The 66,810-nt window shown below is 35.5% G+C and overlaps 1 long non-coding RNA gene across 1 annotated transcript; it reads left to right on the top strand.

Moving 5' to 3' along the window:
* Nucleotides 1-9,563: 9,563 nt before the first annotated feature.
* LOC137620137 (uncharacterized) lies at nucleotides 9,564-40,481 on the top strand. Its single transcript, XR_011039989.1, has 4 exons — nucleotides 9,564-9,702; nucleotides 19,940-20,056; nucleotides 28,645-28,732; nucleotides 39,840-40,481. It is a non-coding gene; the product is annotated as an uncharacterized lncRNA (long non-coding RNA).
* The last annotated feature ends 26,329 nt before the right edge of the window (nucleotides 40,482-66,810 follow it).

Below are 66,810 nucleotides of genomic sequence, written 5' to 3'. Positions count from 1 at the left end.
TACATTAATAAATTACCTACTCCACTAGGCCAGCTACATAAGAATACTGTATATATATATATATATATATATATACAGTGGTACCTCTACATACGAATTTTAATTCGTTCCACAACCAACTTCGGATATCGAAAATGTTCGGATGTAGAAACGAATTTTCCCATAAGAATACATGGTAATACATTTAATTCGTTCCTCAGCCTAAAAACCCATAATAAATCCTTAATAACATGGCTACGCATAATTACACATAACAATAACATAACTGCATAATATGAAAGAAGCATGTAAAAAAGATAATTATAAAGAAATAATAAATAGAAAAAATGGGTTTTATTGCCACTTTACCTTAGAGACAGGCCAACGCAGGTGTAGGATTTGCTACGCCAGGAGGAGACGGACGATCGGCAAGAAGGTAGACATGGTGTTAACATATTCTTTAAATAAATACTCTCTCTCTCTCTCTCTCTCTCTCTCTCTCTCTCTTGTTCTTCACTGATAGTGTTAGAGACGTCTATTAGTTTTTTCTGAGAGAGAGAGAGAGAGAGAGAGAATGATTAAACAAAAATGTGTTGTGTACATATGATTTTTAACAGCGTTAACGAGTTGAAAGACAGTTAAATGTAACTAAAAAAACATCAGCGAATCTGAATTCCTTTATTAACTAAAACAACTATTGATACAAACACACTCGTGTGCGTATGCGCAAACACACACACACGCACGAGAGGTAGAGATGGTGACTGCGATAATATACCGTAATTTACACTACGGTAATTTTTAATCTAACTTAGCTTTTTTTTTTTTTTTTTTTTACATCACTTTCAGTGACGAGTTACGGTATGTTATCACAGCCACCATCTCTACCTCCTCCCCTACCCGTCTCTCTTACTGCATAGCAATTTTTGCACCTGTGTGTGTGTTTGTGCATACGCACACGAGTGTGTTTGTATCAATATTTGTTTTAGTTAAAGGAATTCAGATTAGCTGTTATTACTTTCTTAGTTACATTTAATTGTTTTTCAACTCGTTGACGCTGTTAAAAATCATATGTACTCTAAACACATTTTTATTTAATCTCTCTCTCTCGGAAAAAAATAGTAATAGACTTATCTAGCACTATAACAGCAAAGAAGAACGAGAGAGAGAGAGATATTTTATTCAAAGAACATGTTAATGCTATGTTTAGAGAGAAACAGAAAAATAGAGAAGTATTATTTAAAAGAGCTTGTTAATGCTATCATGGTTTTCTTTGCTTAACTTTTTTCTTTCTTTCTGTTCATCACGCTGGCCCTTCTCACAAATGATTGTTGCCAACAATCTCTTTGTCCTTTATCCCTATCAACAAAAGGCGTTCTATCTCTTCCAGGGTATTGCTAAGATGTCTTGTAATAATGGTGATCCCCTTCGATGGTTATTTGCTTTAATGGCTGCCTTCAGCTTGATGATCCTCGAGATCATAGGCCTATTCTGGCCATATTGTTTAGCCATGCAGTATCACTCACATGCACACTGCTCTCATGTTTTTCTATAATTTCTTGCTTCAATTCTAATGAAGGAATTCCCTTCTTCCTGTACTGAAACTTAGCTTCTTAGGCACCATGATTATAGGTAAAATCAAAAAGGAAATGTGAGAAAAGGAAGAAAATAAGCACTGTTAATAACAGACCAAACAGAGGACAACCACACGATACACTCAAGAATAGAGAACTGAGCACTCGACGCTCAATGGCGTAATGTTTACTTCGTGTGTCGAAATAAAATTCGGGTGTAGTCAAAAATTTGCTCAAATTTTACTTCGGATGTAGATACGTTTGTGTGTAGAGGTTCCACTGTGTGTGTATATATATATATATATATATATGTATGTGTGTGTGTATATGTAAATACAGTCAAGCCTTGTTATTCATGATAGTTAGATTACAGACACAAGCGCAATAAGTGAATTTTCGTGGATAAATACTTCACTAGAGTGGGCTAAATCCTAACCTAACAAGTCACTGCCCCTTGCCATGAGCTAGTGCCCGAGCTGATGGTTAACACAGTAAATACTGCCTAATATTATTTTAATTTGGTTTCTACAACACTTTATAATCATATCTACAGTGTACAGTACAGTATATTTGCACACATGTACACTACGTACTTAACACAGTAAGGTTACAGTACCGGATTGTGATAAGGTAAAGTTTACCGAGTTGACTGCTCTGTATAACAAAAGTTGATCCTATCAAGTAATACTGTACCGTAACATAATACTCACTGATACTGTACTGTATATTACTGTAATATATGTACAGTAATATTACTACAGTACAGCTTAACTTTATCTACTGTAAGTGTTCTGTGTTTTTTTCAAGACTCGTTGCCTTCGCCGCTACTCTAGTTGCATGACGCAACTTCTTATGTGTTGTCTCTTGCGCAGTATGTTATCTATGTTTTTTTTAAACAGAAATACAGCTTATTTTATAAGCTAAAAACTTAAATATCTCGATAATGTTTCTTTTGAATAAATAAACAAAAACAGGTCATTCAATTAGTTTTCAACAGCTGCTCTCTCTCTCTCTCTCTCTCTCTCTCTCTCTCTCTCTCTCTCTCTCATTCGATTTGGTTTCGAAAGCATTATTGCATTCTAGAAAATTATGATTATTTAGATAGTTACTTGAACTTTAATAAAACATTTATGTACTTTTGTCTTAAATTTCATGTGTATTTTATCAATCTTAAGTATTTTGGGTGCAGTGATCAGATCAGTTGATCTGATCACGCACCCAAAATACTTATATTGATAAAATACACCTGAAAATTAAAACAAAAGCACATAAATGTTTTAGTGAAGGACAATTAACTATTTAGATAATTGTAATTTGCTAAAAGGCAATAATACTTCCGAAACTGAATCGTATATTGAGAGAGAGAGAGAGAGAGAGAGAGAGAGAGAGAGAGAGAGAGAGAGAGAGAGAGAGAGAGAGAGAGAGAGTATTAGTTCTCTCTTATTTGATGTCAGGATGCAAGAAAACTTCAAATCATTCATATTTTCTCTCTCTCTCTCTCTCTCTTCTCTCTCCTCTCTCTCTCTCTCTCTCTCTCTCTCTCTCTCTCTCTCTCTCTCTCTCTCTCTCTCTCTCTGTGTAATAAATGAAATCTTTGTTTGTTTCCTAAGTCTCTATTGAGGCTTTATAATCAAACATCACAGAGCTAAACACTGAAATATCATGCATTGGCAACATGAATGAAACTCCAATTAACGTTATGTGATTCAACTCTCAGTACAAGTAAATAAAATATGAGAGAAGCATTTGAAATAAAACTATTGGAATTAATATGTTAATTGAAAAATGATAGATCAAGTAATGATGGTTTCTTTTAGTAAATATGAAATATCCTTTGGTACTATGCCTTAATAACGGGTTATTTGATCCGAAAATTGAGGTTGACGACGGACTAGACAGGGTTCATCAGCTGATTTGAATGTAAACAATGCATAAAATTAAAATTTGTTATGTTTTTAATTATAGATACAATACTAAAATGTGAATATTACATCTATTATTATTGGATACAGTCAAGGGGAAACAACAGGGAAAGAGAAGGAGGAAACAATACGACAAAGAGACAGGACAGGGGGGAATAGCCAAGTTCCTTATCCTTGCACATTTCCTCTGCCACATCTACGCTAATTCAAATAAATTAGCAAAATCAATGAATTTGGGAAATAAGAAAAGGAATGAAAAATATGAATGGGAATACGTGGAATGAGGGATAAAAAGAGGTTTAGAATGATTAATGAGATGAAAATGACGAATGAATGCTAGAAAAGAAAAGATGAATGAAATGGCGAAAAATAATGAGAATCAAAAGCGTTGGAAAGATAGTTGTAGATGTGTGTGGGAGAGCAAAGTAAATGTACGAAATGGGTTTTGGGATGGAAAAGGGAAAAGGATTGAGGATATAATAATAAGTGAAGGACAATAATAATGTGAAGGAGATATCATACTAATATGCATAATAGGTTATATCAGTGAGGTAGTTCTGTGAAAGTGAATGGTCATATCAGTGGAATAATACAGTACATTAACCCCTTGAGGTACGAGTTTAATCTGTTCTGGGACCGAGCTTGTATTTCAATTTCCTTGTATCTCGGATGGATTTTTCCCATATAAAATAACTGAAAAAAAAATTAATCCGTTCCCACCTTCTGAAAAAAACTAAAAACAGTATATTACATAGGAAAAACATGTTTATATTTGTTGTAATCAACATCTTACGCTGACAAAATAACAAAGGCTATAAACTGGTTATGAAATGTAACATTATTATGGAGTTCTTACCTTCGAGGAAGACGGTAGCGGCTAATGGCGGTGTGTGCGGAGGAGGGAGAGAGGACGGGTAGGAGAGATACTTGACAGCAACACGTTCGGTACGCAACACTTTTGTAACACTACGTAACATAACCTTAACTGTAAATTCAACTTAAATGAAATTCAACTTTAAATTTAACTTAAATGAAATTAGCTTACTGTACACACTTAAAAATAAAATGTTAATCTTACGTTAGACTAAACTTAATTCTACATTTTGTTTTCATTTTCACTTTTTTTTTTTTACTTTTCTTCTTCCGTCTTGGCTCTTTTTGCCTCTCTTTCACCTGCACTTTTTGACGGCCTTTTTAAAAGGAAGCTATCTAGGGATGTTTGTTTTTGTCTCCCCTTCAATATGTTACGAAAATGACGCATGCAATTGTCGTCACACAAGGCTAACGCACGACCACTCGCCAACTTGTCCGGGTGCCTCTTTTCCATAAAATTAAAAAACTCCTGCCACTTCGCTAATATGTCTTTGATTTCTGCCATAGAAAGGCGGCCCTCGTCTTCCACCTACTCCTCGCTACTGAGCTCCTGCAACACCTCGGAATGTGTCATCTCCTGGAGCTCGATCAATTCCTGTGTCGTGAGCTCTTCCTGATGCTCCTCGATAAGGTCGTTCACATCTTCCTCGTCTACCTCCAGCCCCCTGGACTTTCCAAGAGACACGTTTCATCCATCACAACAGGCTCGGGGTCATCAGGGTCTGTTCTATCAAACCCTTCAAAGTCCCTCTCAGCGACGGAAGCTGGCCACAATTTCTTCCACGCTTAATTAAGAGTTATTCATGTGACACCCTGCCATGCATCGTCTATAATTTTCAAACCATGGATGATGTTGAAATGTTCTTTTCCTAAATTCCCAAAGGGTGATATTGGTGTTGTCTATGATATCGAAGCATTTCTTGAAAAATGCTTCATGTACAGTTTTTTTAAAGTTGGAAATAACTTGTTGGTCCATGGGCTGAAGGAGTGGCGTGGTCTTGGGCGGGAGGTAAAGGACCTTGATGAACCGGAATTCATTAAGAATGTCCTCTTCGAGACCAGGAGGGTGACCAGGGGCATTATCGAGGACCAGGAGACATTTTATTGGCAGGTTTTTCTCAGCAAAATATTTTTTGACTGCCGGCCAAAGCACAGATTAACCCATTCTGTGAAGAAATACCGGGTAACCCAAGCCTTAGCATTAGCGCACCACATCACTTGCAGTTTCTCTTTCAAGATCCTTTGGCTCTTGAAAGCACATGGGTTTTCTGAGTGGTACACCAGCAGTGGCTTGACCTTACAGTCGCCGCTGGCATTGGCACACCGCTCTTTCATGGGTTTATGGCCCGGTAGTCTCTTCTCCTCTGCCGTGATGAAAGTCCTCCTGGGCATCTTCTTCCAGAAAAGGCCAGTTTCATTACAGGTGAAGACTTGTTGGGGGATGAAGCCATGTTGGGGAATAACCGAGGCAAAGGCTGTGACGAAGTCCGCCGTGGCTTTCACGTTGGAACTTGCTGCTTCCCCATGCCTCACAACCGAGTGTATCCCAGTCCTTTCCTTAAAATTATCCAGCCAGCCACGACTGGCTTTGAAGGTTTCCTCTGGCGTCGAAGTCTCCCCTTTCTCGGCTGCTTGCTTCCCTTTCAAGTCCTCGTAGATTCGACTGGCCTTTTCGCATATGATAGTCTCGGTCACGCTATCTCCCGCCAACTGTTTCTCCTTTATCCAAATCAAAAGAAGCCTCTCCATCTCGTCGTGAATATCACTACGGAGCTTGGAAAGGATGGTTACTCCATTGGAAGGCTTGGTGTTCTTTATAGCCTCCTTCTGCTTGAGGATGGTACGTATAGTTGACGTACTCCTCTCGTAATGGCGCGCCAGCTCAGTCACTCTTACACCACTCTCACGCTTTGCGATTATTTCATGCTTCATCTCCATTGTCATCGTACGCCTTTTCTTCTCACTACCCTTGTTTGCACTCGCTTGCTTTGGACCCATTGTTTATTAACTTAATTCTGCACTGATTCACGTAAAAAAAAAGCAAACAATACGGCAGATGCTTAGAGATAACTTTACGCGACAGAGATCCGAAGGGAAAGACCGAGTGATGCTGTCCTCGTGATCAGCCTCTCGCACACGCAGCCACCTGGCGGCCCCATAGGGAACTACTGTACCTCGTATCTCAGAATAGAAATTTGCTTGGAACTCTCCTCGTATCTCAATTTTCTCGTATGTTCGGGCCGCTCGTATCTCAAGGTATTACTGTATGTGAAAGTGAATACTGTATAGGTTGACGACGGACTACGCAGCTTTGATCAGCTGATTTGAATGTATACAATGTATGAGATTATAATTCACTATGTATTTTATTATACAGTAAATACGATACTAAAATGCAAATATCACTTGCATTATTATTGGATACAGTTAAGTGAAATGCCAGTTTAATCAAAATCCGGTTTATTTCATATATAGCTGTAATTTTTTACCACCGTAAATTGATTCACACTCTACAGGGAGAGCTAGGACCAGATGGGTGAAGAGATAGGTAGTGACGTACAGCGCTTCCAGTGTAAAGGAGCGTGGGCTATTTGAAATCATTGCTCCATATGAATTTTATTGCAATTTTTATAAGAATTTTTATTTAATAGGTATTGCATTGTTCTTGGCCATCCCAATGCTGTTGCCAACTATTAGAAATCAAATTCTTAATGGTGGGTAAACAATCGTCACTTTTTTTTTTTTCTTTTTTTCTGTTGGTGAAGTATGAAACCACGATTAATGAGGTCTAACTATATATATATACACACACACACACACACAAATATATATATATATATATATATATATATATATATTGTGTGTGTATTGTAACATACTCGTATGTTGTTAAATACAGTATTTGTTGACAGCGTATCTGGCAGTCTCTGCCGTAAGGGAGTCGTCATTGTGTTACTACTACTACCACTACTACTCCCTTACCTTGCCGCCCTCCCTCTTTGTGGGTGGCCGGCAGTTCCTCGGCGGGGTTACACCTCTCCCGTTCGCGGGTTTGGTGGCACTACTGTTGGTTTATTTAGTAATTGAGTTAAAATTTTCAACTGCCTATAATTTAACTTTTCAACTCTTGTTTCCGCTCACCTTGCCGGCGATGGGCCAACGCCCTTCCTCGGCTGGCGGAGTGAGTGCTTAACTTTAATTTATCCGCTCCCTCAATGATTTGTCTTCCAAGGAAGGTTGAGTTATTCCCCAAGTAGTTTATTTTTTGCACAGCTGATGTAGAAAGTAAAGCCGATGGATTTGGCCGCTCTGGTCAATGTCCTGCTTTACCTGTGGCACCTTGTGAGTTGCTCGCCTTTCGAGGTAGCACTCGTTGCCGACCTTCAACTTGAACAAGGCTTGTTGATGGGAGGCATAGAGTGCTGCCAGGAGGTTTGCCTCCATTGGTTGGAAAACCTTGCCTTATTAGGGAGAGTTAACAGGGAGAGCTTCCCTTCTTCAGTCGTTCAGCTACCTTCCCTCTTTTGTGAAGAATTGCTGACAGTTCGACGAAGATCAGCTTCTGCTATCTCGTTGCCGAAGACTGTGTTCTCCCCAAGGCTAGTTCCTCCTTTTGGGGAGGACTTATCTCTCATTCACGAGAGAGATTGTTCAGTGATTAACACGTGTCGTACGCCTGCGCTTTTTCCCATAGGGCTGGGAGTAAGCTTATCCTAGGCGATCTCCTCCTTTGGAAGGCCTTCTCTCTTATTCGTGAGAGATTGTTCAGTGACCGACATATGGCATAAGCCTATGCTTATTTTCCATAGAGCTGGGAGAAAGCTTGTTCTAGGCAATGTCCTCCTTCGGGAGAACTTATCTCTTGCGCGCGAGAGAAAGCTTGTGATTAGATTTTGTGTCAGAGCTGTCACAGGCGCTGCAGCCCATCAGTCAGATCTCGAGTCTGTGTCCGACACAAATGATGTTGCTGATCTACCAGGGGCAGTGGCAGAGTATACTCCGAGACAGGTCGTTCACGAGAGAGGACCGCCACAGGGCTTCGTCTGTAGCTTTACGCTTATAGTTCTCCTCCAGGGGTGGAGCTAGAGCCCTGCCTTAAGCGAAGTTCTTCAAGAGAGCAAACCTTCCCTCCGGGGAGGTAGCTTTCAAGCTGGAGCAGTCTTCCCCTTGGGCAAAGTCAGCTTTACGTTCTTCGGTGGTTCATAGGGTGGAGGGATGGCTAGCTTCTATGGCATCTTGAGAGGTTAGGTGAATGTCTTCCTCCTCCCAAGTTAGCTGGTGTACTGGTTAGAAATGGGGTGCCTACCCTAGGTTTTACCTCTGCAACCCAAACGCCGCACGCCGTTATAGGATCGCAAATTATTTGCTCTGCATTTTAAATGCATTCTTGTACAGTAATTCATAGTATGGATGTACTAGGTACGCTATACATTTGGTATATACACGATATATATGCTCCTATTCAGTTACAAACACACAATCATCCATGAGTTGCTGATAAAAGCCAAACACAAAGAATAACAGTGGATGTATTACGTATGGCTTCTGTATGTATTATGATTTTGTTATGAATCCCATCAGCAACCAAAATTTTATGCAGTTAAAAAATCTGGGAGCGGAAGAAACAGCCTGTGCGAATGTATTGGGATTGTGCAGAGGTTGGGCAATTGATTCCAGCATGAATCACGAATACCATGTATGTTTGGCAAATGCCTACCAATTTTGTATGCAATTTAGTCACAATTCATCCCCAAGGTGGGTGGAACCAGGCCTTTAGAGTTTATATTTCCTTCTATCCAAGGGATTCTGCAACCGAGAGACGGGGGAGTCTGAACATAATGTCATCGTACAAGAAGACTTTTTACTGTATTGATGAAGTTTAGAAATATTTTTTTACAGTGTTACTTCATTCCTACATGGGATTTACCAATGATTGGAAGTTTCTGTGTAAGCAGATATCTTTTTCTGTTTGAAAAACAAAGGAATGTTAATCCTTGTAATGTTTTTGGCATGAATATACAGTATCATATAATTTTTAAAGGTTTGTTCAGAAAATCCTTAAGGTCGACAAAACTGTTTCATCTTAAGTATTTGTGTGGATTATTTCATGAAATTGTTTTGGAAAAGCTATTACAGTAGGCAATAATTTTTGTAAGATTTTTATGTCTGAATAGAAAATGTCAAAGGTAAGTTCTAACTTGATTTTAAATCCGCAGGGAAGTGGGTCCAATTTGGAAGTCGCATTGCAATATTGTCCAAATCCAAAATGTAAGTTTGAAATCTATTCTCTTACTGCTCCATTAGTCAACAAGCTGAGGCACGATATTAGGAGACACATTACCAAATACTATGATGTAAGTTCTAAGGTATTTTTTTTTTTATATAGAATATAGTTAGAGTTATACATGAATGTGTTTGTACTTTCATATGTCTTGTGTTGTGTTACTAACATAATACAGGTGTACCTCGGGTTACATTGTTTCGACTTGAGTTAGTTTCGATTATACGTCATTTGTCAAAAATAATAGATGGAAAAATAGAAATAAAGTTGAAGCCATTTTATTCAACTTTACGTCAGTCTGCTACAGATATTGAAGTGATAATATCACTAGAAAAGTATTAAAAGTAAATAAATCATGTTACTGTACAATAGATAAAAATCAAAGTGTATAAAATCATATTGAAATATGTACTGTTACAGTATATGTTAATAGTATACATCAAAGATCTTAGAGAACGAAGTATGAAAACATCTGTGACTGTATTGTTGTTGGCATCTTATTCAACAGTCTTTAAGAGCTAAAGGCGTTTTCTATGGTACTTCCAAGAAACATGAAGTTTAAAAAGTTAATTGTGCTTTTTTAAAGGGATTTTGACGTAGGAAAAATCTATTTTTGGGTGAGATAGCCATGTCGTCCTGATGGAAGCATTTATGTATTCCACTTTTCTATTCAAAGTCCATTTTAACAATCAACAAGTATTTACTTCTTTTTATTTTTGGTTGAGGTAAGCCAATCTCAAGACTTTATCAAGAATATGCACACGTACAAATAACAACAAATGTCATCTCTATAATTTCTTAACTCACTGAATACAAATGCCTAATGGAAATTACATCAGCATTAATTTGTTGTAGAGTATCTTAGTTTTCATAGAAATGCCTAATGGAGATAACATTGGCATCAATTTGTTATAGAATATCATAGTTTTCATACATTTCATTTATAGCTATTATTATTAGTTGTTATTCTCTCTCTCTCTCTCTCTCTCTCTCTCTCTCTCTCTCTCTCTCTCTCTCTCTCTCTCTCTCTCTCTCTCTCGTAAATCAGATTAAACAAAATCTTTGTTCCTTAAAATGTGTCGGTTAAATACTACACAAAATAAATTTAAACTTTGCTTAAATCTATGTTTATCCATAGGCTGGGCTTGAAACATGTCACTTGATTTCATCAGCTTTACCCAACAACATAATGTATATTTACTGAAAGAAATTTGAAATCAAGTTTTCCATGTTACCTTACCTTTGTTTGATAATTTTGTTATTATGCTATTGTCAATAATATTCAAGGCGTATTTTAACAACAACAGTTACCAATTGTTTTATATTGGATTTGTTTGCCAGCTATGATTTTGCTCTCTTCCATGTTATCCTTGAAGAATAGAGGAGCACAGCTCAAGGAATTCTCTACTAGTTTCCTATTAAATGTTCATCAAACAACAACAGTCAAAGTCAGCTGGTGACATACGCAATGTAAACAAACAAATTGAGTGTAAATATTGATAAATTTAACAAATTCGTTTACCTTATATACTGGTAGTTGTCAACTTACGACTGTTCGACTTTACTACCAATTTTTTATTGCGATGACTAGTATGTCGGAAATGGTACACTAATAGGATAAATATTTCCATGGAAATGATTGATTATCTTGTATAAAAATAAACTGATTTCTTTCGGCAAGTTAGTATTTTCTTTTACTGGTAATTTACAGTATCCATTTTCGGTAAAAAATACATCAAGAACCGTTTTAATATCTGTCGCGTTCATATTATATGCCTGGTGACATCATATTACTGGCGGAAAGTGAGCAGGTAATATAGTGATATCCTTCCTATACCCTAACGATTAGTATTAGTATTCCCATTAACGAAATATCAAGTAACGGTACAAAGTATTTTGTTGGTCTGTATCGATTATTATGAGTACTACTTACCGTAACTTTGACTGTATGCTAGTTTTATTTCATATCTGATAATAGATCGATATTTATCTAATGAAAGTGCACTAATAGGACAAATATTTGCTTAGAAATACATCGTCTTCTGCATTATAATAATGAAATACTTATTTCGTTACTTGCAAGAAAAAAGAAAAGGGTATGACATATTTTGCAAGTCATTCGTTATCGAGTTCACGTCACTTGTCCTGTGACTTCATATTTCTGGCGAAGGCGTGCTGGCAAACAGAATGATTTCCTTTTTGTGTGATACCGAGTAGTCTTATTCCCATCATCAAAACATCAAGTAACGATATCAAGTGTTTCATTGGTCTGTATCAGTTGTTATTAGAATAGTACTGCTTACCGTAAATTCAAGAAAATGTCTGATGGCGTCATATTTCAGGCAGAATCCAATGATTCCCTTGTAATGTGTTACCAAGTAATATTAGTTATTATTCCCATAATTGAAACTTTGAGTAATGATATAGAAATTTCTAATAATGTCTAGAGAAATATGAAGATTTAACGGTGAATTGAAAAACAAAAGAGAGAGTGTCACTCACTCACTCACTTGCTCACTTGCTCACTCACTTGCTCTGACTGACTAATTGACTATATAGAAACTGCTATACTATAACTTATTGGTGCTGATGTAATATTCATTATGGAGGTATTTTGAATAACTTAAAGAAGCTTATACAGTATAAACATCACTCCATATTATTCGCACTGTATGTACGCATAATTACAACACGGTAGTGTGACCTTGAGATCGGCTGACCGCTACCAAAAGTAAATTTAATGGTTGATTATTGAAATGCTCTTAAAATTTATAAATAAAATACAAATATGCTCTAATAAACCACAATTAGACACAATAATGTCCAGTGAAATATGAAGGCTTAATAGTGAACTTAAAATGAATTACTGTATGGAGCTTTAAAAATGAACTATCACTATGCACGCACAGAGAGAGAGAGAGAACGTATTTGTATGGTAACTAATAATAATGGCTGTAAACGACCTGTACAAAAACTGCAATATCCTGTAACATATTGGTGCTGGTGTAATATTCATCATGAAAATATTTCGAATGAATTAAGAAATTATATACAGTAATTAATACGCCTTATTCGTATGTGCGCAATCTCTTGATAGGTAGAGGAAACTTCAGACCAGCTGATCACAACCAAAGGTAGAAAAGAAATAAAGTTGGTAATTGTTGATTGGTAAAATGTTTCCGAAATTGAAAAATAGAATACGATAATGCTTTAATAGAACATATGCTATCATATGAAACAAAAAAATGAAATAATGGTATACTGTACTATACAGTAAGAAAATATGGATAAAATGTCTTTGATGATTGCAGAATAATGAAGTAGCTTAATAATTCTACGGAAACTTAATTTTCAATATTAATCTTACCCGTTGATCATGTAGCTGCAGCTCTGCTGCCCGACAGAAAAAACCTACGGGCGGAATACGCCAGCGATCGCTATACAGGTGGGGGTGTACATCAACAGCGCCATCTGTCGAGTAGGTACTCAAGTACTTCTTGTCAACACAGAACCAATTTTCTCTCTGTCGTGCCACCGGCAAGACCTACTTGATACGCTGTTGTTTTCTGGAGTTGATTTTCACGTTATTTGGTGAAGTATTCTCTCTAGTTATTAGCTTTCGCTGTGCAGAAGTTATCCTCAATACTTTCTCACTTTCATTGATTAGATTTTGGATTATTTGTTGACGACTTGGATAGATTTTGGATTTCCCCCCTTTGACTAATTCAAGATGTCTGACCCTACTCAAGTCCCCAAGTACAGGAAGTGTAGCGCTAGGGACTGTTCTAGGCGTCTTCCGAAGGCCTCTATCGATCCGCACACCGTTTGTTCCAATTGTAGGGGTAAAGCCTGTCAAATGGAAGATCGATGTGAGGAATGCGCTGGGCTTTCGGAATTCGATTTTCAAGAATTCCTTGAGTATGCACGTAGGCTAGAGAAGGATAGGATCAGGAGGAGTTCGTCTCGCTCTATTGATTTTTCCTCTCCCCATGCCCCACAACCTAATCCTTCCCCTGTAGTGGTTACACCCGACCCTCCTACTAGCTCTCATCAACCTTCGATGGCGGATATGATGCGTGCCATTCAGGCTCTTGGTGAGAGAGTTGAGTCATTAGCGAATGACCGCAATCAACTCATGGCTGACGTCAGGGAGTTGAAAGGTAAAAGTGCAGTGGGAAGTGAAGTGAGTGTCAGTGCAGTGAAAAGTGTCAGTGTTACGCATGAGGGTGCGTCTGTTCGTGCCTGTCGTCCTCCCAGTCCGGGACCTCTTGCAAGCTCCCAAGCCCAGGGGAGAAGCAATGTCGTACAACCAAAGGGTTCGACAGGCCTTGATCAGCGGACAGACGTTCCCTCCGTGGTTGAGGACGTATCTTGCCGAGATCGTCCCACCCACAAACAGATGAGTGAGCCCATTCATTCCTCGTCTGCGGAAGAGGTTTCTCGACAGAAACGCTGGACCAAGGTCTCACGACCTCTCAAGCGCAAGGTCCCTTCCGAGCGAGTCCAACGGCCCAGGTGTAGCCACTGGGTCAGTTCGGACTCGCCGCAGTCCTCCGAAGACTGCACACCTCCCAAGAGAGGTAGAGTGGTTCCGCAGCAGGCAATCACTCCGTCTGTTGCCGCACCAGCCGCTGTAGACCCTAAGTGGTCTTTGCTGCAGTCTATGCAGACTCAGCTAGCTTCCTTCATGCAGGAGTATCGTGCTGAGAAGGTTGACGCTGCACCCGTTAGCCTACAACCTGCCACGGTTGTGCGCCCAGCTGACACTGCGGCTGCCTGCTCCCACACTCCGGCTGTGAGAGCTCCACCACCTATGCGCAGTCGACCCTGCCAGACGCATGTTGACGTTAGCCGACGTGCGGCACCCTCCGTTGACGTGCGTGAGTTACCGCATCAGCAGGAAGGTGGAGTCAAGCTGCCGTGTTTTGACGCGGTGCGTCAGTCTCCGCAACCCACGGTGGTCCCCACCACGCACCACCACTCCGCTTTGGTTGTTGCCAGCTCTCAGACTGACCAAGAGCGGCATGACGTTGGATCCAGTGCAGCTACGCATGCACCCGTGCTGCCGGATTCAGCCGTTCAGCTTTTATCTCCTCCTTTGCCGCTTCCTCCTCAGCATTCGGATGAAGGAATCTCTGATGACGACGAAGCTGCGCATTTGGACGACCAACACTCCGACATAGATGAACCCAAGACTACGCCTCCCTCCTTAGACTTTAGGAAAGTCCTTGCCCTGTTTAAGGAGTTGTATCCGGACCAGTTTGTGTCTGCAGCTCCACGCTCACCTCCCTCTGAGTTCGCTTTAGGCATGCAGTCAGCAGCTCCTGCCTTTACGAAGCTCGTACTCGCTCGCTCGTCCAAGAGAGCTTTAAGGGTACTGGGAGAGTGGTTGCAGGCCAAGAAGCAACTTGGGAAGACATCCTTCATGTTTCCCCCGGCCAAGCTTGCTTCCAGATCTAGCGTCTGGTATGCCACGGGAGAGGTTCTCGTCTTGGGAGTTCCTGCCTCTGCCCAGGGCGACTTCTCAAGTCTGGTAGACTCTCCCCGCAGACTGGCTATGAGACGCTCCAAGATTTGCTGGACTTCTTCGGACATGGACCATCTTTTGAAGGGAGTTTTCCGTGCGTTCGAGATCTTTAACTTCCTGGACTGGTGTTTGGGAGCGTTGAGCAGGAAGACCTCCCCTTCGGATAAGGATTCTGCCATGCTCATCATGTCCTGCATGGACAAAGCCATACGGGATGGGTCTGGCAAGCTTGTGGCTTCGTTCGTGTCTGGAGTTCTCAAGAAGCGGGATCACCTTTGCTCCTTCTTGTCGGCGGGAGTCACCCCATGTCAGAAGTCAGAACTGATGTTTGCTCCGCTATCGAAGTGTCTCTTTCCTGAAGAGTTGATCAAGGGGATTGCCGCCTCGTTGATCCAGAAAGACACTCATGACCTGGTGGCGTCATCCGCACGTAAAGTCACAGCTTTACCTTCCGTGCCTAGACCTAGGATGGACACACCAGCGTCTAGGTTCATTCCGCCCTTTCGTGGCAGAACCTCCAGCAGAGGAGGTACTCGTGCCGATAGTCAACGTGGCAACAAGAAGAAGGGTTCCAAGTCCTCAAGAGGCAGAGTCTGACTGCCACCTTCTTCAGACAGCAGTGGGAGCCAGGCTCAAGAACTACTGGCAGGCCTGGGAGAACAGGGGTGCAGACGCACAGTCTGTGAAGTTACTCAGAGAGGGGTACAGGATTCCATTCTTGCGCAAGCCCCCTATAGCAATTACTCCCATCGACCTCTCTCCCAGGTACAGAGAGGAGGACAAGAGGCTAGCTTTACAGCAAGAGGTGTCTCTCTTGCTACAAAAGGGAGCGGTAGTCATAGTCCGGGACCATCAATCCCCGGGCTTCTACAACCGTCTCTTCTTAGTGGCGAAGAAGACAGGAGGGTGGAGACCGGTGCTAGACGTCAGTGCTCTAAATGTCTTTGTCACCAAGCAGACGTTCACCATGGAGACGACGAAGTCGGTTCTAGCATCGGTCAGGAAGGAAGACTGGATGGTCTCGTTAGACCTAAAGGACGCGTACTTTCACGTCCCCATCCACCCAGATTCCCAACCTTTTCTAAGGTTCGTTTTTGGGAAGGTGGTATACCAGTTCCAAGCCCTGTGCTTTGGCCTAAGCACGGCACCTCTAGTGTTTACCAAACTGATGAGGAATATTGCCAAATTCCTGCATTTAGCAGACATCAGAGCCTCCCTCTATTTGGACGACTGGCTTTTAAGAGCTGCGTCAAGTCGTCGCTGTCTGGAGAATCTAAAATGGACTCTGGATCTGACCAAGGAATTGGGTCTCCTGGTCAATATGGAAAAGTCCCAACTCGTCCCATCCCAAACTATAGTATATCTAGGTATGGAGATTCAGAGTCAAGCTTTTCGGGCTTTTCCGTCGGCCCCCAGAATCAGTCAAGCCCAAGAATGCATCCAGAGCATGCTGAAGAAGAACCGATGTTCAGTCAGACAGTGGATGAGTCTGATAGGGACGCTTTCATCTCTGGACCAGTTCATCGCGTTAGGGAGACTCCACCTCCGACCCCTTCAGTATCACCTAGCTGCTCACTGGAGAAAGGACATGACGCTAGAAGCGGTCTCAGTTCCTATCTCCGAGAAGATGAAGTCTGCACTGACTTGGTGGAAGAACAACATTCTTCTCAGGGAAGGTCTGCCACTGGCTGTTCAGACCCCCGACCACCTTCTCTTCTCGGACGCATCGGACACGGGCTGGGGTGCGACACTGGACGGTCGGGAATGCTTGGGCACGTGGAATTCGGATCAAAGAGTACTGCACATCAACTGCAAGGAGCTACTGGCAGTTCATCTGGCCTTGAGAAGCTTCAAGTCCCTCCTTCTAGGCAAGGTGGTGGAGGTGAACTCCGACAACACCACAGCCTTGGCGTACATCTCCAAGCAAGGAGGGACTCATTCGATGACGTTGTTCGAGATCGCAAGGGATCTCCTCACCTGGTCAAGAGATCGAAACATATCTCTAGTAACGAGGTTTATTCAAGGCGACATGAATGTCATGGCAGACCGCCTCAGCCGGAAGGGTCAGATCATCCCAACAGAATGGACCCTTCACAAGAATGTTTGCAACAGACTATGGGCCTTGTGGGGTCAGCCCACCATAGATCTGTTCGCTACCTCGATGACCAAGAGGCTCCCAAATTATTGCTCACCGATTCCGGACCCAGCAGCAGTTCACATAGATGCCTTTCTTCTGGATTGGTCCCATCTAGACCTTTATGCGTTCCCCCCGTTCAAGATTGTCAACAAGGTACTGCAGAAGTTCGCCTCTCACGAAGGGACAAGGTTGACGTTGGTTGCTCCCCTCTGGCCCGCGAGAGAATGGTTCACCGAGGTACTGCAATGGCTAGTAGACGTTCCCAGGACTCTTCCTCTAAGAGTGGACCTTCTGCGTCAGCCGCATGTAAAGAAGGTACACCCAAGCCTCCACGCTCTTCGTCTGACTGCCTTCAGACTATCGAAAGACTCTCAAGAGCTAGAGGCTTTTCGAAGGAGGCAGCCAGAGCGATTGCCAGAGCAAGGAGGACATCCACTCTCAAGGTCTACCAGTCAAAATGGGAAGTCTTCCGAAGCTGGTGCAAGGCGAATTCAGTATCCTCAACCAGTACCTCTGTAACTCAGATAGCTGACTTCCTTTTACACCTAAGGAAGGTAAGATCCCTTTCAGCTCCTACAATCAAAGGTTACAGAAGCATGTTGGCAGCAGTCTTCCGCCACAGAGGCTTAGATCTTTCCAACAACAAAGATCTACAGGACCTCCTTAAGTCTTTTGAGACCTCGAAGGAGCGTCGGTTGGCCACACTAGGTTGGAACTTAGACGTGGTTTTAAGGTTCCTGATGTCAGCAAGGTTCGAACCGCTTCAATCAGCCTCTTTTAAAGATCTCACTTTGAAGACTCTTTTCCTCGTCTGCTTAGCAACAGCTAAAAGAGTCAGTGAGATACACGCCTTCAGCAGGAACATAGGATTTACATCTGAAACGGCTACATGTTCCTTACAGCTTGGTTTTTTAGCCAAAAACGAACTCCCTTCTCGTCCTTGGCCCAAATCGTTCGAGATTCCAAGTCTGTCCAGTTTGGTTGGAAACGAACAAGAGAGAGTCCTATGCCCAGTAAGAGCTCTTAAGTACTATTTAAGACGTACGAAGCATTTACGAGGACAATCAGAAGCTTTATGGTGCTCTATTAAGAAACCTTCTTTACCGATGTCGAAGAACGCAGTGTCTTATTACATCAGACTTTTGATTAGAGAAGCTCATTCTCTTCTGAATGAGGAAGACCATGCTTTGCTGAAGGTAAGGACACATGAAGTTAGAGCTGTCGCAACTTCAGTGGCCTTCAAACAAAACAGATCTCTGCAGAGTGTAATGGATGCAACCTATTGGAGAAGCAAGTCAGTGTTCGCATCATTTTACCTTAAAGATGTCCAGTCTCTTTACGAGAACTGCTACACCCTGGGACCATTCGTAGCAGCGAGTGCAGTAGTAGGTGAGGGCTCAACCACTACATTCCCATAATCCCATAACCTTTTTTTTTTTAATCTTTCTCTTGAAATGTTTTTATTGTTGTTTTTGGGTTGTACGGAAGGCTAAGAAGCCTTTCGCATCCTGGTTGATTTGGCGGGTGGTCAAATTCTTTTCTTGAGAAGCGCCTAGATTAGAGGTTGTGATGAGGTCCTTTAGTATGGGTTGCAGCCCTTCATACTTCAGCACCTAGGAGTCGCTTAGCATCCTAAGAGGATCGCGAGGCTCAGTAAGGAAGACGTACTTAAAAAGGCAGAGTAATTGTTCAAGTCGACTTCCTTACCAGGTACTTATTAATTTTATGTTTGTTATTTTGAATAACTGCTAAAATGAAATACGGAATACTTAGCTTCTAATGTTAACATGTATGCTGGTCTCCACCCACCCCCCTGGGTGTGAATCAGCTACATGATCAACGGGTAAGATTAATATTGAAAAATGTTATTTTCATTAGTAAAATAAATTTTTGAATATACTTACCCGGTGATCATGAATTAAAGGACCCACCTTTCCTCCCCAATAGAGACCCAGTGGACCGAGGAGAAAATTGGTTCTGTGTTGACAAGAAGTACTTGAGTACCTACTCGACAGATGGCGCTGTTGATGTACACCCCCACCTGTATAGCGATCACTGGCGTATTCCGCCCGTAGGTTTTTTCTGTCGGGCAGCAGAGCTGCAGCTACATGATCACCGGGTAAGTATATTCAAAAATTTATTTTACTAATGAAAATAACATTTTTTCCAAGTTCGACTTACGTCTAGATCGACTTACGACATGTCTATCTGTCCCTATCTCGATTGTAAGTCGACAACTACCTGTATACTATCACGAAATAACTTTATTTGTTATTTAACCTTTAAAGATAATTTTATTTTATACTCTGATAGAGCAAATCACATTCACAGAGAAAGAGTTTCCAATGTACAGTAAATATCTACATTTCCCTGTTTGTATGTACATTTATTCTTTATTTTAGATTACTTATTTCTGTTCTACATTAAAACTAAAATTAATTTGTTTGTAAGCCTAAAATAGATTCATATTAGCCAGATATTATTCAAGATGCATTTCTAAATAGAATACACAACTGGAAGTGGTTATTTGTGTTTTAGCCTAGTGACAAGTAATTTCGACTTGTCCTTCTCTCCTGGAACCAATATCCTGTATGCCTGATTTTAAATAATTTTTTTTTGTGAGTTTTATGATTTTTTTTTTCAAAGGCATGGCTAATTTGTGAGGACCCAGGTTGCAGCAATAGAACGAGGCGTATTCCTCTTCGTTTTTCCCGTGGGTTTCCAATTTGCAACTTTTGTGAACGTGGTGTCCTTTTTAGAGAGGTAAGTTTTTATTTTGTATATTTTCTAGTCCGTAACATTTTAATAGGTTAATGTGTTGGAGAATTTGTTACTGTTATCCCAATATTCATTCAAATTTAAGGTTTTTGGCCAGGCTCCTGAGAGGATATTATAGTGTATTTAGTGATTGAAATTGTGTTCATACTAATTTTACATACAGAGCAGCATATTTGAAAAGTAACTATTAACCCCTAGAAGCGTCATTTAACGTATTTTACATCCAGGTATTTCCACTTCGTTTAGCACCATTGAACATAATTTACATCCAGTAATTTTCAATTATTCCATTGAATCTTGCCAGGTAGTCATTATGCTTCAACCATCAGTCACTGGTTATCTGACCTTTACCAAATAAATGAAAAATAAGTTTACTCCCATCTCTATTCCCCTGTGATGCACAGTAGACCTGATTGGTCGCACCACTAGGCAAACACAACTGACCATTACACGTGAATAACTTCTTATATCGTTGTCATGCTTACTGTGTGGACTGTTCTCTTATGCTGACTTAATTAAAGATTGAAATATGTACCCTAATGGTAGAGCTCAAAATAGTTAAAAGATATCTCTGGTTATAAGATTATTTGCAGTTCACAAGGTTTCCAAAGTTTTTCAATAAACACACAGCTGAACATGTACTATAAAGCATAATGACTACAAGGTAAGTTTGTTCCATAACTGGAATACAAACCCACGTTATTTATTAGGGGTATTATTTTTGGCGAAGCTGAAAGGACAAGATATAGAATTTAGCGAGGCTTATCTACCCATCCTACTAGGTAGGGGGGGGAGTGGTAGCTCGCTACCCCTCCTGCTCACACACCTGTGACTGAGTTCACTTTTATTTTTGGTTGGGGGGGGGTGTCTTTTCTGCTCTTCCTCCTCGCTTATTTTGTACTGCCATTAATCGTTGTCTTTTTAACTACGTTTACTTTCTATATACAGCATATGAAAACATTCATACATATATATATATATATATATATATATATATATATATATATATATATATATATATATATATATATATATATATATATATATATATATATTGTAAGCTTTCTTTAGTGTTGTGCTGGTTGTGTGACAGTGTAGGATCGCAGGTTCTCAAGGACTGAAAACCTCTTCTGATCTTTCTCTCTTAGACAAGGTGTTCCTATTGGCGGATGGCCTTCCGTCTACTCAACCGCCACTTCAGGGGATTCATCATCATTTGGATACTCCTCTATTCGGCTGATATCGTCGCCTTGCCCTCTACGTTTTTTCAAGTGGATTCTGCTGGGTAGGGAGTACGGACCTTCGAAGCTTGACTTCAGTTTTGCTCCCTCCAAAGGTCTTCGCCGCTCACTCGTGGCGGCCGGCGGTATCCTCTGCGGGGGTAACACCTTTCCCGTTCACGGGTTAGGTCGTGCTTCTGAATGGTTTTCTTCATTAAGTAAAATTATAACTGTTGTTATTCAACTTTTCAGCTTCGTCTCCTCTGGGAACCCCCTTCCCGGCGGGGGGTCGAGTAGTTCTCCCGAGTAGTGAATATTCTTAGTTGAATTGATTAATTTTAATTCTTGTTTTGTTACAGTTTATTCGCTGCCTCTCTCCTCCCGTCGATGTCAGTTGGGGAATGGAGTGCGCAGTCCTTATTGTGTGTCTTCTCTTATTGTGTGTCTTCTCTTAGTAGACACCTTTCCCGTCTGCGGACTAGGTGCTCCTCCCGAGTGAGTTTTTGTTGCATAACTTATTTTATTTTTCCTCAGTTAGCAATGCCGTTCTTCGTTCGGCTAAGATAGCCGACGTAGAATAGCAGTACCATTCTTATTAAGGAATCTGCTGTCACTGCGCCATCACTTTCCTGTCTTTTTGCGCCTGTGGCAGCTCCTGATTAGCACACCATCTTCAAGGAACTAGCTTCGGCTACGTTTTCTCATACAGCGCTCGATGCAGATCTTCAACTTGAATAAGGCTTGTCAATAGGAAGCAAAGAGCGCTGCCCGGAGGTCCTCTTCCAGTGGTTGGACTACTTATCCGGGGGAGAGTTATCCTCCCCAGGTGTTGTATTGTCATCCCTTCTAAGATAGAGCTTACCTTTATCATCACATCAACTCGTATTGCTGTTACTGTTTCTTCGCCTATGACTACACTCCCCCTCCCTTGCTGAATCGATTTTTCCGTGGGGGGCAGACCAAAGTCCAAGGCAAGTCTCTCCTGCAAAGTTAACACCTCTCTTGTTCGCGAGAGAGACCACTCTTAGAGACTCCTCTGTGGAGGACTGCTGCCAAGGGTCATCTTGCTGATCCACCGGCCCCAGAGGGCGTCACCGTGGGCGTTGTTCCCGACATGCTTTCCCTCTTCTACGCCTTAGATGTGCGCCTTCATCTTCAGTGAAGACATCTCTCTTTGGCTCTTCAGCCTCGTTAGAGCCTTCCTCTGTAGAAGAGATCTTCGCATCGTCTTATGGCTCTCAACCTTCGAATGTTGATTCTCCTGCCTCTTCAGGGTTTTGTCACCGTGGTCGTTGATCCCACCATTCCGGGCCTTTGCCTAGTTCTTCGAACTCGCTCGCTCATCAACAAACCCCGGTTTGTCACCCACCGTCGAGGTCTCGTTCGCGAGCCTCTCCCGGACATGCTTGTACTTCCAAAGGCCACATCCCGTCTCCAGGTCATCGTTCAGCTGTTCGCCGACCAACTGTTCCGACCTATTCCAGCTCGTCTTTCTCCAATCTCGCCAATTGATGATCACCAGCTCTCTGATAGCAATCATCACCTTGCTGATCATCAGTTCACCGATTGCCAGCTCGCCAATCACTAGTTCACCACTCGCCTACTTGTCAATTAACCCCGGTTCATACCGCACCGTCGAGGTCTCATTTGTGAGCCTCACCTGAGGATATTTGTCCTTCCAGGGAACATTCTGTCTCCAGACTATCAGTTGGCATTTCACCAACCAGCTGTTCAACCTACCTAAGCTTACCTTTCTGTTAGCTCCAGTGTCGCTGATCGTAAGCTTGACAATCTCCGATTGCCAGCTCACTGATCGTTAGTTTGCCAATCTCCGATTGCCAGTTCACCGATCGTTAGCTCGCCAATCTCCAATTGCCAGTTCACCGATCGTTAGCTCGTTAATATCCGATTGCCAGCTCGCTGAGAGTTAGTTCACCAATTTTCAATTGCCAGCTCACCGATCGTTAGCTTACCAATCTTTGATTACCAGCTCGCTGATCATTTGCTCTCCGATCGGCAATCGCGATCACTGATTGCTAGCTCGTCTTCCACCGATGGCTAATCGTCAGCTTGCTGATCGATAGAACGCTGATTGCTGGCTCACCAATTTCTGATCATTAGCTTGCCAATCGCCGATTGCTGAATGCTAGCTCATTGACCACCAATTGTTAGCCTGCCGATCGCCGGTTGCTAGCCAATTGTCAACCTGCTGATCACTAGATCGCTAATTGCTAGCTCATCTTTCTTGGATTGTCGACCTCTAGTCTCCCTGATCGCTGATCCCCAGCTTACCGATAGCCAATTGTCAGCTTGCTGATCTCTAGCTCAGCAATCACCGATTGCCAGTAGTCAGCTATTGATAGCTTGCCAATCACTAGTGCTCTGATCACCGATCGTTAGCTCAACACTCCGATCATCGAACTTTACTTTAACCATACATTTGTCGATTGTCAGCACTCCAAGTGTCCTCTCAGAGCTCCAAGAGCTAATCGATAATTCCTGAGTCGCCGATCACCAACTAGTCGATTATTGATCCATATTGCTGTTCCTCAGCTTATCCGATCATCCGCCAGCTCTCCTATTTTGTGGCACTGATTGTCAGCAGGTCGATCGCCAACCCATCTTGTCCGCTCAACGGTTGCCAGCCTGCCTTGCCAACTCAACAGTTGGAAGCTCAACAATCGTCGATCGCAAGTCAGCGATCACCGATCGCTGATCATCCTGTCGATTGCCAATTGTCTGCTCGTGCTTTTGCCAATCGTCAATCTCCAGCTCATTGACCTCCGATCACCAATAGGCATCTCGCTGATCACCTTTCGCCTGTGACCTCAGACTTTCCTCGGTCTTGTCGTTCGCCAGCCTTACAGCCCTCGTCAGACCAACTCTCCTCGTCACCTGCTCGTCAACGAAGTCCGGTTTATGACTTTCCAGTTAGTTGCAACCACCCGATCACTCATCCTTTAACGATCTGTCGGCACATGACCATTCGCCATTCAACAATGGTTACCCGCACGTAAACTTATCTAGCGGTTCGCCGCTCACCTACAGTTCACCATTCACCTTTGGCTCTTCGATCGCAAACCTGCTGGTCGTCGAGTCAACCCACCAATCAACGGCAGATCACCGCTCGCCGACTGATCAGGCAGTCTTTGTCTGCTCGTCAGACACCCTCTCAGGCTCACAGATTGTCAATTCGCTGATCACCGACAGCTTGCCATTCACAGCAGTTCGCCGCTTAGACTCATGAGTCACCCTCTGCCCATCATTCCCCATTAGATCGGAAGGCAAACGACACCCTCCTCTCTGCTCACCGTTCGCCATTATGTCAATACACTAAAACGATCGGCAGGTGATCGGCAGCCCCCATCAGCAGGTTATCGACAGGTGACTACTCGCGAGCACTCTCCAACTGCACAGTGGCCATGGCCACGATAACCAGCCTTCGACCATTGTCAACGTTTGCAAGAACGACACTGTTCTAAGGCAATAGCATCACCCTCGTCAGGGTGCAAGGTAAGGTCAAGCGTTGTTTTACCTACTTCTTCATCAGTTAAGGCCGAGTTCTCTCCCAGGAAAGAGTCCTTATGGAGGGTATCGCATCCCGTTTACTCATGTCTCCCTCCACGGGTTAAGACCTCGGATTCAGCAAACTTCTATGCGAAAGGATCCGTAAAGGAAATGGCCCTTTGGGCCGATGTCCACACCATGTTGGGAAGGTTGGACAAGTGGTAAGATCACAGATCTTCATGTGCACGCTGGACCTAAAAGGACGCATACTTCCAGATCCCACACCTTCCATCTTCAAGGAAGTATTGGAGATTCAGTCTAGACAACAGGAAATACCAGTTCAGAGCACTATGCTTCGGTCTTTCCACAGCACCCCAAATCTTCACCATTGTTCGCCCTATTATCGTCCTGGGCTCATTGGATCGGCATCCATCTCCTCTCCTAGCAGACTCGGTGGCAACCATTCTTCAGCACTGAGACAAACTTCTGAGGTATGCCAAGATCTAGTGATCATGGTAAACCTCGAGAAGTTTTTCCTGCTTCCCACTCAGAAGACTGCCATACCTAGGAATGATTTTAATCACCTATCTCTGCAAAACCTTCTCATCAAAACTTAGGATGATGAGGTTGAGAAAGGTCGCAAGACCTTTTCTTGAGACGAGAAGAACTCCCAGCGCAGAAGTGGCTATGTCTCCTCGGACACCTATCATCCCTGGCCCGTCCAGTTTCCAATGGCCGCCTCAGAATTTGATCTCTTCAGTGGCAGCTTGAGGCCGATTGGCATCAGGCCTTCGATTCCTAGGACATTCTGATCCCTATAGGACCAGAGGAAATGACGGACCTCAAGTGGTGGGTGGCAGATGAGAATCTGTGGAGGGGTGTAGATCTTCTCGTCCTAACCCCAGTCTTGATGCGGTGTTTAGACACATCAAAAGAAGGGCAGGGGACCAACGTGCGGCACCACATGATCTTAGGCCTCTGGCCAGAGTCCAAAAAGTGACTTTACATGAATCTCTTAGAGAGGAAGGCCATCTCTCTAGTCCTTCAACAGTCCCATCTGATCCCGGGGAGCCACTCAGTGGTGGTGATGAGCAACAACACCACAGTAGTGGTTCACATCAACAAGCAAGGAGGAACTTGTTCGCAGCCCCTATCCCATCTAGCTGTAGAAATACCGAGATGGGCCGAAGTCCAATTGGTACCTCTATTAGCCCACTTCATTCTAGGGGAGAGGAATGTGCTCGCCGACAACCTGAGCAGAGCATCTCAGATAATGTGTACCGAATGGTCTTTGGATCACATAGTAGCCTACAAAGTCTTAACTTTGTGGGATTCTCCAACCGTGGATCTGTTTGCAACGCCCCTTAATTTCAGGCTCCCGCTGTTCCTCCAGTCCCAGACCCTAAGGCTCTCTGGTAAGATGCATTCCAACAACAGTGGGGATGACAACGAAGTTTAAGCCTTTCCCCTGTTCTGTCTGATGAGAAGGGTACTCAAGAAGGCCAGAACATTGTTCAACCACTATGGCATTAGGCGGAATGGTTACCGAACCTTCTGCAGCGCCTGACAGGGCCTTCAAGAGAACTCCCTCCACGACACAATCTACTCGGACAACTGCCCGTCGACATCTACCACCAAGCTGTAGCTTCACTATGACTGCCTGCCTGGAGACTACCCAGCACCTTCTCACTCGGAGAGGATTTTCACAAGTTGCGAAGAGGATGTCTGGGTATCTGCGGAAATCCTCAGCAGCAGTCTACCAGGCATAGTAGAATGTCTTCTGTGGTCGGTGTCATGGAAAGGGTATCTCTCCACTCGATGCCACTTTTCCAGCAATAGCGGAATTCCTCGGGTATTTGCATGAGGAAAGATTTCTTTTAGTTTCGGCAGTGAAAGGCAAACACTCTGCCTTGAGCCTCGCCTTCAAAACTGAAAGGAAGGGACATCTCATCGCTAGATTTTTCTTACTCAAGGACTTACGAACTTGCCTATCCTCAGTCGGAAGTGAGACCTCCTCGAAACATGATTCGAGTTCTTCAGTCTCTAAAGAGGCCTCCCTACGAATCACTACACCAGGCAACAGATCTCCACTGATCTTGGAAGTGTTCCTACTAGCTTTGACCTCAGCCAAACGGGTCAGTGAACTTCATGGTCTTTCATACGATATCGGCCATTCAAGGGGAAGGGGAGAGGTAACGTTCAGCTTCGTCCCTGAGTTTGTTGCCAAGGCTTAGAATCCAGGGGTGATGGATCCTAGATTCGACTCCTTCCGGAGAACGAGTCGTCGATCTGTAACTGACCATCCAGATCATCTGTTGCTGTGCCCAGGGATGAGTTTGAGGCTCTACCTCAAGAGAACAGCAACAGCCCACCCCCGGGTGCCTCGGCTGGTCTTCAGTTCCGGTAGAGACAAGAGGAGGATCACCAAAAACGCCATCTCGGCATGGATTCACAGAGTCATCAATTACGCTCTGAATCCAGATCCTCCTCCAACTCGTTGACCTGCCCCTAGCCTTCAAAGGAAATTACTCTGTAACGCAGGTTCTACAAGCAAGGGTGTGAATGCGCTAGGCGACTTTCATAGCCCAATACCTGCAAGATGTGACCCACAGGAGCTCGATATAATCTCTTTCAAGGGTGTAGTAGCTGCACAACAGCTGGTTGAAAACCTCAAGCTCCTTATTGGACAAGAAGCAGAAAGTTGAGGGCATTGTTACCCAGTTTTTGTCTGCTTGAATGAATACGAATGACTGGCTCTTTTTCTTTTCTCCATCCTCCCCTTTCATGGGGAAAGCAGCTGCCTGGGTTCTTTGCCCAAGGTGACCTCAACGAATGCGGGTAAACCATGCTCTCTTGTGTACCTAGAATTGTGTCAATACTGTTCCGTCCCCATACCCTGGCGAAGTGGTATTGGAAAAGTCTTGGTTACAACAGTTTTCCCTACAAAGACGGTGAATAACTTTTACCTCTCAACACAGCTTGCGTAGTCCGCAGTCCTTCTGTAACAAGGTTTAGCGAGGTGTTAGGGACTCCTTATTTTTGGTACTAACCTACTCAAGAAAAGAAGCCCCTGAGTAAAGCCAAAAGTCAGATGGGCATCCACCCTCCTAATGGGTGAGTCACCCCTAATAAATAGCGTAGGTTTGTATTCCAGTTGCAGAATAAATTACAAATTCAGAGGTTATTTGTATTTTTCTTAACGATACAAACCTTTTCCTATTTATACAAACTTACCCGTCGACCCTGTCCCCCTTGAAGTCCTACCTCCAAGCAAAGTGAGCTCAGTCACAGGTGTGGGAGGGGTAGCAACCTACCCCCCTACCCCCTGCTAACTAGTGGGATGGTAGTTAACCCTTGCTAAATTTTAACGGCTCGTCCTTTCATCTTCACTGAAAGTAATACCCTTAGTAAATCGATAGAGGTTTGTATCGTTAAGGAAAATAAAAATTACTGTACCTCTGAATTTGTCATATTTAGATAATAAATGTTTATTGTTAAATTTTTTTTTTTTTGCTCTTATTTTATATACTGTAAATGAAATTTTTAAAAAATTGCAAAATGAACCATTGAAAAAGAAATTCATTTATTTTTTCAGTGAAAAGCTGTAAGTTCCTATCTTTAGTTAACAGTTTTTTTTATTGTAAAATCAGTTGGGTAATATATTCTATAAAAGAGCCTGACATTTGAGTTAAAAATCTCCTAATGATGAAAGTGTCAGATTTAAGGTGTTAACCCATTATTATGTTTTAAAGGGTTAACCAATCATTATGTTATAGGTAAAAGGTGAAGCCAGTATTGTGTTATATATGTATTTAATTGCTAATTGAGTTATTCTTATTTTTCAAGTATACTGAATCCCAACTCTACAAGCAACTGTGTTTCTATGATTACATCTTTGACTTTGCCAAAGCTTGTCACAAAAACAAAGATGATCGTAAGTATTCTGAGATTTGGTAATACAATCACTCCTTGAAGTTTGTGGGGTTTAAGTAAGAGAGACCACCTTGAAATGTAAAAATATGCTAAAAGTCTTTCCAGTGGGGTCAGATAACTTTACCTTTTTCACTAAAGGAAATCATTCGGCTTGCTAGCACGCTTCCGTAAGAAATATGACTTCACAAGACATGTGACGTAACCTCTATGAAGAATGACTTGCCAAATATGTAAATCCTTTTTTTTTTTTTTTTTTTTTTTTTTTTTTTCTCTCGCAAGAAATGAAAGAACATACTAACTTACCCATGCAAAAGTATTTCATTTTCATAATGTAAAAGGAAATATATTATTTTCAAGTGTACTTTCCTTAGACAAATATCGATCTATTATCATAGATTGAATAAAACTAGCATAGTCAAATTTAAGCTACGTAGTTCTCATAACAACCGATACAAACCCACAAAATACTTAGTATTGTTTCTTGATATTTACATAATGGGAATACTAATACTAATCGATAACATAGCCTATTGGAAGGAAATCACTGTATTGCCTGGTCACTTACTGCTGGTAATGTGACGTCACCAGACAAGATATAAACTCATCAGATATTAAAACTTTTCTTAATGTAGTTTTTACTGAAAATTGATAATGTATATTATCAATAAAAGAAAATACTAATTTACCAAGATAAATCAGTTTATTTTTATACAAGAAAATAGATTATTTCCAAGGAAATATTTCACCTATTAGCATACTATTTCCGATAGACATTACGTCATCACCATGAAAAAATTATCGTAAAGTAGAACAGTCGTAAGTCGCGTATGTCATAAGTCGACGACTACCTGTTAATAATAAAGGATAAAAAAGGAGTAAAAACCCCCTAATTTTATTAAATGCTTATCTATTCCTATGTGGATACAAACTTCTGAGTCATTTATATGTGGTCACTACTAAACATGTTTTCTATGATGGGCCAATCAAAATTTGGTTGATTGCAGCCTGACCGCATCACCTGCAGTCACGCCCGAAGGCTTCCCAAAACTTGGCACTTCTTTCAGACCACACTTGCCTTCTTTACCTAGAGTAGGGAAGTCGAGTAGGAGATTCACTGATACCTATGCTTGTCAGGAATCAAGGAGAAGAATCATTCAGCCAGATTATGCTATATGCATCTCCATCTCACTGCATGATGACATCATCACACGCGTCAACCTTGCTGCGTGGGAAGAATTTTCTTCATGCGCAAGGCAAGCCCACTATTTATCCCAGGATATTCCCTGTAAAGATAGACCATATTCTAGCTTTAGGCGAGTATTTTTCTCCGCAACAGTGTAAGGTTAGGGTACCCTCCCTAGGAAGTTCAGATGGTGGCCAAAATTATGGCCTCACGATCATGATTGATGAGCAGGCATTTCCCTTCACGTATGATGGAAGGCGAAGGTAGGAAAGAAGACTTTTACCCTATGTCTGCAATGGAAGAGTCTGACTTTAGAGTCGGCCTGACTAAAAGGTGAAGAGGCCTGATTCGGAGACAAAACTGGGGCTTTTCAGGTTACTAGCCATTTGCTTGTAATGCAAGACATTTGCTTGTAATGCACCAAATGTGGAGGAATTACATCCAGAGGATGAACAGGAAAGTAGATTTGCGAGACCTGTCTTTGCCCACTTAACTTGCCGTAATGTGCTTACGAAGGAAGAAAGGGAGGGCATTCGAGACAATCAGTGCTCTTATAACCCTGATAAAAGGATTAACAACCTCATCCTCCACCAAAGAAACATGACCGAGTCTACCTTAAAGAAACCTGTCACCGAGGATGAAGCGGAAGACTAAGATTCAGTCGCAAGCACACAATCCTAACTCAATTATGACCTGAAACTCTCAAAGCCGAAGGGAGAGGAGCTAAATCGATTTAATATGCCGGTTTCAGTCCCGGAAAATTCTCTTAAGGCCAACAGGCCACAGGATTACCACAGCTGTCCCTGTCTGAGCAAAGAGATTTATTTGCTCCCTGAGTGGCTTTTCACAGCCCATTGCAGTTTATTATTTACAGCCCTAGTTGGAAAAGCAGGATGCCATAAGCCAAATGGCTCCAACAAGGAAAAGCCCAGAGAGGAAAGGATATAAGGAAATAAATAAACTATATAAGAAGTAATGAAGAATTAAAATAAAATATTTTAAGAACAGTAACAACATTAAAACATGTTTTATGTGTAAACTATAAAAAGAGACTCATGTCAATCTGTTCTACATAACATTTGCTGCAAGTTTGAACTTTTGAAGTTCTACCGATTCAACTATCCAATTAGGAAGATCATTCCACAACTTGGTTACAGCTGGAGTAAAGCTTTTAGAATAGTGTGTAGTATTGAGCCTCATGATGGAGGTCTGACTATTAGAATTAACTGCGTACCTAGTATTATGAACAGGATGGTACTGTCCGGGAAGATATGAATGTAAAGGATGGTCAGAAGTAGGAAAAATCTTATGCACCATGCATAACGAACTAATTGAACAACAGTGCTGTGGCAGGATGTTTAAAAAACAAGCCCCACACCCTGAATCACACCTACAGACAATTGTCTCAACAAAACAAACTTTCCCCTTACGTTATCTATACCAGACTCTTTAACAGAAGGTAAAAAAACTAAACATAACCTTAAAACTATATTTCCTTATATTCTAGAATATTTAACGAAAAACACCAGCAACCACACTTATAACTATAATAATCATTTAATACTAAAATAAACTGCAGTCAAAATCTCAAAATAACTAACAAAAACTTAAAAGTAACAAAAAAAACCAACAAACAAAAACACTTTTAACATATAATATAGGTGTGTGGACACCTTCGTCCACACAAGGGCTAACAGTCCTTTCAAGCCCAACGCAACAACTCGGTTGCAACGCCACACTATGGCAACACTGACACTCAGTCAATACAAAATGTATTCATTGATTTAAGCCGTGAGCGTAATCATAATCATCATCATCATCATCATCATATTCATCATCAGCATACGTATTAACCAGGTCCAAAAGAAATTCAAAGTCCGGTGATCAATAGGTCTTTCGTTTCAAAGAGCAGTCATATAGAAATCCTTTATAACAATCCAGGCCATCAACACTATCTTCAGTCAAAACAAAATGTTCTTAAAAGGAATAAGTAATTCCAAGGAGGAATCACGGCCTGAAAATAAAAAAACAAAACACTTACAAACACTCCTAGCTAACTAAACTATCGCACTATAATAAAAGATAAATAATAAATAGTTCCTATTATTCACAATCACGACAAGCAAAGATAAACAAAACTGTACTTACTGTCAAAATAATCAAAACACTTCCACGCTGGTAAGAAAAATAATAGATATAATCCAGCATTCAATCACACAACTGCTTCAGGACGCAGTCAATCAAAAAAAGCATTCGCTCCGAAACATTCACCACTGTCGTAACCTAACTAAAAACATAAACAAACAATCTCATTTGTACCAACAGTCTTTCCCACTACAAACAATCATTCGCTAAATACCACTTGTTCTTCGGCGCGCACCGCGGACACACACACACAAACACACACACACACAAACACACACACACACACAAACACACACTCTCGCGCGATCTAGCAAAACTAAAGCAAATGAAATTCTCTCTCTCTCTCTCTCTCTCTCTCTCTCTCTCTCTCTGGATTTGGCAAAAAACAAAAATTAAAATAAAACAAAAATAAATCCTCCACATTCCTCCCCCCTTACTTTGCCAAATCCTTCTCACACAACACTTACATTATTTATTCATAACCCAGTTGCAGTCGGGAACGGGACCTCTACTCCGAGTAACTGGGCCCCCATATACTCTCTCATTCACTTCTTCTTTATCACAATCATTCGCTACATTAACACTATTCCTATCTAAATCCCTATCATCTAATATATCATGTACAATCATATCTACCTCGTTCTCATTTGGCTCTATAATTACACTCATTTCTGTAAACAGTTCATCCATTTCATCAAAAACATTCTCAATTTTAGTAAAAGATTCATTCATGCTACTAATCATTCTCCTATCTCTCACTCTCGCATTCGTCATCCTTTTTTTTTTACATCACCTAAGGAAAAGCCACACACACTATAGGTACCATTCATACTCAGCCATGATTCATCTGTATTAACACATTTATCTTCCATACACACTTGCACATTTACACCCTTGTCATACTTATTCGTATTCTTACCTATACCTATAAATTTCCCTTGCACTTTCTCCTCACTTAAAACTTTCAAACGCCTCTTTTTCCTATATTCAACTAACACTAATTGTTTATTTTCCAGCCCTAACTTCTCATGCATACTAGATTCATACTTGTTCATTTCCAACCAATTATTCATCCCATTCTCACAAACATTGATCCTATTCCTTCCACACACACAGGAGGACTCACCCAGCTGAACCCTCTTACACTCTAGTTTCCCAAACATGCTGGCTGATTTACTCCCTTCTTCCTACATACCCTAGCTACATGCCCATCTGCACCACATTCAGTACACTTACCCCGTGGCTCCTTGCACATTCTAGCATAATGACCATCCTTACCACAATTACCGCAAATCACATTTGTACGATTACTCCGACATCCACTCTCTATGTGCCCTGTCATACCACACCGATAACATTTTACCCCTTTCTCTTTCTTGCACTCGCTAATTCTATGCCCTACCTCACCACATCCAAAACAAGCACCTAGAGCCCATCTACATTCATTCTTCTTATGACCTTCCTTTCCACACCTATAACACTTTTCATTACGGACACGACTATCTGACATACCTCGATGCGCACTAACACTCCTATCCCTCCAAACCTGATTCCCTTGCCTAAACCCTTCATTTGTCCTTACAGGTATTCCCACATTACTTGCCCTAACACTCCTATCTACTACACTATCAGCTACCCTCATCGGTCCTCTCATAACAGCATCTCTAAAACTAACAAATTCTGGCACACTTTCCTCCATTCCAGTTCTTACACTCACAGATTTACTTTCTTTCATACATCTATCCAACTCGTAATCCTCAACTATCTCTAAAATATCATCCCATGTCAATCTTTCTTTCGTCCACCTCATTTTCTCCTTCCGTTTCAAATTAACAAACTCGGCAACATTCTCGGGTACAGTAGCCAAAAACTTCTTCATCAACTCCTTATTCTCATTTATGCCTTCATCCCCATACTTCTTCCTAGCTAACGTTTCCAACCTACATACGTACATTGATATCGCTTCTCCTGCATTCATCCGTGTTTCATCAAAATCATTCTTACGCTTATACTTAACACTCCCTTTCATACGTTTTACCTGCTCAATTATTCTCTTTTTCACACTTTCATAATCAACGTCCCCTACACTCATTATCACTCCATACATCGTCAACAAATACCCAGTCAAATATTCTCCTAACTCCCTAGCCCAAACTCTTTTACTATCACCATACTTATCCTGACAATACCTCTCATACTCCTTGAAAAAATCATATACATCCCTACTGCTATGCTCATTGAACCTTTCACACCGAGGTACCTCTCTCATAAACTCAGTCTTACACACATCACGTTCATTCTCACTGCTATCATCACTGTCTACTCCCTTGTTACCTTCTTCCTCATTTGAATATAATGAATCCACTTCCACACTTAAATTCCTATCCTTAACCATTCCCTTCTTACCCTTTTTCTTACTTACCACTTTCACCCATTCACGATCGTCCTTGCTATCAGCCTGATACTTTTTCTTCTCTTTCTTCACATCACTTTTACCTTTCCTTTCATCTTTCCTCTCACCTTTCTGTTCATCCTTACTATGCCTAATTCCATTATCTTCAATATCACCATCACTATTACTACTATCACTTTCACTTCCTTTCCCATTATCACCTACCTTAACCTTCTCTTCCACTACCAACCCATTACCCGAAGCTGAGGACACTCCTCCGACTGCACCTTCACCCATTATAGTTTTCATCATCCCCATGACTTGCCCCATCATAGCTTCCAATCGGTTCTCCATCCGTTCCTCATTCTCTTCCATCCTCATCTCAAAACATTCTTCCACTTTCTCTACAGTTCCCTTCAACTCCCTAAGCTCCTTCTGCATCGCCTCATTCTCCCAGTTCAACCTCTCATTCTCTACTAGCAACCTCTCTTTCTCAACTATCAACATCTGCTCCCGTTCTTTATAATGCTGCAATTCCTCCTCCAAAGCCTTTAATTTACCTTCCATTGTCGTTAACCTTAAATCTAAATCCTAAATATAACCTTTGTGAAAGAGTCTGGTTCAATCCCACCTCGACTGTCCCTGTTCGGGCGCCAAAATAATGTGGCAGGATGTTTAAAAAACAAGCCCCACACCCTGAATCACACCTACAGACAATTGTCTCAACAAAACAAACTTTCCCCTTACGTTATCTATACCAGACTCTTTAACAGAAGGTAAAAAAACTAAACATAACCTTAAAACTATATTTCCTTATATTCTAGAATATTTAACGAAAAACACCAGCAACCACACTTATAACTATAATAATCACTTAATACTAAAATAAACTGCAGTCAAAATCTCAAAATAACTAACAAAAACTTAAAAGTAACAAAAAAAACCAACAAACAAAAACACTTTTAACATATAATATAGGTGTGTGGACACCTTCGTCCACACAAGGGCTAACAGTCCTTTCAAGCCCAATGCAACAACTCGGTTGCAACGCCACACTATGGCAACACTGACACTCAGTCAATACAAAATGTATTCATTGATTTAAGACGTGAGCGTAATCATAATCATCATCATCATATTCATCATCATCATCATATCCATCATCATCATCATATTCATCATCAGCATATGTATTAACCAGGTCCAAAAGAAATTCAAAGTCTGGTGATCAATAGGTCTTTCGTTTCAAAGAGCAGTCAAATAGAAATCCTTTATAACAATCCAGGCCATCAACACTATCTTCAGTCAAAACAAAATGTTCTTAAAAGGAATAAGTAATTCCAAGAAGGAATCACAGCCTGAAAATAAAAAAAATAAAACTATTACAAACACTCCTAGCTAACTAAACTATCGCACTATAATAAAAGATAAATAATAAATAGTTCCTATTATTCACAATCACGACAAGCAAAGATAAACAAAACTGTACTTACTGTCAAAATAATCAAAACACTTCCACGCTGGTAAGAAAAATAATAGATATAATCCAGCATTCAATCACACAACTGCTTCAGGACGCAGTCAATCAAAAAAAGCATTCGCTCCGAAACATTCACCACTGTCGTAACCTAACTAAAAACATAAACAAACAATCTCATTTGTACCAACAGTCTTTCCCACTACAAACAATCATTCGCTAAATACCACTTGTTCTTCGGCGCGCACCGCGGACACACACACACACATACACACACACAAACACACACTCTCGCGCGATCTAGCAAAGCTAAAGCAAATGAAATTCTCTCTCTCTCTCTCTCTCTCTCTCTCTCTCTCTCTCTCTCTCTCTCTCTCTCTCTCTGGATTTGGCAAAAAACAAAAATTAAAATAAAACAAAAATAAATCCTCCACAATGCCAGAGATTGTTTAGATCAGGAATAAGAAATTTAATAGACCATAAGTTCCTCTAACAAATTAAGATGAGATTCAGCATTTGACGACAGGCAGTAGAACAATCCTCGAAACAAGGTACAATGAAAGAATTAAAAAAAAACTTCTTCAGAATAGATTGATCACCGAAAATCTTAAAACACTTTCTCAATAAGTAAATTTTTTGTTCAAATTAGCTGTGGAGAATCATACCTGAAATGTTAAAATGAGTCATCCAGAGTTTAAAAACATTATCAATGCTGATATCTGTATGTTGAGGAGCAACTGTCCTTGACCTACTTACAATCATACTTTGAGTTTTATTAGGATTCAACTTCATGCTCCATAATTTGCACCATGGTCTAATTTTAGCTAGTTCTTTATCAAAGGATTCAGCAACCCCAGGTCTACATTCAGGAGATGGAATTGATGGAAAGGGAGTAGCATCATCTGTATATGCAACAAGATTGTTTTCTAGACCAAACCACATGTCATTTGTATATACTGTAGTTTGAAGAGTAATGGGCCAAGAACACTACCTTGTGGAACACCAGATATCACATTCCTATACTCATTATGGTGCCCATCAACAACTCTTTGCGATCTATTGCTTAAAATTCAATAATGATGCTAAGAAAAGACCCACCAACTCCCAACTGTTTGAGTTTGAAAACATGGGCCTCAAGATTAACATGGTCAAAGGCAGCATTAAAATCAAGGTCAACCATACGAACTTCCTGACCACAATCAAGGGATTTCTGTACAGCACTGGAGATTGTAAGAAAGGCATTATTATTATTATTATCACTAGCCAAGCTACAACCCTAGCTGGAAAAGCAAGATGCTATAAGCCCAAGAGCTCCAATAGGGAAAAATAGCCCAGTGAGGAAAGGAAATAAATAAATGATGAGAATAAATTAACAATAAATCATTCTAAAAACAGTAACAACGTCAAAACAGATATGTCCTATATAAACTATTAACAACGTCAAAAACAGATATGTCATATATAAACTATAAAAAGACTCATGTCAGCCTGGTCAACATAAAAACATTTGCTCCAACTTTGAACTTTTGAAGTTATAGTGATTCAACTACCCGATTAGGAAGATCATTCCACAACTTGGTAACATCATACATATATACACCAAGGCACTTCCCCCAATTTTGGGGGGTAGCTGACATCAACAATGAAACAAAAACAAAAAGGGGACCTTTACTCTCTACGTTCCTCGCAGCCTGACAAGGGACTCAACCGAGTTCAGCTGGTACTGCTAGGGTGCCACAGCCCACCCTCCTCCATTATCCACCTCAGATGAAGCTTCATAATGCTGAATCCCCTAATGCTGGTACCTCCGCGGTTATCTAAGACACCGGAGGAAGCAGCAAGGCCTACCGGAACTGCGTCACAATCGCTCGCCATTCATTCCTATTTCTAGCATGCTCTCTTGCCTTTCTCACATCTATCCTCCTATCACCCAGAGCTTTCTTCACTCCATCCATCCACCCAAACCTTGGCCTTCCTCTTGTACTTCTCCCATCAACTCTTGCATTCATCACCTTCCTTAGCAGGCAGCCATTTTCCATTCTCTCAACATGGCCAAACCACCTCAACACATTCATATCCACTCTAGCTGCTAACTCATTTCTTACACCCGTTCTCACCCTCACCACTTCGTTCCTAACCCTATCTACTCGAGATACACCAGCCATACTCCTTAGACACTTCATCTCAAACACATTCAATTTCTGTCTCTCCATCACTTTCATCCCCCACAACTCTGATCCATACATCACAGTTGGTACAATCACTTTCTCATTTAGAACTCTCTTTACATTCATGCCCACCCCTTTATTTTTTACTACTCCCTTAACTGCCCCCAACACTTTGCAACCTTCATTCACTCTCTGACATACATCTGCTTCCACTCCACCATTTGCTGCAACAACAGACCCCAAGTACTTAAACTGATCCACCTCCTCAAGTAACTTTCCATTCAACATGACATTCAACCTTGCACCACCTTCCCTTCTCGCACATCTCATAACCTTACTCTTACCCACGGTAACTCTCAACTTCCTTCTCTCACACACCCTTCCAAATTCTGTCACTAATAGTCCAAGCTTCTCTTCTGTGTCTGCAACCAGTACAGTATCATCCGCAAACAACAACTGATTTACCTCCCATTCATGGTCATTCTCGTCTACCAGTTTTAATCCTCGTCCAAGCACTTGAGCATTCACCTCTCTCACCACTCCATCAACATACAAGTTAAACAACCACAGCGACATCACGCATCCCTGTCTCAGCCCCACTCTCACTGGAAACCAATCACTCACTTCATTTCCTATCCTAACACATGCTTTACTACCTTTGTAGAAACTTTTCACTGCTTGGTAACAGCTGGAATAAAACTTCTAGAATACTGTGTAGTATTGAGCCTCAAGATGGAGAAGGCCTGGCTATTAGAATTAACTGCCTGCCTAGTATTACGAACAGGATAGAATTGTCCAGGGAGATCTGAATGTAAAGGATGGTCAGAGTTATGAAAAATCTTATGCAACATGCATAATGAACTAATTGAACGACGGTGCTAAAGATTAATATCTAGATCAGGAATAAGAAATTTAATAGACCGTAAGTTTCTGTCCAAAAAAATAGGATGAGAATCAGCGGCTGAACACCAGACAGGAGAACAATACTCAAAACAAGGTACCATGAAAGAATTAAAACACTTCTTCAGAATAGATTGATCATCTCGTGCTCCAAGCCTTTACGAAAGTCAAATTGCAAATTAGGTAACAGATGATTACCTCCAGCAAACCTATTAAGATGTTTTGCCAAAAGATGTTCTAAAACTTAGGTAATATGGGGTTTTGGATTTTAGGCGGTAATCAGTTGGACTTAAGCTACCACAAACACATTTACATGGTAGAGTAATATTACCATTTCCCCAACAGGTGCTAAAAGCTCCTCTTGCTAACTTTCACTAAATACCATGTAACTTTGGAGCTGAATTGTATGAACTGAAGTATTCTATGAAAAGGTTTAATATATTTGCATACTCGAGATTTTGCCAAGCTTAAACTATTCTTTGATACTAATAGTTGTGTTTGTTGAAAAGAGTTTTTACCTTTACAACTCGTTTTATAAGTTTGTCTAGATAGTATATGTTCTTTCAGTGTATAGTACATTAATTGATATGCATTGCTTAACGAAAAAATGATAAGTGCCCTGTATGTTTTAAAAAATTTAACCCTTGAAATTCTCAAACAAGAAAATTTTCTTTCCTTGTACTGTAGTAACTGTTTGTTCTTTTTTTGTTATCCTTCAAATCATGTATAATCTTATTATATTCATCTCTTTTTGGATCAACGAATCCTATGTAACTTTGTTATTTAAGATCATTGTGGTTCCTTGACTGCAGTTTTATTTTTTTATTTTTCACATTTTTTCAGGTATACGCCATGACTTTTTGAGAAAAGCATACAACACACTCCAGTCAGAAGTACAGAAAATTTTGAAATTAAATGCATATTCTGAAGTTAATCTGACAAGACTGTTTGGAAACCTTTTAGTCAAGTCACAAACTCGGTGTTCATGAAGGAACATTTAATTGGTTGTCAGTGCAAAGTATCAATTGTTGAAACTAATGAATTAATATTTAATAGTTATGACAATTCAAAAGAAAATTGAAGTATTTATTCTTTGAGCACTAGTTTTTCATTTGGTTTAACTATGTGAAGTGTTTTATAAGTGCATTATGGTCTGATGATTACTTATTGCCTTACATAAAAAAGCAGTCACCCGTTTGCATGTCATTTTAGTTCACAAATAAATGTTTTCTAAAGAATATAATGCACTAATACCTCTTCCCAAGATGGTAGTTCAAAGTATTAGAACTGTAATGTATATAGTATTAACACAGGACTATAAATTAAGGTCTCAGAAAGAGAAATTGTAATTAGGCTTGTTTGTATTATGGGAATCTTTATACGGCATTTGTACTAAATATGAAAAGATTTTTGTGCAATCTATTTTTTATTAAAATAGATTATATACATATATATATTAAATGTAAATACAAGGACAAACGTTAAGCTATGTTATTATCCATTTCCACTGCTTATATTCACTATTCAATTATACTAAGGGAGTGTTGAGGGAGCAGTATTATCGACATGGAAATTTTAATAACTATTTTTTATAAAATAACTTGGGCACATTCAAGATTATTTCAGAAAAAAAAAGTTGTAATAATGATTCCATATATCTTGAATTTTCCAATATTAAGGCAAGACAGCGTGTTTTATTTACAGTAGGGTATTAGTATAAAATGCATTCTTAGAAGTAATAGAGGTATAGATCAAATAATTCATATGATTTTTTTTTATATAGAAAAAGGATTATTTCAATAATGTCCTTGCTCATCGTAACATAAATAACACTTGAAACCACCTCTCTACCATCGAATCAGCTGACACAATTGGTTTCCTTCATCATGTTGTTAGTCACTTGATTGAAACTGTTTGAAAATATATCTAAATATCATGTTTATTTGAATATAACCCCTCTTTCATAATGCTGAGTTCCACATTGGCTATGACAGAGGCGCAGTGTTATAAAACTAAATTTTTTTTATGAATGTGACCTTCAGGTCATATTGCTTAAAATTTTGAAGCATGAGCTTTTGGTATTTGTTTACAAGAGCACGCTCTCCATTTGCTCCAAAATTACCCAATCCTGCAGCTCTCCTCTTTTTGTACAGTAATTAGGCTAGTAGGTTCTTTAAATGCTTGAGAAGAAAAACAAAATAGCAAGATATGTTGCGCAAGGGGGGAGGGGTTGGTGGAGGAGGTTCTAAACGACCTGGAGCTGACGTCGTCAACATAGTCAATCAAAAGAGAAGTTCGTGGCGTCAGCGGACATTTGGTATATATTCAAACTATATACTAAATTGAAATTGGATCCATTACTCAAAAGTGTCACTATTTGTGAATTGTATATTTTATTTGGTAAATACTTGACAATAAATCTAATTTTTTTTAAACAAACTTTTTATGAGAATGACTATTTTTGCAGCATATGACTTTTCGTTGGCTGGAAATTGGCAGGCATCCTTAGGCGGTGCTCAATAGATGGCGTTAGTATAGCAAAACATCGTCTGGGAAAATTAGTCATTCTCGAAATAGTTTCTTTAAAAAAAACACTTTAATAAGATTTATAATCAAATATTTACCAAATATAAAATATACATTTCACAAGTACAGTAGTGACACTTTTGAGTAATTACTCCATGTTAAATTTAATACATATTTTTAATATATACCAAATGTGCGCTGACGTCATAAACTTCTCTTTGATTGACTATGTTGACGATGTCGGTTCCAGGTCGTTTAGTACCTCCTTAACCAACCCCTCCCCCTCCCCCCTTGTGCAGGATCTTGGTATTTTAGCTTTCCCAGCATTTAGAGAACCTCCTAATTACTGTAAACAAAGAGGAAAGCTGCAGGACTGCATAATTTTGGTGTAAATGGAGAGCATGCTCTTGTAAACAAATACCGAGCTTTTTTACTTCAAATAATTAAGTGAATTAATCCTTTCATAACCTATACCCTCCCCTCCTGGAATCACCAGATGCCTGTTCTCTAGGTGGACTCTACTACTGGTGGTCAAGGATCTCGTCCCACCTCTGGTTTCCCCTGCTATCTAGTGCATTCCTACTTGAATACAAATGTTTGTCCCTTAGTATGAATACGTTTTTAGCTTGGCTAGAACTCTGCAGTTGAAATTCATAACGTGGTGTCGGTAGTTACTAGCAGAGAAACCTAGCCCCCAGCCAGCACACCGAGGAGCCATTTTGTTTTCAGTCGCCCAAGAGTGCAAACCTACTGCTGGTGCCAACCAACTATCAGTTTTAATCTTTTACATTTTTATTTTTAGGTAATTGTCAATTTGTTGTATGTGAGGAAGAAGAAAGGTTTTATAGTTTTCCAGAGAACTGTAGCTGACTGACAGTATCTGTGTAACCAGCTGATATACACTTCTTGTTTCTGCTTATCAGCATTACTATTGTTTTTTATTCCATCTCGAGTGCGGACTAGTGACAACGATGTCGTCATAACTGAGGAATTTGGACGTCATTGCACACTGTTGATAGAACTTCAAGTTACACCACCTCTGCCACACTTGTCTTTTGACGATGCCATAGGAAGCAAATTGCTTCCCCCATCTTTTCTTCTTTATTGATGAATCACTCCAATAAGACCGATGGATTGGAGTTGCACATATGTGACTCCCACTGTTTCTCACCCCGTGGGAGATACAGTGTTGCCCAAGAGTCCCAGTATAAGACGAGATAACATGCTATACATAGGCATGCAACCATGCTTTCTCGTTCCCTTATCTGTTCTCACTTGTTACTATGCACGCCCCCTCATCTGTTCACTCGTGCATTCCTGTAAGAAGACTGCCACCCCTGTTCGCGCATACCCATAATAGCTCTCTACTATGCGTGTACTCCTAGAGCAACATGCCTTAGTGTGCTCTCATTTGTTCACACACATCCGCATCTTCTCTTGTGTGGTCCTCCAGAAGCAAATCCTCATCTGCTCTTGCTTACCTGCCAACAATATGTTCTATGTGCAGCCCAATCTGCTCGCTTGCTCAATCTCCTGTCTTCGCTTGTTTCTGATTGCATTTGTTGCCCTCATATATCCGTGCCTTTTAAAGCACCCTCAGCTGTTAGTGTGCTCCCTTCTACAGCAATGCCCCCTCACCTGACTTCCTAAAAAGCTGCACTCTCCCTCTTCTGAGAGCTCACATTTGCTCTCCAATAAGGTAAATAAACTTAGAGTTCTATATTCGCCAGAGCATTTAATAGAGAATCCATACCAGGAATATTCCTTCCTCAAGAATAGGTATCAATATGCAATAAAGGTGCTTACATACAAGCTTCTTAAAAAAAAAAAAAAAAAAAAAAAAAAAAAAAAATTCCTGCTCTACCAGTAGGAAGGGCATTGCCCTTCTCTCCTTTTCCTACACAGCCCTCTCTGGCTCTTGGGAGAGAGAAGGAAAAGCTGTGTATGGAGAATTGTCTTTTCGGGAACAGACATCAGTACAAGTTGTTTTGCAACATTGGTAAATTAAATTTCAAATGCAGTACCCTCAACCAAATGCTGCTACTTCACTAAATGTTGAAAGATTTTGTCTAAGTAGGACCAATCAACATACTCTACTATGTTATTATAAATGTTATTTCTTCCATCCTTAACACTACCTTTGAAATTATCAAAATATCAGAGAAAGGGAAGATATCAGTTGCTGAGATTGTACCAAAACTCGATGTTTACATTTTGTCAGATGGACTATTAGATAAAAGTTGATTTCATTGTTGATATCGATTTTTTTCCTCAAATAGGTTATGTAGTGAATTCTTGTAGATTACGAGTGGATTTTATATAATTTATGGCAGAATCACTGTACAGTTTTCAATTCCCCATAGTTCCAGGTTCCAAGTTAATAGGTAGGCTAACAATTATCCAGATACTGGGAAAGTGGTTATGGCATTCAAGCACTTACCCGCGCTAGTCCTTTTATTTTCCAACAGACACACAAATATGCTGAACTTAAGACAACTTTATTCTTACAAGTACAGGGCACTTAAAATGTTACAAATACTGGTAGGGGCAGTAGGCATTTTCAACTCAAATTTGTTAAAACCGTCAACGACTGCAAATAACCTGCAGCTCGAACTTCTAAGATTTTCTGTTTAAATTTTATAAATATTAACGTTTAAAAAATCATACATTCATAATCAATTCCATGAAATTAAATCATAAAAAATAAACAATTTCAAGCAAGATCAAAAATTTTCTTTCCCTTTAACATTTTCATAATTTTGTTTGTAAATTTAACTGAAACTATGAATTCTCTACATGCCCCCACCAAGCTTTTAAAAATTTACAATAATATTTGGGAAAGCTGGCAGGAAATAGATGGCAACATTCAATGTATACATAAAAATTGAGCTTTAACAAATTTCAATAAAATATCAGAGAAATTTCCAGTAACATTTAGGAAGCTAACAGTAAATAAATGGTAACATTCAATTGATACATAGAAATTGAACATTAAAAAAATTTCAATAGGCAGAGAAATTTTCAATATCATTTAGGAAAGCTAACAGTAAATCAGTTGTAACGTACAATATATACATTCAACTTGTGTATTAAACAAATCTCTATAAACAATCAGACACTATGTTTTCCTTTCTTGATGTGTAATTTATTTCATAGTCATAATTATTCAATATGAGCTCCCACCTTCTCAACTTATCTTTCGATTGGGAATGTTTATTGATATAAGCAAGAGGTTGGTGATCAGTTTCTAATACAAAATGTTGACCTAACAAATAAACATGAAATTTTGACCTAACAAATAAATATGAAATTTTGCAATTGCCCAAATGATACAAAATGTTTCTTATTCCAGGTAGCTATATCTCATCTGAGTATCATTCAATTTCTTTGAAATACACTGAATGAGTAGAACAGAGCCATCAATCTCTAGTCTTTGACCTAATATGGCTCCAATGGTGTACGAAGATCCATCCGTTTGAACAATGTATCACGATGAGGGGTTAACGTGATACAATTTAATATCACTACTTAGGCTAATTTCAGGCTATCGAAGCATTTCATTAAGTGCTCGTTCCAAACTGATTTATTTTGAGAGTTGTTCTTGACCATACCATACAACTGACAGGTTATATCAGCAAAATTGCACTGGTTCTATGATAATTACATAAGCCAAGGAGTGATTGGAGTCTCTTCTTTGACTCAAGTAAATGAAAATCTAGGATGGAGTGACTTTTCTCAAACTGGGGAGAAATGTAGTTTTCACTCAGGGTGTGACCTAAAAAGTCAATTTCTTCAGTACGAAAATAAGACTTCTTTAAATTTACTTAAAGATTAGTAGACCTCAACATTTTAAACACATACTCTAGACACTTCAGGTGCTCAAAAATTTTTTGTAGCAATGAAAATGTCATCTAAAAATGTGAAAATGTTAGGGTGATCAAGGAAGAGAACTCTCATAAGTCTAGAAAATTCAGCTGGTCCATTTGATATTCAAAATGGTAATACTTTAAACTGGAATAATCCAAATTTATTTATGAATGCAGTGTATTTATGACTCTCTTGACAAGGGAATCTGATAAAACATTTTTCAAATCACTTACAGAATAGAACTTGCATTTAGGGATACAAGCAAAGATTGACCGAGTGTTACTAATAGGTTCTCTATCTTTGACCAATTTACTATTGAAAGATATATAGTCAATGACTATTCTTATCTCCTCCTTGTGCTTTTTAGGAATGATAATGCAGGGATTGGAATAATCAGAGTTACTGTGTTCAATGAGATTATTTTCAATCATTTTGAAGCTCTCAGTTTTTAATTCATCTTTATATGTTTGTGGTAGAGTAAGCATTTTTTAGAGTGGAATCATTCAATTGAATAGAGTGAGTCAAAATATCAGTACAGTAGTAGTGGGCCAAGAGGTAGAAAATATATCTGAAAGCTACATTGTCAAGCAAGCTATCCACCTCTACTTGTACAGAAGTGTTTTCACAATGCTTCAACACTTTTATTCTCTCAGCAGAATTAAATATGAGCATATAGCTAATACTATTGATCATATTACTACACAATGCAGAATTATCACCATCAGCATCTTCATCTGGTGCATTATTTAAATTAGGTAGAAAAAGAATATTGTCATTTGAGTTAGAATTATATTGAGAATGTTCATTATACAATTTTAAGCGATCAGTGGGATATGATCTGATTTGACCATTAATTTAAATTGAGTAATTTTCATCAGATGAACATCCAACAGCATCGTAAGGTCCATGCCATCTTAGTTTCACTTTAGATTTTTTAGTTGGCAAAGTTTTCATGAGAACTTTATCCCCAATGTCAAGTTTACTAGCTTTAGACTGAGGATCAAGTTAAGCTTTGTTAGCTAATTGAGAATCGACTGCATTAGAATGTGCTTGATGTCTGTCATCTTCTTTAATCTTATTTTATCTAAGTTTTACAACAAACTCTTCAACATTTACTTTATCCAAAATAGGAGAGTACACTTTTGAATTCAAATCTTCAACTTGATAGCTATTTACTAGATCATAAAGCGAAACCTAGTACTCAATCTACCTGTATTATTATAAGTGAACAAGAGCTTATTAACTAAATCATCCCATGATTTAGCATCATCTAAACAGGAATGTTTAGTCATATCCAAGAAGGTTCCATTAAATCTTTCACAAATCTCATTAGATTAAGGATGTTTAGGGGATGTACTAATCAAATTGATGGCATGTTCCTTACAGTTATCTTTGAATAAGTTACTCAGAAACTAATGTCCATTATCAGTTGTATTTGCTTTGGAAATCCATATTTATAAGAATGAAAATTGCCTACCTTCACTAGACATTCTTCAGCTGTTAGAATTTTAACTAGGATGGCATTTGTAAAACATGTAGCAACATCAACAATGGTGAGTAAATAAGTGTTTCCAGAATAACTAGTCTGAAAATGTGTAACAAAGTCAATAGAAATATGAGCAAATAATAATTCAATCAAATCTAAAGGATCAGGTTTATGGAATCTAGTTGTGTCACACTGACATACATCACATCTGTTCACATAATCTTGTATTTCGTTAAACATAGGGAAATAAAAGTTTCTACTTATACTTTTAGCCACTGCCGTATAACTTAAATTTACACTGTTATGATAATGTTTCAGAAAATAGTAAATCAGATTCTTCGGTACATAAATTGCATATGGAAAAAGATCACATTTATGAACTTTGCATATTAAATCATTGTACATTACTAACTCAACTTGGGGGAGAAATAAACATGGATTCATTACACTCCAGTAAATTAGAAATTTTTCTGCATTCAATGTCTATTTTGACTCAATTTTATAAAAATTTAAAGTGATTGCCTTAGGCAAGGAACTAGATAGGGCAAAATTTGTACTCTTGAGGGTATCTGCTATCGTTGATGGTTCTTGGATCTTCACCTATATCTGATGCTGAAAGGTTAGGAATAAAGACGTCACCTGATGCAGAAGGGGTAGGAATAGAGACGTCACCTGCTATATCTGATGCAGAAGGGGTATGAGAATTATTCTCAGTAGGTACCTTAAACGGTTGCGGTTGAGCAGGAACTGAAGTTTTATCACTCATTGTAAGATGTATTACTGTGACAGTAGCATCATGAGGGTCAAGAAGAAACTTACTTACTTTTACTTTGATGGCTGCTTTTCCGGTCCCATACAGCAAGGGAACCCCACTCTCTACAGGACCTCCACTGTCGTTTTACCTTGTTCGTTCAGAGTATTTGACGTTTCATATCGCGTAATAAGAAAGTCTTCAGTTTCCTCTTGAAAGCCTTAGTGTCTTCAATCATTTGAATGTTTCGTGAGAGCTTGATCAATTGCAGAAAGGATAGCATCTTGCTTGAGATTTTTCACAGATACACCGTCAATGACGCCATTGAGAGTTTGTGCCTGTTCGTACATTCACCACAGGGTATGTTTCAGTATAAATTTAATTTTTCAAAGATGATAGTCATCTTTCTTCCAGTCTCTGTACCCTTTGGGCAAAATTTAGTAATTATTGTTGAAATACTAGCTCCAGTATCTAATAAGATATCAGAATTATGTTTATTATTAATGTTTCCTTTTACGATGAATTCAACATCATCTCTGTAAGGTTCACGTCTGATGCAAAACGTACAATTTATATTCTTGGTTTTGGGCTGTTTCTCAGGATATTTGATCCAACAATATTCCTTCTTATGTCCAGTTTTTGAGCAATGAAGACACTTTTCACTTGAAGCTTCACTTCTAACTGAAAGTTTGGTTTCCTGGCTCTTGTTTCTATAACTTGAATTTCAAGAATGATTGGGGTCCTGTGAAGAATTGAATGCCTGATTATCAGTTTTGCCCTTGTAATCTGTGAAGTAGCTACCTATGGTGCAATTTCTACCACAGCCAAACCTCTTGACACGAAAGAATCTGCTTACAAAATTTTCACTCTGCAAAACGAGATGCGAAGAATTTTATGACTCACATCACGAAAAAATTTTTGGACAAGGAAAGGAGGTAAGGTGCGAGCTGCCAGCCCGTAAACTCCCGCGCTCCCATTGGTTATTTCCTTACTAAAATGCTGCTTACCACCATAAAATACTGCTTTCCTATTGGTCAGCATCTACAGTACTGTAACCCATCATGAAACTACCCACTGGCGTTCCTATTTCTTTTCGTTTCGGAAGCGGTATCATACGCAACGACTTAGTTTTTGTGATTTCACTTTTGTAATTATTGTACTGTATTGTGTGTGATATTACGTTAGTTTATTAGCCATCGGTCCCAAGAAAGTTGCTGATGTCCAAGGAAAGAAGAGGATGATGCTTTTTATGGAGACAGATGGAAATAATAAATACGAGGCTGGCATGCAGTTAAGTAGGATCGCGAAAGAATATGGCTGGCAGGCAGAAGCAAGCTTCTTTGAGCAATTTTTTTAAAAAGAGGCCTTCGGTGCAAGAAAAGTGGCGGTGATGAAGAAAGTATGTAATTGAATTTAGAAAATAGAAAACGTAAAGTTAAAAAAAAAAGAAGCAAGATTAGAAAAAGGCAAAAAAAAAATAAATTGGATTATAAGTTTATCGTAAAGTTAAGTGTTAATATTTCCTAAAATAAGGTGTTAATGTTTTTTTTTTCATTTATAAGTCTCTCTTTGTAAAGTTGAGTGTTTACATTTTCTGCCACTTGTTAACATTTTCCGTTGTCATCCTCCTATACCACCCCGCACTTTGCTCTTGGACATCGCCGCACTCCAAAGGTAGGGTTCAACATTTTTGTTATTGTACTTTCACTGTTTGCTCTAATTATACATTTCTTTTACTGGTTACCAACGGCTAAATTATTATTGAATGATTCAAGTAAAGTACTTGTCATACATTTAGTACTGTTTAGTGGTGAGTATCCTTTTTATAATAATTTAATGTAGTGTTTTTGTAGGTAGTAGAGCAAATCAGGCTCTTTACATGTTAAAGGCGACTCACGAGATGAAAAAATCACGTTACGAAAGCCTTTATGGAACCAATTATTTTGTTATGAGGCATTACTGTACTTCCAAACCGAGTTCATGAGGATGATACTCGTTAGATTATTTGGATATTTGCAAACGAATTAATTCCCTTTGCAATTCCTTTAAGAAATAACAGCCAAGTAGCTAATTCTTCCAAAGCAAGTGATATAAGGGTAACATTGCATTAAGTTATAGCATATTTTCTTTGATCAAAAATATGTGTAAAGAAATCTTGCCACAAAATTAAGATTAACTGTCTTGAATGGAATATCGATGGCTGTGCACTTTACCTTTATCAAAGCTCTCTTCTTATGCAATGAAAATTGCTCAGCCTTACTAAGAGTATCATCGTATGGGTGAAAATAACTTGCTGGCAGGAAAATTACCAAGATATTTATTTTTTTTTTTCTCGTCCACATTTGTATTGTTCAGCTTTCTTTCTAAGCGATCAAAAAATTCATTCATAAATTCAGTCTTCTCATCAATTTATTATTATTATTGATAATTATTATTATTTCTTATTATTAATAATTGTTACTATTTTTCATAATTATTATGACTAAAATTATTATTGCTATTAATAATTATTATGATAATACTTATTATTTATATTATTATTATTATTATCATTGATTATAAGTAATAATAATAATGAAAATGATAATGATAATAACAACAATTAATAATAATAATAATAGAATAAATAGTAATAGTAATAATAATTATTAATAATGATAATAATAAATATTGTTAAAAATAATGATTACTAATGATAATAATAAGTAATAATGATTAATAATGATAATAATAAGTAATAATGGTTAATAATGATGATAATTGATAATAATAATATCAATAATTATTATCATTAATAATAATTAAAATAATAGTAATTATTATAATTATGATAATTAAGTTAATAATGATAATGAAAATAATAGGCTAGTAATATTACTAATAATTATTAACATTAATTAATAATTCTTATTATTATTAAGAAAAATAAATAATTATTGATAATTGTGATATTTGATAACAGTAATAATTAAAATAGATATTTATTATTAATAATATTAAGAATAATCACAATAATAATAACTCTTATTAATAGTGATGATGGTTAATAATAATCATCATTTTTGATAAAAATGATTATTAATAAGAAAGATAATTGTTAATAATGATTAATAATAAAAATAGTTATCAATAAAAAATATTTGATAATAATAATAAATAACAATTATTCATTATAATATCGATAATAATAAATAATCATTATTAATTATAATAACAGTAACTATTAATGATTATTGTTAATGATCATAACAATTGTCAATAATAATGATAATAATAATAATAAAGATAGTAATTGTCAATAATAATAATCATTAATAATGATGATGATGATAATTTTTTAAATTAATATTATTTATTGATGATAATGATTAATAAAAATTGTCAATAGTAATTAATTATTATTAATGATGATAATAATTATTATTGATGATGATAATAATTATTAATATTAATTAGCAATACGAGTGGTAATAATAATAGGCCTAATTATAATAAAAAATTATAATGATAATAATTATAGTAATAATAATTAATATTAACATTGAATAATAATAATAATGAAAATTAATAGTAATATTATTATTAACAATGATGGTGATAATAATTCTTATAATAATGATTGATAATTAATAATAATAGAATAATTATTTTTATTAATAATGATAATAATAAGAATAATTTTTATGATAATAATTATTACTATAATAATATTTATCAATAATGATAATAATAATTATTAGTAATGATAATAATAATGATTAATAATAATAGTAACAATAGTAATTGCTAATAATGATTATTATTAATAATAATTATTATTAATAAATAATAATTATAATTGATAATGATTATTAATAATTATTAAAAAGAATAATTAATGATAATTATCATCTTAGTTTTAGTAATAATGATAATCATTATTAATAATGATAATTGATAACAGTAATTATAGATAATTGATAATAATAATTATTGATAATGATAATTAATAATGATAATAGTAATAATAAATATTTATTATGAATAATTAATAATATTTATAATTGAAGTATATTTAGATGGAAACGAAACTCAGATATATCCTTCCTGAATGACTTTATTTTTAAGACTAACTTATAATGATATACAGTTTAAAAGAAGACAAGATAGTTAACAGGGTAGTTATGCTTAATGAGTAGTAAGTATCTGTAAACACAAATATAACCTCTTGTAATAGGTAGTTATCAACATAAATACATAACACCTTTTCCCCTCGCGAAAAAGGATGAAAGATTAAAGCAAATAAAAGGATAAACAATCAATAATTAAATGGTGGCATAGCTTCGAATAAATAATACAAAACATGCATAATATTATTAATCATTTTACATTCTAAAATAATCAGGTGGTCTACTTTGTCTGCTAGACCTTCGAAGTTTTGGTAATTCAGATATCGATCCATCAGGTGAGTCATCAGAAGGTTTACCATTTTCATTTCCCGATAATTTTTCTGCAGCTGCCGCTTCCTTTTCTTCTACATTTGGGATTTCATTCTTCTCTGCACCTGCAACTTCATCACCTAACTCTTCACGAGTATTTATGAACTCTTTTGGTAATGGCGGGTCTGGATAGCTGATCAACTCTGAAAAATCACGTGCTAAGAGTTCATTTTTGCTATCTTGAGAATCATTGGAGATCAGTCTCATTTGATCAATATGCCTCTTCCATACTAAGTTACCGTCCACTTGTACATTGTATGTACATGGACCCAATTTAAGAACCACAACTCCTCGAATCCATATGCCCTTCTTGGTATTTTGACGATAATCCCGAACCAGTACCACGTCCCCTATATCGAGTTCCCTCATTGGTTTCTCGTTCTCTGATGCTTTTCTTTCAATTCTCTGAGATGCATCTGGGTGTATTAAATCAAGGCGAGTGCGCAACTGCCGACCCATGAGCTCTGCAGGCGTGCGCTTTGTTGTACAGTGAGGGGTAGTTCGGTAAGTCAGTAGAAATTGACACAACTTGGTATTTAAAGATGTATTACACGATTGCAATGTTCTCATCGCCCTTTTCATTCCTTGTTTGAATGTTCTTACTGTATTTTCGGCCTGCCCATTACTGCTTGGGTGATAAGCGGGTATCAGTATATGCTTTACACCATTCTGGGTCATGAACTCTTTAAATTCCTCAGCCACAAACTGTCTTCCATTATCAGACACGAGCTCTACACAAACCCCATGCTGAGCAAATACCCGCCGCATGATCTCGATGGTATTCATAGTTGTAATTGATTTCATTGGGTGTACTTCTGGCCATTTTGAAAATGCGTCAATCATAATGAGGTACATTTGTCCCAGGAATGGTCCTGCGAAATCAACATGTACTCTTTTCCACGGACCGGAAGGCCATTTCCACGGATTACCCTCAGCACGAGTCGGCATTGGCTGAGTAGCCTGACAAGCCGAGCACCCTTGCACAGTGTTTTCAATATCTTGATCGATATTCGGCCACCACACATGCAAGCGAGCTAATCCCTTCATCCTAACAATCCCCGGATGACCACCCTGTAGCTCTTCTAAGATTTGAGTTCTATATCTAGACGGTATTACCACCCTGGCACCCCATAGAAGACATCCCTCTTCGATTGAAAACTCACGCTGACGGCTATGGAAGGGTTTCAGTTCCTGTGCAACGTCCTCAGAGTCTGGCCATCCATTTCTTGTGTAATATAAAGCTCTAGCCAGTACAGCATGATGCAAAGTTTCCCTTGCAACAGATTTTGCAGTTACAGGAAGAGAGTTCACCTGGTGCCTGTTAAATGCAGTTGCTTCTTGTGTCCAGTTTACAAGCTTATCTGATGCATCGGAGTCACAATCTGGTAAAGGCAACCGTGAGAGTGCATCAGCATTTCCATTGTCACTTGAACGACGTAATTCAATGTCATAATCATAAGCTGCTAACTGTATAGCCCAGCGTTGTATTCTTGCAGCTGCAAGGACTGGAATGCCCTTCCTGGGTCCCAGAATGTATGACAGTGGTTTGTTATCTGTAATAAGGGTGAATTTACGACCATATAAATATTGATGAAACTTCCGTAGTCCAAAGATGATTGCCAAACCCTCACGCTCAATTTGGGAATAGTTACGTTCAGTGGGTGTTAACATCCTTGATGCATAAGCAATTGGTCTTTCTCCGTTACTGGTGATATGGGAAAGCACTGCTCCAAGTCCTTTGGGTGATGCACCTACTGCCAACGTCACAGGTTTACTCAAATCATAGTGCACTAATACTCCTGTTTCAGTGGTCAGCATTTTTTTGAACTCGGAAAAAGCTCTTTCACACTCTACTGACCAATGCCATTTTCTGTCTTTATGCAGTAATTCAGTGAGAGGCGCTGCGACTGATGAGAGATTTGGCACATAACGACGGTAATGGTTTACCAGCCCCAGGAAGGATTGCATTTCAGACCTTGATTCTGGCCTTGGTGCATCCGTGACTGCTGCAATGGCATCCTCCGTCATATGGATACCCTCTTCATCCACAATGAAACTCAAATATTTCAAGGAGGGCTTCATAAATTCACATTTCGACAAATTACATTTCAACCCATTGATGTGCAACCGCTCAAGTACCTTTTCAAGATTGTGTAAATGTTCAGCTTCGGTTCTCCCAGTAAGACTAATATCATCTATGTTGCATCCACAAGGTACTCCTTGCAGAACTTTATCCATTAAAGACTGAAAAAGTTGTGGTGCTGCTGAGACACCATATGGTAAACGGGTATATATGTACAAACCAAGTGGTGTGTTGATTGTGACATATTTCCTAGATTCCTCATCTAATTCCACTTGCTGATAAGCTTGTGATAAATCTACCTTTGAGAAAGTTTTTCCACCGTTCAGTCGCTGGTAAAGTTCATCTGGATTTGGCATTGGATGTTCAGGGTTTTCCACATAACGATTTATGGTGACCTTGAAGTCACCACAGATCCTAATAGAACCATTGTCTTTTGAAACTGGCACTATCGGTGCCGCCCACTCACTATATTCAACTTTCTCAATAATTCCTTCCAATTCTAGTCTTTTAAGTTCTGCATTCACAGCATCCCTGATTGCATAAGGAACTGTCCTCGCTTTATAAAAGATTGGTTTTGCATCCTTTCTTACACGAATATGAGCCTTTATATTCTTGGCTGTACCCAGTTTACCATCAAAGACATCACCATATTTCCTTAACAGTTCGTCTAACTTTGAGGTTTTCAGAGTACCAGAATATAAATGATTTACAGCTTACTTTTTCCAGTCAAATTTAGCAAAATGCAGCCAGTCCCTACCGAATAAGGCAGGTCCATTCCCCTGTACCACATACACTGGCACTTCCTCCACTCTGTGTCCATGAACTTCCATAGTTATGTAACACATACCGACAACTTCTATTTTTTCTCCCGTCATGGTTTTCAGCACAATATCACTGGATTGAAGTACTGTTTTTTTCAGATGTTTAACGTAGAACTCTTCACTGATCAGTGACACAGAAGCTCCTGTGTCCAATTCAATATCAATTGGTATCCCATTTAATTTAACTTTCACTATTATCTCTGGAACCTTATTGTGTCTTGCTTTCATTTTCTTAACACAGTATTTCAATGTATGCACCAATTCATCCTGCAGTTTGCACTCTGTAGTTTCTTCTTCCGAGCCGCTGGTCTCCTCCTCTGCCCTGTTGACCGTCGATCGTTTCCTTCCTTGTCTTCCATATTTCAAATTTCGATTGACTGTGCTGTGATTTTCCATTCGGCACATTCTCCGAAGGTGTCCTTTTTTATGACACCCATTACACTCAGTATCCTTATGGAAACAAACATCAGCCTTATGGTTTGTCTTCCCGCAACGATAACACTTGAGAGAAGCTGTCGGCCCAACAACTTTGTTTACCTCCTGAGTTTGACCCTGAATCTTCGTGACGTTTTCATCAGCCATTTCCTGACTTAGCGCAATCGAAAAAGCTTTCTTTAAGTCAAGCTCCTGTTCACTTAATAGTTTCCTCTGTGCTGAGCGGTTGGCCAATCCAATAACAAACATGTGGAGAATTTTTATGTGAATGGCTGAGTGGGAACTTAGTCCAGGAAAGTCTCCCTACGGCAATTACCCAAAGCTCAACAGGGGAGGATAATGAGCACTTACTCTCGGGACACAGACGCCCTGCTAATACTTTACTGCCATAGTTCACTAACCTTTCACTCAAATACAAAAGGAGGTAATTTTACTGTCCAGAGGCCGGAGAACTCCACACGTTAATTCTGAAATAATTTATGGCCTACTCTAGCTTTGTCAGGGCTAGAGTCATCTCACTCTAAGGCTCTGTTTCGATTCCGTCCCAGTGACCCCAGTGAGATGCTGTACAGGTATCTTACGTTAATGCAACTAGAGACAAATAAAAAAAAAAGGGGGGGAACAGTGGAGTATAAAAGTATAAAGTAAAGTTAAATGGGGATCTTCACCTTCAAAGCACTAAGTAAAAGAGCGTACACTCGCTGATACCAACTTACCTGTTTAGAGTAGGTTACTTTCAACACCTTGGGTACTTCTGACCCGTCCCATAGTATAAATTAGCTAAATTCATATAATGTGGTTAAAGATACCAAAATGTGTAATCTATTCCAAATGATTTATTACAGAAAAAGGAATGGAAATAACTCGATGATTTTAACACAACAAATTAAAAATTGGAAAAAAATATCAGTAACTCAATTATAAGTTTACATGTGATAAAATGAATAAGTGAATTTACAACAAAACTTGAAAACGTTAAACGGAATTAACACGTGGATTAAACCTCAGACAGAATAAATAAGTCAAAACATTCTGATCAACAATTTGTGCGGTAGGATGCTGTGAGGTTCCAACATGTGGTCAGTGACCTCAAGCAATTACCAAGATCAAAAAAAATATGAATACATTAATTTCCATGCACGCAGCCCGAAAGATGTAATGCCAAAATAATACCTAAACTTAACTTATGAGAAATTGAAACTTATCTAAAGGGGGAATGGCCATTAGTTAAACTCACAAGATTTTTATATGTTGTGGGCGCCCGTGTCCTAAATGTGGCGGTCTTCAGTTTGCTCACTAGGCCTACAGTACTTAATTTGCAGAGTCAACGGCCCCCTCCAAGCTCTCCAACTAGCCCCCAAGACTGGAACCGACGTGCTGTAGAATTAGCAGTTATGCACTAACACTGGTCATTTGCTTGACCTCTTCTACGACGTATTCTTGGCTAGTTATTATGTAAGGGGACAGGCTAGTGATGGAGAGTGGGAGCACGAGGTTGACATTGGAGCCTGACTGGGCAGCTCCGTTTCGTACCGTGGCCTGTGGCTGTATGTTTGTGAGGTCGAGTTCAGGTCAGCTGCGTCCTCCTTCCCTCCAAAAAAAAAAGCGTATCTTGGTGCGTAGGCCTAGTCTTGAGATGCCAACTCTCATTTAGGACAGGCTCAAAAACCTTGTGCCTTGTGAATTTCATGCAACACACTTATTTAGAATACAAGGAGAAATCTTGCAACTCCAGGGGGCAAAGATAATCCTAATTCTAAACAATTGGCATACAGAATAAAAATGAAACTAAAAGGTAATTTAGCAAGTCGGGCTCACGTGTGTGGACAATCATACCTCCTAGACTAGCAGACTTGAGTTGTAATTAAGAGATTTAAAATACTGTACCTAAACACTTACGGTAGAATAATGTATACAAACAACACAAAAGTATTAATCTTGGGACACTCGCTCAAGAAAGACACATTACTCACATTTTTCCCTGTCGTGACGTCACGAACAATAACAAAGTCTACGTATAAACTATGAAGAAGAAGAGTAGTGAAGAAAATTCTTCACAAAACAAGTCTCTTAAAACTTCCTCTTGAAACGCACCAAACTGACATGTTTCCGCCAATTTCCGTTGCTCCGTTGCATAATCAGTGATGCATTCTCCTGGACGTTGTTTCCTATTGTAAAACTTGAAACGTTCAGCTATCAGGATGGGTTTTGGGTGGAGGTGATTTTTCAAAAGCTCAGTAAGTTCTTGATAAGTCCTTGATGAGGGCTTATTATTAACTTATAATGATATACAGTTTAAAAGAAGACAAGATATTTAACAGGGTAGTTATGCTTAATGAGTAGTAAGTATCTGTAAACACAAATATAACCTCTTGTAATAGGTAGTTATCAACATAAATACATAACAATAATTTTAATAAGATAATTATAAACAATGTTAATAATGATTATAATTAATAATAATGATTATTGATAATAATTTTTAATAAACAATAATACTGATGGTTAATGATAAACCTTAATAATAACAATGATGATTATGATGATTTTTAATAATGACTATAATAATGATAATAATTAATAATGAGAATATTTATAAATAATAGAAATAATAACTACTGATAATAATTAATGATGATGATAATGATAATGAAAATAATAATTATATATCATCATTAATATAATTTGGTGTTAAATATAATAATTAATAATAATAATTATGGTAAAAGTAATGATATAATAAAAGTAATAACAACAACAATAACAATGATTATTATTAATGATGATAATAATAATAATTATGATTAAAAAGAATAAATAATAATGATATAACGATTACTAATGATTATAATAATGATAATATAATCAATAATAATTGTTGATAAAAATAATTCTTAATGACAATAATGATAATAATTATTATCATTAATGATAATCATTATTATATTCAATAATATTTATTGATGATAATATTGATAATAACAATAATAATAATTAATGATAATTTTTATTAATGCCTATATTGATTATAATAATGAATAAAATAATTATTTATAATCAAAATGATAATTAATTTTCACTGAGAATAATTACTTTTTATGATAATGATATTATTGATTATTATAATATATAATAAGAATATTAATAATTATTAATAATGAAAATTATTAATAATAATAGCTATTAATAATGATAAATAATAATTACTAATATCAATAATTATGATAATAATAATGATCAAAATAATGTATAGTAATGATTGATAATAATATGATAGTAACTATTGATAATGATAATTATAATCAATGATAATTATTATTTATGTTAATAATTAATGATAATAATTGTTAATTTTTATTAATTATATATAATGGAAATAATAGTAATAATCAATACTGATAATTATTATTATTGATAATAAAAATTATTAATAATAATTATTATTAATGATAGAAATAATACTATTGATGATGATGATAATAATTATTCAAAATAATAATCATTATTAATCATAATTGATGGCAATAGTAATAGTAGCTAATACTAATTTATAATATTAATAACAATGAATAATAATAATTATTATCAATAATGATAGTTGATAATAATAATTGTAGTTATTGATATTAAAATTTTTAAATAGTAAGTATTAATAATAATAATATTTAAGAATAATTAATAGTAATAATTAATAAACATTAAAAAATTATAATAATTATAATCAATAATGATAATTATGAATATTAATAATAATAATAATAGTAATTAATAATAATTATTAGTTAAATTAATGGCAATAAAAATGCTAATAATGATGATGATGATGATGAAATATTACTACTAATTATAAAAATAGAATAATGATAATAATTGATAAAATTATAATAATAATAATAATAAAAATAATAATAATAATAATAATAATAATAATGCTAAATAATCATAATAATAATGATAATAATATTTAAGAACAATGATAATTATTAATAATTATTTATAATAATGATAATAAGAATGATTAATAATAATGATGAAAATATTAACTATTGATATCAATGATTAATGATAATAATATTAATAATTATTATTATGGATAATGATAATAATAATCATTATTAATCATAATGATTAATAATAATTATAGTACTATCAATAAGGACAATTCATGATAATAATCCTTATTAATTATAATAATAATAATAAATGATGATAATAACAACAACAATAATAATGATATATGATTATCAATAATGATAATTAGTAATAATAATTATCATTAATAATAGTGATAATTGATAATAATGATTAATAATATTGATGATAATGATTGATAATCATAATAATAATGAAAATAATAATCAATAGTAATATGATTAATGATAATAATAATTTTTCTAAATAACTGTTAATAATTATTATTAACGACGAATAATATTAATAATTATTGATTATATTATTAATTGATAATAATGATGATATTGATAAATATCGAGAACGATAATTGATAATTAATAATGATCATTAAAAATAAGTATGATAGATATTATTACTATTATTATAGTTAATTATTAATAGTAATTGTAATAAAAATAATAATTCTTGATAATAAAAATCATTAACAATTATTATCTATAATAATCATAATTATAATAATTATAATAAAATTATAGCTAGTAATTAATATTGTTAATAATAATAATGAAAATGATAATAATAGTTATTAGTAATATTAATCCTAATTATTATAATTAATAAAAATAATATTTTTATTAATAATAATAATTAACAACATAACTATAATGATAATAATAATTATCAATATTAATATTTATTATCATTAATAATAATTAATAATAACAATATTTATTAATAATAATAGATAAGAATAATAATAATTATAATAAAATTATAATTAGTAATTATTATTGTTGATATTGATAATAATAAAAATTATAATAATAGTTATATGTATTATTAATCATAATTATAATTAATAAAAATATTTTTTTATAATAATAATTAACAACATAACAATAATGATAATAATAATTATCAATAATAATGATAATTATTATTATCATTTATTAATAATAATCACTAATAATAATTTTTATTATCATTAATAATAATTTATAATAATAATAATGTTTATTGTTATTAATAATAGATAAAAATAAAAATTATTGATAATATAGATAATTATTATTAATAATAAATAATAATGGTAGTGATGATAACAATAATATTGATAATATTAAAGTAATAATTACCAAAAATAATTGTAAATAATTACAATAAGAACCACCACCACCACCAAAACAACAGCAACAATAATAATAATTGTCAATAATAATAGTTAATAATAATTATTGATATTTTTTATTAATGATAATAATTATTAATAAAAGTTATTGATAATAGAAATAATTGATAATAATGATTAATAATGATGATTATTATTATCATTATTATTATGACTGTTATTACTATTATTATTATTATTATTATTATTATTATTATTATTATTCTTATTCTTATTCTTCTTCTTCTTCTTCTTCTTATTATTATTATTATTATTATTATTATTATTATTATTATTATTATTATTATTATTATTATTATTATTATTATTATTATTATTATTATTATTATTATTATTATAAATAACAATAAAAGGGGAAATAAAAAAAATAATAATAATAGTAGATGATAATAATAATTGTCAATAACAATAATAATTGATATTAGAAATAACAATAGCAACAACAATAATAACAATATAAATAATTCTTAATAATAATTAATATTTTTTTTATAATAATGTTAAATATCAATATTGATATATATATATAATGATAATTATCAATAATAATTATTATTGATGACAATAATTAATAATGATAAAAATGATAATGATAGTTATTATTGTTATTAATTATAATAATAATCAATGATAATAAAATAACAATAATAATTATAATAGTAACATATTTGCTATTGTTTTTGTTTTTATAATAATTTTATTATTTTTAATGATTAATGATAAAAAATAATATTAATTTCAATGATAATAACAAATAAAAATGATAATAATAGGTGATTATGATAATATTTATAAACGATAATAATTGATAATAATAATAATATTAGCAATAATAAGAATAATAGTAATATTATTATAAATAGTAATTATGATTAATAATAATTAGTAATAATAATTATTATCAATAATATTAATCATTATAATATTCGATAATATTCATAATAATTATAATAAAGATGATGATTATTATTGAAAATGATATTATCTTATTAGTTATATTTGATAATAATAATAATTATAATGATAATGGTTTTTATTAATAATGATAATAATAATTATAATTGATAATAATGATAATAATGATTATTATTAATAATCAATAATAATTATTAATAAAAATGATAACAATTGGTAATATTCATGATTAAAATATTAATTATTTTCATTATCATTGTTATTATTATTATTAATGATAACAATAATAACCTTTATTATTGATAAATATAATGATTAATAAAAACAATATTAATAATATTGATGATTAATAATAATAATCATTATTGTTATCATTATTATTATTTTTAAAAAGGATAATTTTTAATATTGATAATTATTAATCATACCAATCAATAATATTAATGATTGATGATAATAATGATTAAAAATCGTAATTATTATAATTAATAATATTTATTAACAATTACAACAACAACCACCACAACAACAATAATGATTAATAATAATAAGGAAAATCAAGAAAAAAAAACAATACTAATAATAATTATTGATGTTAATGATTATTGATAACAATAATAATTATTAATTAAAATAGTTATTATTTTTAATGATAATAATAAACAATATAATGATAATTATTATTATTTTAATTAGTGATAATGATAATTATTATTATTAATATTCCTATTAATAGATAAAAAGAATAAAGTTATTAATTAATGATGATAATAAATAATAATAATGATAAATATTAATGATAACTTAATAAAAATAATGATGATAATAAAAATAATATTAATAATTGTCAAAAGTAGCAATAATCAATATTGAAAACAACAACAACTATAATAACAGTAGTAATTATTATTATTATTGAAGATAATTAAAATTATACTTATGATAAATATAATTTTTATGTTAATATTAAATTTATGTTAATAATGAATAATAATTATTTTATTTCATAATAATTATTAACAATAATAATAATAATTATTGAAGATGATAATAATTATTATTTATTAATAATAATAATTAACAATACCAATTATAAAAATAATAAAAATAATAATGATAACAATAAGGAAAATAATAATAACATTAGTAATAATAATAATAATAATAATAATAATAATAATAATAATAATAATAATGATAATAATAATTCTTGATAAAAATAGTAATAAAAAATAAGTATTATCAGTAATCATCACAATAAATGATAATTATTATTAATTATAATTAGTAATAATAGTAATATTTATTATTATCAACAAAAATGATAATAATTCATTATTAGTATTAATAATCTTAATTATAATTACAGAAAATAACTTTTATTAATTACCAATGGTAATGATAATAAAAATTGTAATGATTATTTTTAATAATAAAAATAATTACCATTAATAATAATAATAACAATTATTAATAATACTAATTAATAATACAAATAATTATAAATAATAATGATTAGCAATAACAATTATTATTGATAATAATACTTATTATTATTATTGTTAATGATAATAATTTGATTATAGTTGTTATTACTTTTGTAATATTATTATCATTAATAGATAAGAAGAATAATATTGAGAATTTGTAACATTAATGATAATAATGATAATCATGAAAATAATGATAGGCTCATAATAACAATAATGATAATTATGATGAAAATTATAATGATAATAGTGATAATTGTCAATAATAATGATAAATAATTAGAACAAAAACCATCACCACCACCCCTAAAACAACAACAACAACTATGATAATAATAATAATAATAATAATAATAATAATAATAATAATAATAATAATAATAATGATTATCAGTAATAATAAATAATACTGATAATAATAATTCTTTATATCACTATCAATTATGGATAATAATGATTAATAATAATAATGATGATAATTATAATTGATAATAATAAGAAAAATGTTAATAATTAATAATAATAAGAATAATTTTAATAATTAATAATTATAAAAACTACTATTATTAACGAAATTATAGTTTTTTATAACAATTAATATCACTATTAATAATAACTATTGATAATAATGATTATTAATAATTATAATAATATAATAATAATGATATCAATACTATTTATTATAATAATAATAATAATAATAATAATAATAATAATAATAATAATAATAATAATAATAATAATAATAATAGAGAAAATATCAACAACAACAGCAAAAATAATAATTGTGGCTATCAATAATAATAATAATAATAATAATAATAATAATAATAATAATAATAATAATAATAATTCTTTATATTGATAAAAAATAATTATTTATAATTATATATGATTATGATTATTATCAATAATAATAATCATTATTAACAATAAATAATAATGATAATGATCGTAATTATTATTAATTATAATAATAATTAATGATAACAATATCAAAACAACAACAATAATAATAATGATAATAATAATAATAATGATAATAATAATTATAATAATAATAATAATAATAATAGTAATAATATTAATAATAATAATTATAGTTATTGTAATAATAATAATAATAATAATAATAATAATAATAATAATAATAATAATAATAATAATGGTTATAATTTTAATAATGATAGTAGTAATAATAATGATAATAATATTATTGTTTTTATTATTATATTTGTTGCTGTTGTTGTTGTTGTTGTTGTTGTGTTTATTATGATTAAAGATAATTAATTGTAATAATTGATATTAGTAATAATAATAATCAATAAAATAATAAGAAGTAATAATAATAATAATAATAATAATAATAATAATAATAATAATAGCAATAGTAATAATAATAATAGTTATTATTATTATTATTATTATTATTATTATTATTATCAATAGTAATTCTAAATTATAATAATAATTAATAATAATAATAATAATAATAATAATAATAATAATAATAATAATAATAATAATAATAATAATAATGAATAGTATTAATAATTATAATAATATTTATAATTACAATAATTATTATTATTAATATTATTACTATTATTGTTATTATTATTATTATTATTATTATTATTATTATTATTATTATTATTATTATTATTATTATTATTAAAGATATTTAATAATTAATAATAATATTAATAATAATAATAATCATTATTATCATTATTATTATTATTATTATTATTATCATTATTATTATTAATAATGATAATAATTATGATTAATAATAAAAATAATAATCATTATTATTATTAATGAAAATTAATGATAATTACTATTGATAATGGTAATAATTAATAATAATATTAATGATTATATTTATTATTAATAATAATAATTAATAATAATAATTATTATTATCGATAATAATGGATAATAGAAATAATAATAATAATGACAAAAATAATAATAATAATATTAATGATAACAGTAATAACAATATTAATGGTATTAATAATAATAATTAATAATAATAATTATTATTATTAGAATGAAATTTTGAACATTATTAGTTATCATTAATAATAAGAATTAATTATAATAATTAATGATAAATATAATTATTATTAGTAATTGTAATTATAATGATAAATATATAATGCTAATGTTAATAATAATAATATTTATTAACAACAAGAACAATAAAAATATTATTAAAGATAATTCTTAATAAAAATTATTACTATTAATAATTCATGATAATGATAATTAATAAAAATTAAAATAATTATTAATAGAAATAATTGATAATATTAATGATTTATAATGTTGATAAACAATAATAATTATTATTTTTATTGAAAATAATTAATAATATCAATAATAAGGATAATTGATATTAATAATAATAATTATTATTATTGATAATAGATAATGATAGTAATAATAATAATAATAATAATAATAATAATAATAATAATAATAATAATTAATGATAACTATTAATGATCCTAGTTAATAATAATAATAATTATAATAATAATAATGATAATAATAATAATAATATTGATAATAATAATTATGATAATAATAATTATGATAATAATAATGGTATTTGTTTACTAGAGCACGCTCTCCATTTGCTCCAAAATTACGCATTCTTGTAGCTCTACTCTTTTTGTACAATTATTAGGAGGTTCTTTAGATACTGGGAGAGCAAAAAATAGAAAGATATGTTGCATAAGGTGGGAGAGGGAAAGGTTGGTGGAGGAGGTATTAATCGACCGGGAGCCGACATCGTCAACAAAGTCAACCAAAGATATCGTGATGTCAGCGTACATTTGGTATATATTCAAAATATATACTAAATTAAAAAGGGATCAGTTACTCAAAAGTATTAATATTTGTGAAATGTATATTTTATATTTGGTAAATATTTGATAATAAATCTTATTAAAGTGTTCTTATAAAGAAACTATTTTGAGATTGACAAGTTTTCCCAGACGACGTTTTGCTGTACTAAAGCCATCTATTGACCACTGCCTAAACCAATTTACTGGCAATGAAAACAGTCAGACGCTGCAAAAATAGTCATTCTCTTAAAAAGCTTCCTTAAAAAAATAAGATTTATCATCAAGTATTTACCAAATGAAATATACAATTCACCAATAGAGACACTTTTGAGTAATTCATCCATTTTCAATTTAGTATATATTTTGTATATATACCAAATGTACGCTGACGTCACGAACTTCTCTTTGATTGATAATGTTGACGATGTTGGTTCCTCCTCAAATAACCCTTCCCCCTCCCCCCTTGTGTAACATATCTTGCTAATTTTTGCTTTCCCAGGATTTAACGAACCTCCTAATTACTGTAGAAATAGAGGAGAGCTGCAGGACTGCATCATTTTGGAGTAAATGGAGAGCGTGCTCTTGTAAACAAATACCATAATAATAATAATAACAATAATAATAATAATAATAATGATAATAATTATGAAATAATAGAAATAGTGAAAATAACAAAAGCAATAGTAATAATAATAATAATAATAATAATAATAATAATAATAATAATAATAATAATAATAATAAAAATAATAATAATAATAATCATAATGATGATAAT

This window comes from Palaemon carinicauda, chromosome 26, assembly GCF_036898095.1.
Source record: "Palaemon carinicauda isolate YSFRI2023 chromosome 26, ASM3689809v2, whole genome shotgun sequence".
Classification (NCBI taxonomy): Eukaryota; Metazoa; Arthropoda; class Malacostraca; order Decapoda; family Palaemonidae; genus Palaemon; species Palaemon carinicauda.
Note: the sequence above shows the minus strand (reverse complement) of the source record. Positions and strands in the feature narration are given on the sequence as shown.